The 69,873-nt window shown below is 54.3% G+C and overlaps 1 protein-coding gene across 1 annotated transcript; it reads left to right on the top strand.

Annotated features, from left to right (window-relative positions):
* Positions 1 to 1,737: 1,737 nt before the first annotated feature.
* Positions 1,738 to 51,805, top strand: KLF13 (KLF transcription factor 13). Its single transcript, XM_080807415.1, has 2 exons — positions 1,738 to 2,707; positions 45,615 to 51,805. Exons 1-2 carry the CDS (start codon positions 2,116 to 2,118, stop codon positions 45,902 to 45,904), a joined length of 882 nt encoding a protein of 293 aa, XP_080663541.1. The 5' UTR covers positions 1,738 to 2,115; the 3' UTR covers positions 45,905 to 51,805.
* The last annotated feature ends 18,068 nt before the right edge of the window (positions 51,806 to 69,873 follow it).

Consider the following 69,873-nt stretch of genomic DNA (forward strand, 5'->3'; position numbering starts at 1 on the left):
GCCAGTTTACGGTTCCTCCTAGCATGTAACAGAGAACATCTCTCTCAGTTCCTTCTTCGTTACCTGGAAAGACGTTTTTTTCCTACCCAGGCCTCAAATTAATTTGGTGAGAAACGGCCGCTCTTAATTTTGTGCACAGGATGACCTCGCCCCACCCAACCCTCCTCTCAGGTCTGCAGGGTTTGAGTACCGGGGCTGCCGTCACCCAGTCACCCAGCACGGTCCCCTTGCGGCCGGCGGACACGCGCAAACCGTCCATGAAGGCAAACCACCCAGGGGCTGACCCAGGCCTCCGCCTTCCGGTTCAGGGGCTGCCGGCGAGGGTCCGGAAAGGGTCTCGCGGCGCTTGATTCGGAAGCAGTAGGAAGTAATATACTGGCCTCTCCAGAGATGGCCTAGGCCTGCAGAAGGATGGTGGGGCCAAGGGGATGAGGGTGGGGGCGCCGGTGAGAGTCAGGGGCAAGTTGGCAGGGCCGGGACAAGGAGTACGCGGGCTGGGCGCCGCGGAGTATTTCCTTCGGGAGGCCCAGACAGTGGGTGGGTGGGGCGCGGTGGGCGGGGTCCTCGCAGCTGGTGGCGTTTGAAGCCTTCTCCACCGCCGTGGGAGAGGGGCAGCCTGGAGAAGTTGTTGGCAGCAGGCCTGGGGCGGGGAGGAGGAAGGGGCCCCGCGTTCCCTAACAGCGGCGCCGGTTGCACCAGCACGTAGTTCACTCCTGCAAGCACAGTACGCGGTGGGCACGTCACCCACGCTGGCAGGTTAACCACCAGCCTGGGGCCAGTCCGACTCCGGCCGACATAGGCTCACCCGCAGCGCGATCCCCTCGGGGTCCCCGGCTGCTCGGTCGGGGAAGCAGCCGGTCCTTCCTGCGGGAGCGGCCTCGCCCCACCCGTGACCTCGCTCCCAGCCGGGCCTCACCGAGGTCCGGAGCTGAGCCCAGGGAGAGAGCATGGAGGGGGCGAGCGGCCTGCGCCTCGAGGCGCGGCCACCTAGGAACCCTGCTGCGGCGGGGTGCCCGGGGAGTTGTTCCGCCCCCGGGCCAGGCAGGCAGCCCCACGCCCAGCCGGAGCAGACACGCCTCCCCGCCGTGCAAACGCCGCTCTGGAAGGAGAGAGAGAAGCGGAGGCGAGCCCCACGGAGGCGCGCCCATCCCCGGCACCCCTCACAGGCGGGGATGGAGGGACAAAGGGGCGCCCTCCCAAGCGCTCGCTTCCACTCCAGGGTTCGAGGCTGTCACCGTACAGAAGCCCTGGCAAGAAAATGCCCCGCAGGCTCCCCGCTGCTAGGGGGGTGGGGTCGGGTGGGGTGGGGTCGGGTGGGGTGGGGAGCGGTCCCCGCGCAGCCACGCCCCGGCCCGCCGCCCTCGGACGTCCTGCGTCAGCGTGCCCGGCTCTCGGCTCAAATTTCCGCTCCTCCTCCCGCGAGCCAAGAGGGCACGCCCATTGGCGAGCGCAGGCCCCCAGGCCGGGTCGGCCCCTCTGGCCGCCTGGATTGGTCCGACCGCCTACCGACGAACCAACGGCGTCAGCCCCTGTCCTAGGCCACGCCCCCTCCTCAGCCGCGGGCGCGCGACCGCTCTATCCTGACGATGCGCGCTCTGGGATCCCCGCCCCCTCCGCGCGCGCAGTTCCCCGCGGCCGTCGCCGCCGCCTGTAACCTGCGCCGCCAGGATGTGGCTGGGGGCTGACGTCGGGTCCAGATGTGGCCCCGGCCCCGCCCACCCCCGGGGCCGGGCCGCCCACACCGAGCCGCGGCGCGCACGGCGGCTGTCCCGCCTGCCACAATGCGCGGCGAGGCTGCGGCCGCGACTTGGCGAGGTAGTCCCTAACGTCGCTGCTCGGCATCCTTAGGACAGGCCGCCCCTGACGCCGCGCGAGGACCCCACTGGCCCGCACCCCCCATGCGTTCACTCTTTGGTGCCCGGCCGGGCGGGCGCCTCGCGGACGCGGAGCCGCGCGGGTGACGGCAGAGGCGGCTGCGCGCCCAGCCCAGCCCGCGGAGAGGGCGCGCCGCGCCCCCGCCCCCCGCCCGCTCTCGGGAGGCCGTGGGTGCGGATGCGCCGCTGACGACTCGCAGCGACCAGCAGTGCCGCCGGCCCGCCGGCCGGAGCCCGCAGCATGGCAGCCGCCGCCTATGTGGACCACTTCGCCGCCGAGTGCCTCGTGTCCATGTCGAGCCGCGCGGTCGTGCACGGGCCGCGGGAGGGTCCGGAGCCCGGACCCGAGGGCGCGGCCGCCGCTGTCGCCGCCACGCTGCCCCGCGTCGAGGAGCGCCGCGACGGCAAGGACAGTGCCTCGCTCTTCGTGGTGGCGCGGATCTTGGCGGACCTCAACCAGCAAGCGCCGGCGCCCGCCCCGGCGGAGCGCAGAGAGGGCGCCGCGGCCCGGAAGGCGAGGACCCCCTGCCGCCTGCCGCCAGCGCCGCCACCCGCCCCTGAGCCGGCCTCCCCCGGCGGCGAAGGTGCTGCGGCCGCGCCCCTCAGCCCCGCGTGGAGCGAGCCCGAGGCCGAGCTCGAGGCGGGGCTGGAGCCGGAGCGGGAGCCAGGGCCCGCGGGGAGCGGCGAACCCGGCCTCAGACAAAGGGGCCGGCGGGGCCGAAGTCGCGCCGACCTCGAGTCCCCGCAGAGAAAGCACAAGTGCCACTACGCGGGCTGCGAGAAAGTTTACGGGAAATCCTCGCACCTCAAGGCGCACCTGAGAACTCACACAGGTCAGTAGGGCCGCCCGGGCGCCCCGAGCGCGCGGACGGGGACAGCGCCAGCCACCGGGCCACGCCCCCGGAGCTGCCGGCGGGGCGGGAGGGGCGGGAGGGGCGGTCGGGCCGGGAACGGTCGGGGCCTCGCCCCTTCCCCCGCCACACGGTCCAGTGGTCGGCCCCGCGCGCCGAGCGAGGCGGGTCCGGGAGCTGGGAGCCGGCGCCCTCCCGGCGACCGCGCCCCCGCCGGGCACGCCCCCTCCCCGGGCACTCTCGGGCGGGGCCGCGGGGGCGGATGTCGTCATCGGGGCTGCGGGCGTAGACCCCACGGGGGGCGGGGGGGTGGCGCGGGCAGGTGCGGGCGAGCTGGGTGGGGACCTCGCGTGCTGCTCCGGGAGCTGGGCGGCGGGGGCGCCCCGGGGCCGCGGGGGAGGGGTGTCCTCGCCCCGGCCCCTCCCCTGCCGGCCCCTCCCCCGCCGGCCTAGCGCGCTCTCGGGAGGGGAGGGGAGAGGAGGGGAAGGGAGGGAGGGGACGGGAGGGGAGGGGCCCGGCCGGCCCTGCCGGGCCCGGCCCGGGCGAGCGGCGGGCGAAGTTCACGCGGGGACAGGGCTCCCTCCAGCCACTCGGCACATTCTTCGCTCTCCTCTTCCTGTAATTTTTCCAGCGTTCTAAGGTTTAATTTGTCGAAACCAGAGCCAGCAGCGGCCGAGGCGGGGGGCGGTCCGGGTTCTCCGCCGGAGGCTCTTTGTGGGAGCCCCGCCCATCCGGCCAGCGGGGGCGCGCCCGACCGGAGAGGGCTCTTAGGCCTGGGGGCGCTTTCTCCAGAAAGGAGCGCCCAGTCCACAGCCGGTTCCTGCGCGCCGCCCTCTCCTCTGCGCTGCTCTCACCTGCCGGGCGGCACCTGCACGGGGGCGGTCAGTCTCAGAGGACCGTCGCCTGACCCCCGACCCCCGGGCAGCCCTCCCTTTCGCATGGGCCCGGAACCTCGTCGTTGTTGTTTTTCGTTTTTTTAAACACAACGGTGGGATGCAACCTTTCTCTCCCAGTTTGGTTTAAAGAATTGTGTATTTTTCCTGGGCTCACGCCAACTCTTCTGTTACACTTAATTCTTCCACATTTGGACCAGGTTAAAAACCCGTATAAATAAAGTTGCCATGTTACCAATGATTTAGACTTCACATTTATAAAACAGTACAGAAACTGGTTAAAAGACTGGCGTAAAAACGGCAGTCCTCAAGACCCTGGGGCTGAAAGACCCCTTTCTCCTGGTAAATTTGGAACTGAGCTGTCCCAAGGTCTTTAGGTGTCAAGACCGGCGGATTTCGGACAAACCATTACCTCGGAGGCTGCCCCCGCGGTTTTGGTCCCTTGCTGTGAGCGCCCCAAATCACATGGCTGGTGGTGGGGTCGAGGGTGAAGGCGGGGCCATTTCTACTCATTCTGAGTCAGAATTAAGTGTGTGTGGACCGAGATAGGGGGTGGGGTTAGTGTAGGGATGGATGTTGGTTCAATTTAGGAACGTTATTGCAAGGGTGGGTGTGGCCGTAGGGGAGGGACCAAGCTAGGTTGGGATCCTGGAGCACCCAGATTACGGGGGCGGGGGCAGTGCTTGGGCCTTGGCTCGAGGACCGATTTGAGGTCCTCAACTCGAGGACCGACTCGAGGTCCGTAGTGGACCGGTAATTAAAGGATTGTCTATTTCGCAGCCTGCTTCACTGTGGCCTTCCAGCCGACTAGCGGGGTTCGAGAATTGCGGAGGGGCTGGCTGAGGGGCGGGGCTCGCTGTCGTGGGCGGAGCAGGCTTGGATGGGGCCTGAGCTGGAGGATAGCTTGTGGGTTGGTTCGCTCCTTGATTCAGGCTCTGGTGTCCCTGAGCAGGTCCCTTGGCGAGAGGATTAGACAGAGGCGATGGGAACCCGGGTCTCCCCCAGTGGGTGGAAGGAACCCGGTCTCTGGGGTGATTTGAAACCCCAAACAGGGAAGAGAGGATGGACCCGGCACTGGCAGCAGTGTGCTGAGTCTAAGAGCACAGAGCCAGCCTTGCCCTCCAGGTGTGCCCTACCTCCACAGCAGATGTAGACCTCCGAGTCAGGAGTGTACATGGTTCCTTTGGGGGCCTTGGAAATGTAGATTTCCACGTCCCAGATAGTGACCTCCCACTGAACACACAGTTTAAGTGGTGCCCCAGGTGAATCTGATTACGAACCAAGAGCCTGCCTCTGGAGGGTGTCTGGTTCAGCCTCTGGTGGAGGGCACCTCTAGGGAGCCCACTTCTAGCCTGTGCCCAGGTGTGCAGAACATAATTAGCTGGTGTTCATAGAGGAGAAAGGGGTAGCTCACAGGCCACAGTGGTGACTGAGAGGCCAGGCTACCCTGGGAAGACCTGAGCAGCAGACATTCGTTCTGAGGTTGCTGTGGTTTGGTTTGTGGGCTTCCAGCAGCTTGCTGGGGGGTCCCTGCTGGCAGTGGTTCAGGTCATGCCAGGCCTTCTACTCCACTAGGAAACACCACCACCACCACCCCACCCACCCATAGCGATTTTATGGCAGGGGGTGAATATCAAAACCACTTTAGCCAAGAAGGCAGTTCCCGGCTTGCTCTGTCTAGCCCTGTGGGCAAGGACAGGTCCCCAGACCTCCCTGCAGCTTGGTGATGTCTCCCCTGACCACTTGGAAGGTGCGGAAACGAGGCTGTGAGTTTGAGAACCCTTCGGGAAGTACAAGGCTGAGCCTTGACTCTAGGGAGACCCAGCCTTCCCTGACTCTGCTGTGGTCTCCCACCCACACTGCCTGTCCCACTGAATGCAAAAGAGCTGCCTGTTCTGGTCAGTTGCTTGCCAGTCTCCTGGGGACTGATTACCCTGTTACATTAAGGTAATTGTTGATATTATAGCAAACATGTGATGAAACAAAGACACTAACGTTTTTGCAACTCAGCCCACTTTTTTTTTTTTTTTTTTTAAAGCCGCTTATTTGGCTAGTCAGAACTTCCCAGTCCAGATCTGGGAATTTGCTAAGTCTTGCCTTGGGGAATAGCAAGACCAGGAACATATTTTCTTGTAGGCTGAAGGGCTTTGATGTGAACATTCAGGACTTGCAGAAGGGAAGGCCTGGGGCCCTCTGAGGGCAGATCTTCCCTCTGAGCCAGCCGGGCCCTTCACCTGGAGATTCCTGCTTGTTGTCTGGAGTGGTGGGGCTTGGCAGGCCCCAGCAGAATGGTCACTTAGCCTTTCTTGGCAGAGATGCTTTGAATACATTCCTACCTATTTGTTCCCACAAAGAATTGTTTTCAGAATGCCTCTGTGCCCTGTTTTCCCTGCAGCACGAGGAGCTAAAACATCCGATTGTGAGCTGCCTGGGCTGGGTCCATTTTAGCAGCTCTGGGGGCCTGGCTGGAAAGGGGGACACTGTGCTGAACACAGCTCCTCCCTCTTGCCGACCTCGGGAGAGACACATCCCTGGTTACCTGGCCCTCTTTGGGGTGGGGGTGGAAGTAGAGGAAGATTGCCTTCTCTCAGCCATTTCCTGTAATAATTTGGGTGGGGTTAGTTTGAAGTTTATCTTGAGCCTCCAAACAAGGGATTTGATCATGAATGAGATTATTGGGGCAGGGTATTTAGGCTCCCTCCTCCAACACAAAGTCCAGCCCTAGAGCCTGGTTTCCAGCCACATTGTTCTCCTGGGCCCTTCGCAGGTGCCCTCCTGCGCAGCTGCCTTGGACCAGCAGCCTGCCCGGTAGAGTGTGAGCCGCTGGGATCTCCTTCACCCCGGGCAAAGCCAGGCTGGCACAGAGCCAGCACTTTGTTCAGGATACAGGCAGGCTGGCGGTTCCCATCCCAGCTCCCGCATGGTCCTAGCCTGCCAGGGGGCCTCGTTGTGAAATTCTTCAAACAACACAGAAGCGTGTAGACAGAACGTGCCAGCCTTCCCCTCCTCTGGCTAACCACCCTCCCCACGTGTTGTTGTGTCCCTTTCCAGGCCCTTGTAACGGATTTATGTTATGCATGCACATGCAGACATTTGAAAAGTACACATGCAGGATTCTAGCAAATACATTCTACCACAGGATTCTGTTGTGTGCTTGTTTAACGAGGCACCTTCGTTCTTTTTCCTGCCTGCGCGGTACTCCACATGGCTGCACGGTCCACAACCTGTGAACCCCTCACCTGCTGGAAGGATACTGCATTGCGTTTCCCATGTTTTGCTGTTTCGTGCCTGTAGCAGTGGACTCTGGTATGGGTGTGGGTGCAGGGGAGCTGGCGTTTCTGTAAGATCAAGCCTTGGCGGTGTTACTGATCGCAGTGTAGACGGCATGTCAAAGCACTGTGGAGTTTCTCTGTTGACTAAAAGACACATTATGTTTTTAAAGGAAATAACACATTATGTTTTTAAAGGAAATAGATGGAGGTCTTGGTCTCCCCGGTACTGAGGTTCCTGCTGTGTTGCTGCCCTTTTTTTTTTTTTTAAACTTCTCCCAGTTCTTCTTTTGCACGTGTGAGATCGTCATATCGAGAACATTTTAGAACAACACGAACAAAACCACCATTATTCTCTTACGTCTCATGCCCTCCCACCATCTTTACTTGGCTTACCCTGTGGCCCCGCCCCGGTCAAGTGTGCGCGCCCCACCCCCCACCCCTGTGCCTCCTGGCTTGTTGGCACTGGGCATGAGGCTGGTGTGATGCCATTTGAAACTCTCCCTTCTCTGGCTAAAAGAGGGCTGGAGCCCCTCCTGTGTGAACCAGCCCATAGCACCACACTTGAGGGAGCACAGGTCCTGCGTGTGGGGTGTCAGATCTGGAACACAACAGAAGTCGGGCTCTGCCCCTTCAGAGGAGGTGCTCTGAAGCCCGCTCACCGAACCCAGCTCGCAGCAGCCCAGACACGGTGAGGGCTCGTTTGCTCTGACCTCGCTCTGAATCCAGTTTGTCGTTGGGTTCCTAGACGTAGCAAATCGAAAGGGGAAGAGGGAGCTGTGTTGATAGCGGCTACAAGTGAGGAAGGAAAGAAACCAAGTTACTAGTATGTGTTCATCTGTATATGCTCGCGTCCTTAAGTATGTAACTGAGAAGCCCATCAAAACCAAACAGAGCTGTAACACAGGTGGGGCTGTCAGTGCAGGGGTGTCACCCTCCCCAGCAGTCCCCGAGGCCTGCATTCTGTCATAACTATTATTTAGTAACAGTGATCTTGAGGTATCAGGGCACTGTTAAAGTGTGCTTTAGGGAAGCAGTTAAGCTACTTTTTGAAATGAAGACTTCTAGAAGGTCGCGCTCAGCTCTCAGAGTTGTATCTAATGCTTGTAGACTGCATGCTTGGGGCAGGCCTGGTTCTGTTTGCATTCGTCTCCAGTAAGCAGTTTCACCTTCCCAAGGACCCTTTGAAAAGGGCACTGCTGTTGTGACTAGTCTTCCAATACAGATGCCAGGCTCTGATGGGTTAAGAGATCTGCCCAAGGTCGCACAGCAAATGAGGGGGGAGCTGAGGTTTGTGCGTGGGCACTGCTGAGTTCAGGTACCCCCCCGCCATGCCCAACTGCGACTCCTGTCTGGACCTGTGTTCTGGGGCATGACAGGTGGGCAGCGCCTCAGGGGATTAGAAGCCTGCGTGTCACCAGCATGCTGCTCCCTCCACCCCCCAAATTCTTACTCTGAAATACAGTGAACACTCAGACATTCTTGTAGATTCATTGGTTAAATAGTTTGTCACCTTTTCTTTATCTTTTTTTTCCCCTTCCTCCTTTTTTTTTTCTCTAAGTACTGTATTTTGTCCCTTCCCTGTCTCTTCTCTGTCTTTAAATAGTACGTGTTATGTAACATACAGTCCATATTCAGTTTCCCTAATGATTCCCAAAATGTCCCTTATAGGATGCGGGATCCAGTTAATCACACATGGCGTTTGGTCGGCCTCTTCAGTTTCCTGCTGTCTGAAGGAGTCCCCTATCTTGCAGCCTTTTGTTGCATTGGCATTTTAGGGCTGCAGGCCAGTCGTCTTGTAGAATATCCCGCAGTCTGGATTTGTCTGGTTGCTTCCCCCGATTACGTGCAGCTTAAACAGACTTTGGTCAAAAACGAGACAAGGTAATGTTGGGCACTTCCACGTACCACTGTGGGAGCACGTGATGTCAGGTCGCCTGGTCACTGGATCACGTCCGTGGTTAAGGCAGTGTCTGCTGGGTTTTCTTCTCTATAAGAGGACATTCTTCTCTTGATAATAGGTAACTCTTAGGGTGACACTTTGACACTGGGTTTTGGGAGGATTAGGGTGCTGCTGGGCTTGTGTGTATAGCTGGGTGCCTGGTCACCTTTATTCAACCCCCTTCGATCTGGTGCACCTGGTAGGTTTGTGCTGCTTCTTCCAACTTCCTTGACTGGACAAGCACAGGGGTTTCTGGGTCCCACTGTTAGGAGCCCTCTTAAAGTCAAAGGATAGCTCAGCCAAGTCTCTCCCTTCCCAGACAAACAACACGCCCTAATTTTACTTTGAATGAAAATGTTTCCAGGGGCACCTGGGTGGCTCAGTGGGTTAAAGCCTCTGCCTTTGGCTCAGGTCAGGATCCCAGGGTCCTGGAATCCGCAGGGAGCCTGCTTCCCCCTCTCTTTGCCTACTTGTGATCTGTCTGTCAAATAAATAAATAAGATCTTTAAAAAAAAAAGAAAAAATGTTTCCAGATGGTATTTATAGCCTTTGTTTTGTTTTGTTTTGTTTGTTTTTCATTTAGCCCACCAGCACCCTGGCTTTGTGGCCACAGGTAACCCATCCTCCAGGCCTGGGTGGGGCCTGCAGCCAGTGATACCCTCAAGGTCCTGGTGGGTCTCTGCTTGCTTTCCAGAAAAAACAAATACTGATCTAAGTCCACACACCTTAGTCTGTCTTACTTCCCTTTCATAGCCCCAAGTGGGATTATTTCTTGAGAAGTCAGTTTCCCATCAAAATGGAATTAGACTTTGGAGTGTTCTCTCCAGTTTGGCAGTTTTGAAGGAGCCGCCATGGTGGGACTGGGATGGGAGGGTGTTGGGCGTTTGGCTGCCATGGCCCGCAGGGTGGGACCCTGAGCTCAGAAGGCCTTGGCCCCTGCTCTAGGTCAGTGTAATGGAGACTCAAATGCTAACTTTTTACTTTGTTGGCAGTGATTTGACACTAGGCACTTGATGTAAGAAAAGCTCTGCCGTTGGGCTACACACACATACATACACACACACACACACACACACACACACACACACGCTATCCTGTTTGTTGTTGCATTCAAACCTAGAACATGTTTATGTGGGACCTGTGATCCTGTGATTCTGGTTTGTTTATTCACTTTGATCTTAGGGTCATTCTAAACCCCATCTTCTAGCATCTGTGGGTCAACCAAGGCTTCTTGGAGGCATGGAGTTCCCTCAGCTGAAAGTAGGCCGTGGTAAAGAGATGGATTGTCTGCCTTACCGACCCTCTTGCCACTTTCAGCGCCCCAGCACTGAGGTGTCGTACCCCCAGCTCCCGTTCCCTCCCAACCCAGGGCCTGGGCGTCGTCCCTGTTTGCTGTTGCTGCTTGTGTGCATGGTGGGAGCAAGTAGCCTTGACCAGTCCATAGTTTTAACTAACATCATTCTGGACAAACAGAACAGAGGGTACAAGTGGGTTTTTTGTTGTTGTTTGTTTGGTTGGTTTTTTTGGCGAGGGGGATCTGTTATTGTTCTCTTTTTTTGAAGTTCATCACACAAACACACTTGCTAACCAGGAACTTGGCCACACTCCGTGGTGATTGGCCAGTCTGTCCCAAGATGACCTGCTTGGAAGAGCACTGAGGCTTGATGCCTCAGATTAAATGTCCCTGTGCTGCTGCCCCAGGGGCGTGGCCTTCCCTGCATGGGTGGGTGGCCCATGGTCCCTGAGCACAGGGCACAAGCTGGTCTTCTTGGAGCTAGAGCCTAGGGTACATCATGGAAGAGCTTTGCAAGGAATGGGGGCCCGAATAAAAAATCACTTACCAGAGAGCACGTGGCTCGGCTCCCTCCCGCATGGGGCTCCTGTCCCAGGAGCTTCTGAAGGTGGAGTTCTGGCACATGCCTTTGTCCTGCAAACACCAGCCAACTGGAAGGAAGCTTGGGAATGGAGAGAAGATGAAGTGGGCTCAGAGGAGCTCTGGAGGCTTCTTGCCCCCCACCCAGGACCACCACAGAGACGTGGAGGGACATAAGCAAGGTGATGGCCAGGCAGCTTGCCCCATGGTCAAGGGCCCAAGTTGGGGCCTCCTGACACTCTTGCATTAGGTAGACCTGAGCTCATTCTCCTGGAGTATGTATACGTTCTATCATATAGACAGGAATTTCCACCCCCATGAACTCCTCTGAGCTTTTTCACTTGCCTTTAACTCTCTTTAATGGTAAACATGTTCACACACACAGGGTAAAGGTAACTTGGTTTGAGGCTAGGGGTAGTAGTTAGTTAATGGCAGATGAAGAGTAGAGGTTTTGCAAGAAAGTGTTGGGAAAGAGAGGAAACAGAAGAGGCTTAGAGCTCTGCCCTTTATGGGGAGAGGAGCAGGGGCCCAGGAACCTAGGTGTATTGTTGGCACCCAGTGATGCTTTGCCGGGGCCGTTCGCTAGGCGGGCTGTTCAAATCCATGTCTGGAGTCAGGGGAAGGGTCTGGACACTGGGTGTTGGCACCATGGGTGCACCTCAGACATCTTCCCAGGAACAAACTTCAACATATTTTCATCGAAAGAGAAATAATACATGTGAGCGAATCGCATAGTTGCCATTGTAACAAGTGTTGGGCAGTCTAGCTCTTTAGCAGTCTCTCCGTTGTCTTAGTTAACACTCCACAGTCGGCTTCCCTGACTCGCTGCCTGTTGTCCTCATTCCCCCGACCGGCCATGTCTGGTTTGTCCGCTGGTCATTGGTGTCCCCCGCCCTGGGCCCCAGCCCCAGTGGTCTCCTAGCAGGTGTGCCGAATGGCCTTGGCAGGGCCGGTGGGGACTCAGGCCCTGGAGATGCCATGCACAGGTCCCCTCCGATTCCTCACAGAGATCTTGCCTGCCTTCTCTGGCAGCCTCACACCCTGGATTTCCATCTGGATCTCTGGACCCTGTGGTGGGAGAGTCAGCCCCTCCCAGCAGTGTGTGAGGGTCCACAAGGGGCTCTGGCTCCTTTCAGCCCTGTGTGCTAAGGGCGGTTTCCCAAGGCTTCCTCATCATTTCCAGAATACCCCTTTATGGCTGCTTGCATGGCACTTCCTGGTTTCTAAAATTACTTTGCTGCTTGGCTTTATGCATCAGGGGCTATCAGGAGGGTCTGAGGAGCTTTGCAGGACACTGTCTTTTATTGTGATGAAATGTAGTCTTGGCATTTTGTGCCATGCCGTCTTTGTGGGGGGTCCGTGGTCCCTCGACAAGCATCTGCCATCATGGGCATCCTTGGTGAGCACGAAGGTGGTTGTCCTGAGTTACTGTCAGTCCTCTGGGCCTTGCAGGAAATTCAGCCTCAGCTTCTTTGAGGTTCTGATTTGAAGCTGTCCTTCCCTAATGATTGGTGGGTGTTTCATGTTAGCATTTTGCTCATTTGCCTCATTCTAAAGTGTACTAACTTTGGTCTTCTAAAACTTCCGCTTTCCTTTCCCTTTCCCTGATCTCACTCATCTCCTTGAATCTGAGCTGAGCATTTAAACTCCTCATACCCAGGCCCTCCTGTCCCGCATTCAGCATCACACATGGCCCCGGAAGACATATTCATGTGTGTGCGCGTGTGCACGTGTGTGCACTGTTAGCCGCCTGCCAAAGCTCAGGGGATTGTTCCTTTGGAAGTAAGCCAGTCATAGGGCATCTGGCCAGGTGGCACAGGCCGCAGCGGGGATGGCTTTTTCTCCATGACCCCCAGTGGGGCTGTTTTACATCCAGGCTGGTGCCTTGCAAGAGCACAGAAGGAAGGAGCAGTGTGTGCTGGGCAGGTCTGGCCTTCAGGGTAGAGTGGGAATCCTGGAGCCCAGCTGGCAGGTGTGCATTCCTGGTCCCTGATGAAGTCCTCCTTCTCAAGCCCATCTGCCCTTGACCTTTTCTGCTGGGTCAGGTAGCCTGGTATAGGGGCCTGACTGAGGCCCGGGAATGGAAGCTCTTTAGCTACCCAGCTAAGTGTGCAGCCCCACGTGCCCTCATTTCTTATGCTGTCCTCCTCCCCCTGCCTCCTCCCCCTCCCTTTCCCTAGTCTTCCTCTCCCCCCTCCCCCCTCCTGTCCCCTTCCCCTCCCCTTCTCCTCCTCCCCCTCCCTTTCCCTAGTCTTCCTCTCCCTCCTCCCCACTCCTGCCCCCTTCCCCCTCCCCTTCTCCTCCTGCCTCTTTCCTGACACCTTCCTTCTCTCCCTTCCCTTCCCTTCCCTTCCTCCTCCCCCCCTCCTCCATCTCTCCCTTCTTTCCCTTCCACCTCTTCTCCTTTCCCTTCCCCCTTCTCCTCCTCCCCCATCTCCTCACCTTCCTTGCACCCTAGGATATAAGCACATTTTTAATCTGCCTTCAGGGCTTTCCAGCCCACAGGACTAAGATGGGAGGTGTGCTGGGGAGTAGGGCTGTTGAAGACACCTCTCCTTGGGGCTGTAGCTCTGGCCCTTCCCAGTGTGTCAGCCTGGTGGGCTGTTCTGGGCAGACAGCCTCCTCCTGCAAACTGGGAGGTAAACACTGGGTCACCTCGGCAACTGGCAGAGCTGGAGCTCAAAGTGCTTGTGGGGAGAGTTCTCATTGTCTCAAGTTTCTGGGATGCTGCTCTGTTTTGATTTTTTTTTTTCTTTAATTAGCTGGAGTGACTAAGATACCAAAATGCCTGACCCGGTTCCTATAATTTCTTAATAAACATTTATATTCCGTTTATAGGAGGAATGTTTCTTCCAGTGATTCATTGACTTTTTCTTTTAAACTGTGGCGAGGCAGGGCGGGGGTGGCACAGAGGGCCCCCACTGCAGACAGCTGGCTGGGCCGCAGGCGGGGAGCACTGGCAGGGGTCCAGGCACCGGGAGCACTTACGTAAACACCACACCAGGATTGTATTGGCTTTGAGGTTGAGTAAGTTCCATGGAAAATTTGGGGGAGATGCCTCTTACCTCGGGGTGTTCGGATGCCCATAACTGGAGCTTCTGGAAGCCATCTGACAGACCCTGAAGTCTTTCTGAGCTCCAGCAGTGCTCTCTCCACCTGGGGCGGAATTCTCCTGGGAGGCCGCCATGTGAGCCTGTTTTACACCTCAGGACGAGGTGATGCCCTGGTGCTTGCTGTTAAACAGTAACTGCCATGTAGGAAGCTCGGGCTGGATGGGCCAGGTCATGGCTCTGGCCACCCTGCTGGCTGTCCCAGGGAGGACCTGCGAGAGGGCTTCTGGGCCAGGCAGCACCCTGGGGGGTGAAGCATCCTTTAAGCAGCCTTATAGTTAACACCCAGCCAGGAATCCAGGGTCCCCTCTTCATTATGGGCACCCAGGGCCTCTTGGTGCCCTTCTGTCTACACAGACAGGCTGAATTCTTCCTGGGTTAGGCACGGCTGCTGCCAGCGCCCTGTGTGTACCTGTGTTGAGAGCCTTTCCCTGCAGCAGGGGCTGTTGCAGTCACCATGGGGGGACAGTTCCCCCAGCCCCAAAACTGAAGGAAGTGTCTCTCTTGGTTGCATTTATTTTGTGGTGAGTCTCTGGTGTTACCGGTTCTTGCCCTGTGCCTTTCAGCTTCTCCAGATTTTTCTATCCAGTGCTGGGCAGCCTCCTTACCTGGGTGGGCACTGAGAAGACCTCTTGTCATCCTTTCTCCCTCTTTCTAAGGGACCTTTTTCGAGGCTATGTGCAGAATTTGATTTTTTTTTTTTTTTTGGTGAAGAATGTACTTTTTTTAATAATGTTGGTGAAAAGACACAAATTAAAGGTATTAAACTATGTGAAAAGTTTTGGAAGTCCAAAGTCCTAATCCATTTGGGAGTTTTGTCAAAAACCCAGTGTCTCTGTGCACTTTGTAAGCCCTGCCTAACAACCTGGGCTTTGGACCTGGAGCCCCAGCCCGGAGCCCCAGCCCAGAGCCCCAGCCCAGTGTCACGCTCCCCTCCCCACTGTGCTGAAGTTGCTGTGTTCCAGGCAGCGCTCCTGAAACCTCTCTGTTTTTATGGGAGAAAGTCCTTTTTGCCTGATACACTTTGTCATTTGAACAGAGAGACAAAATGGCGTGTTGTTGAGGACTGGGGTGGAGGGGCTTTGGAGTGAGGACAGACTGAGCCGCGGGCTGGTGTTCTTCTGTGGAAAGCAGGTCGGGGCGCGCTGACCCGGAGCGGGAGGCAAGTGTGCACTGCTCCAGGGGCCTGGTGGGAGGTGTGTGAGTGGCATGGCCTGTGCCCTGTGAAGGTGTTGTGTGCGGGTGGCATTTGCACATGTCTGGGTGGGGTGTGGGTGTGTCTGTGTTTAACCTGCTGGAACAGAACTTCACCCACTGCCCCCGAGTGACCATTGTTGCTGCCTTCCCTTTTGGACAAAAACAACAACAACAGACGATTTAGAACTCCTTTTTTGAAGGGAGTCAGCTCGTACCCCCACCCTCCAGCCTCCTGTGGAGGGCCCCAGCTGTGTCCCAACCTCCATGCCCCAGGCCAGAAAATGCCCATTTTGGCCGTTGGAGGATGAAGTGGGAGCCTGGCCACTGAAAGCCAGTGTAGCTGGGAGCTTCTGGGAGCATCTTGTTGCTATGGAGACCTGCTGCTGGGGGAGCTGCGCTCAGCCTGGGGAGTAGCAGCCGGGATCTCAGGTGAGCCTCATCTGTTACCAGGTGACAGAGCCCTCCCAGGCCCCAGCCAGCTGCACCAGGCCTGACGGTTTTTAAGGCTCAGAAACAGCTGGCCTGGGACCTTGAGGTGACCCCATCGCTGGTTACCAGAGCAGCTCCGGTGGGCTCCAGCAGAAATGGGCACCCGGCTGGCAGCTCCTCCCCTTCGCAGGGTTGGTCTCGTGGTGACAGGTGTGGTGCCAGCCCTGCCAGGCGACTCCACCCCCTGGATGGACTTTCCGAGTTCGTGCCATCTTTGGAGGAGGTTGCCCACCCCTCGGGGAGGCCCCGGTGCTGGGATGGAAGAGTTTGGTGACCGGCCACCCGGCTCTGCGGCCCGGGAGCAGCAGAGACTGTGTTTGCCGAGGGCCTGCTTCACCCCACGTTCAGGGCGACTCCTCAAGGGGAGGGCACAGGGCTCCACTGTCAGGTGGCTGGGAATCCCACTCGGGACTTACATTTGCTATTTTTGTAACTTTCCTGGGCTTCTCTGCTTTCGGCATGCATTCTCCTTGTTTGCAGGAGTGATTGCTTTCGTGAGCTTTGGGCCATCTGTGGATTTTTCCCCCCTTTCTCTTCTTTCTTTTTTTTTTGGGGGGGGGGGACAGTTTGCAGATATGAGAATTGTTTCCTAAAGGGAAGCATAAAAGCGTTCTTGAGGCTGGGTTTTCAGCTTTCGGACCACAGTTTCATACTCCTTTCCTGCTTGCTTTTCATCTCCGTCTGAGTGTGTTTGGCATCGACATGCTTCCTGTGTGGTCTGAGGCGAATATTTTGAATGACTCTAAGGACTGAGGGCATCACTTCTGAGATGACACCTGGGCACCAGCGTGGCCTTCCTTCCTCTCTCCTGGCACCTCGCTGTTCTGGAAGGTATTTGTGAATGTTGGGTAGGGGCAGGGGCTCCCTGGTCTCCGGCGGACCGGTGCCTCTGCTCCGCCAGAAGAGGCCACCTGGGGCCTGGGCTGTTGCTGTGCCCTGCTTGTGGGGTGGGCTGTGTCCCTTGCGTGCTGAGCGCTGGGGCTGTAGTGAGCCCCCTGAGCTGGGCACGCCCCCAGCCCTGCACAGGACGCCGGTTCAGGTGTCTCAGGTGTAGTTGCTACAGGTGTCCACACAACATCTCCCCTGGGGAGGAACAGTCCCAGGTCTGTGATGGCCACATTTGGGTGTTCTTCGAAGTGCAGAGACAAGCATGCCCCCTGCCCTTCTCATGGGGCGCAGGGGCAAAAGCCAGGGCTGTCCGTGCAGAAAGGTGGGCAGGCGCAGCCTCCAGTAGGGATTCCTGCAGGCTGCTCCCAGCGTGGAGACCAGAAGGCTGGAGAGGTGTCCAGCCTTCTGTGGGGCCCACAGTGGGGAGGTATGTCAGCTGGTGGGTGGCCTGAGCATTCATGGGCTCTCGCAGGGCCATGTGCCCACCTGTTCCAGCCACATGCTGGGCCACAGGAGTGCAAACGGGGTTTCATATGTTAGGGGACCATTTCCAGCCACAAGGAAACGACCTGGGAAACTTTTCTGCTTATACTGTCCATTATCAAGAGGGCCAGCTCTGAGTGCTCAGCATGCCCTCTGGGTTTTGGATGTTCTGATTCTGGACTGCCTTGACTCCTTGGAAGTCAGCCTTGCAAAGGCCAGGTAGAAATCCCAACGGCACCTTGAGCTCCCGGGCACAGAGTTGGTGTCTCCTGTTCCTGAACCAGCTTGGGAAGGGCCTTAGGAGTCTGCCTTCTCAGTTTTTCTGGAGGGCAGAGTCGCCTTTCTGGGGCTCCTGCCCAGCTCCGGGGTGCTCCATGTGATTGTCCTGCTTTACTGTCTCTTCGTTGGGGAGCTATCTTACCGCTGCCCCTCCCCCCACTGCACCTCCTTTTCCTCTGGGTACGTTTTTTGTAATAGTGTGTCTCCCTCCTCCCAGTGAAACAGGTCACACCAAGCAGAGCAACAGGCCCATGCCTACTCAGTAACTACTTGTGGCACAAATGGCTGGGTCCTGGGGATGACACTGACCTTGGGGGATGCTCCCTGCTGTTGTTCTAGTGTTTGTGTCCCCTGAGATTCTCAGGTTAAATTCTAATGCCCTGTGTGTTGATACTTGGCATTTGGGCTTTGGGAGGTGAGTAGGTCCTGAGCGCTCATGAATGTGATCATTGCCCTTGTCCATTGCCCCTTCTTCCTTGTGAGGACACAGTGAGAAGGCATCAGCTGGGAACCCAGGGAGAGGCCCCCCCAGAGCCCAGCCATGCTGGAGCCTTGATCTTGGACTTCCTATCCTAGACTGTGAGAAATACATTCCTGTTCTTTTTCTAAGAAATCCTGTTGGTGATATTTGGTGACGGATTGAGCAAACTGAGGCACTCCCCAAGCCCTTTGGACCAATACCCCAATACTTACCCAGCTATCTCAGGTTAGCGCCTGGTGCCCATGCAGTTCGGAGCCCTTCCCTCCAGCTCCAGGGATGGGACTTACTCTCCCAACCCTGTTCATGCAGATGGGGGCACCCTCAGGTCTGTCCTGACAGTAGCCTATACCTCGAGGCTGGATGGTACTTGGTCTCACCCCTCACTTGCCGCAGGGCTGGGGGTGTCAGCACAGTGGTCTCCTAAGTGTCATCATCACTCCCCTCGCCTGAATTTTCAGGCTGTTCCACTCGAAATGGCTGGTGGCTCAGAATTTTCCATGCCTCCAGTGGGCTGGGGTTCCAGGGTGGGGGTTGAGGGTGTTGGGACCAAGGCCAGGACCCAGCAGCAGCCCAGATACTCACCAGACATGGTTCCTCAGTATCCAAGCTGGTGACCTTTGCCTTGTGGGGTGGCCTGCTCTTGTCCCACTGTCATGGGCTGGGTCCATGGTGGGGTGAGGGGTCATCCCCTTCCCAGGAGGCTGGCCTGAGGGGTCTGTTGGCCCCAGTGATAAGGGAGAACACGTGGAGGTCTGGGCTGTCATTCCACACCCTTCCCCAGGGCCAAACATGGTGGTCACAGGATTTGTCCTAAGAATGTGGGGAATGAGTCCCGGTCCTTGAGCTTATAGGGTTTTGTTTGTTTATTTGTTTCCCCGAAAAGCTGTAGAATATTTCCTTCAACCAAATCCCATGGTTTCCAGTGTGGAATGGAGCTGGGGAGGATTGCTTGTAGGGGCTGGAGGGGTGTTGGCTATGGTGCCTTTTATTACTGAGCACTCTGGGTCACTCTCCACATACCCCTCAACAAGGCTGGCTGTGTTGTCCCTAGGCTAGCATAGGTCCTGCTTCTGTACTTCAATGATTTGGAGGGGAAGAAAGTGGATGAATGGGGTTCAACCCCCAAGGCTGCAGGCTAGGTACAGGCTAACCCTTGGGGCTGGGCGAGGGAGATGGGCCCCCAGAGTCTGGGGTGGGTTACTTTTGGGGTCTCTGATCACTGTTCTCTCACCTTTCAGAAGGTTGCCACCCTGGCTGCCTAGGCTTTAGTCAAGGGTGGTTGGGTTAGGGCTCTTTGGGGTCCAGCAAGCAGAAATAGTGATGACACCCTGGCCAGAGCAAGGGGCAGAGTGGAGGGCAGACAGGACATACACCAGGTCCCAAGAGAGTGGTCAGTAGGGTCTTAACCCACCCTGCAGGCTGGCTGAGTGGCACTGGGCTCTCAGGAGTAGAGAGAGAAGGTGGCCAGGGGTCAAGGTGATGGGCTGGCAGGTGTGGGAGTGGGCTCATTCCAGCCAGTGGCACACCCTGGACTGGTGTGTAAAGCTACATTTGTGGGGTGTCAGCAGACAGTGTTGGGGTGAGGGATGCAGGGCATGGGATTTTGTCCATCATTCCCTGAGTGCCTCAAGGGTCCTGGCTCCAGCTGGTGCTTCTGCCCCTTGAGGGGAAGACTCGGTGTCTCTGAGGCCAGTGCCACATGGCCCTACCCCTGTGCTGCTCTGGGCCTGGGTTGGGGGGGTCTGTGTCCCTCACTCCAACCCTCCTTTACCCTGGGTGCTCCACCCGTCCCACTCAGCCAGGTCTGTCCCTCCTTCACATGCCTTCTCAGAAGGCACGGGGGTCGGGGGCAGATCCAGGCCCGAGTGAGCACTGTGTGCCCAGCAGCGTGTGACGGGGGGGACAGACACACAGGAAGTGAGTGTGAGGAGAGCCGGAGCAGTGATCTACGCCTGTGGCCGCCTTTCACCGGGGACTGGCAGCACCCCACCCAGCTGGCATGCTGTGCCCAGGGGTGTCATCACAGTGATGCCAGGCTAGATCTCCTGCGGCCCGAGGTTGCCATGCCCAGTTGTGCCAGCGCTCTGTCTCCAGGACCGGGGGTGGAACCTCCCTGTCACAGGACTGACCACAGCAGTGCTGGGCCAGCGCCCAATTCTCTGCCCCAGGGTGTCTGCTTAGCCAGCCTGGTGGAAGGTCTTTGGATGTTTCTAGCCACGTGAAATTCTGTTCACACCACCCATGTATAATGGGCCAACCTCACTAGGGTCTCTAGCTGCTTCCCCCACCCCGCTCCCACCAGCTCATTGTTTCTGCTGCCCCCTGGGTAAGGTTTCCCAGCACTGACAGTGATGACACTAATCAGCATGCTCTGATCCTGGTTCTGAAGGAGAAGTACCAGAGGGCAGACATGTCCCAGGACATCCCCAGAGCACAGATGGAGCTTGTGTGCAGAAGGGCTAGGACACCTGAGTGCCTGTGTGTGTGCCCAGTGTGAGCCCTGGTCCTGGCGCATGCCCCTACTTGCCCGGTACCCCTCATGAGTCTCTGGTCTGTCCCCATGGGAATCCAGGCCTGCTCTGCACGGAACACCAGGTCGATGGTTTTGACTCTGTTGTCTCTGGGAAGATCACCCATCTGTAGTTCCCAGAAAGCTCCCTTGTCTTTTCTTCGAAACTTGAAGCTTCTGCTCCCTACCCCCTGAGTCAGGAACAGAGCTGTCCTCAGTGGGCCCCTCACTTTGCCAGCCTGGGCCTGGGTCATCCCTTCTGGCCGTGTGAGGCCTGCACACGAGGCCCTGCTCTGGCCTTCCCCCAGTCGTGGCGTGGCTCCTTGTCGTCTCCCACAGGCCTGCGCCCTGTGCTCCTACATCTCCGTCCTGCCAGTGACGACATGCCACCTTTCCTTTCTCTTCCTTCTCCTCAGGTCCTTCCGGGTCTCCTGGCCTCTCAGGGTCCCCGGGGCTCCCAGGCTAGGGGCTCCTCCCCCACAACCACAGCCTCTGCTCTGGGGTGGGCCTCCCATGAGGCAGTGACCTGCTTTGTCACAGCGGTTCACTTCCGTACCTTCTTTTCTCTTTCAAAGGCATCATCTTCAACTGGAAGAAGAAATGAAAACACCACCTGTGCCTCAGAACTATGCAGTTTCTAGACAGGGATGTGCCAGGCACTCGGTAGCTGGGCCTGGCTCATCGTTGCCCTCCTCTCGGCACTTCGCTCCCACCCTGTGCAGTCAGGGTTTGGAGTCAGCGGCCAGGCGGCTGAGGTCGGGGAAGTGCAGACTGGGGTGGTGGTTTGGGTGGGTGGCAGGGGAGGGGGGCCAGCCTGAGGGTTCAAGCACAGAGGGGGCTCTGGGTAAGAATCTCAGGTCCCTTGGTCATTGGCCTTCAGCTGGGAGTGTGTTGGGGTCAGGTCTGTGTCAGGGCTCCAGACTCAGCAGGTAGGAGGAGGAGTACTCGCAGGCTTGAGAAACTAGGTTAGTTAGGCAAGGAGTAGGGGTTTGGACACCTTCCCGGCATCCGCAGGTGTTCCCCCAGAACTGTGCTGGCAGTACCAAGGCTTCCAAGGAGAAGGCTTCGAAGGTTAGTCTGGGAACCACCTGGGAGTGCAGGGCCACTAGGCGACTGATTTCTATGAGAGGAGCTGGACGGATGGGTGGTCTGGGAAGTGTGATCTCTGGTGCTTTTGTGGGGGGTGGCTTGGGAAGAGGGGGTCTTTTCTGAGCAATGCTCATGTTGTTGAGGGGTTGGTGTGCAGGGGGACTGTGCTTGGTGTGGGAGCAGGGAGGAGCTGCCCCATCATTGGGGTGGGGTTGGGAAATCTGACGGAGGCTGGGTAGCAGAGGGCAAGTTAGAGGGAGGGCTCTGCCTATCTGCAGAGAGAAGGCGTGGCCTTGGTAATGAGAGACAAGCCCCCTTGGGTCATGGAGATAGAGGGGATTGTGTTGCTCCTGAGAGATGGTGGGTGGGGAGACAGGTCCTGTGGCAGCCTTTTGCCTCCGGAGTCTGGATTGGGGTGGGGAGCACCAGAAAAGGGGAGAAGAGAGAGGGAGGCCGCATGATTGAGAAACCAGGGGGAGAAGAATGAAGTGGGTGTCATGGTGGCTGGTATGTCCTGCCCTTCTGTGTCCCCTGGCCTCCCGGGTGCTGTGGCTGTGTGCATGGCCCCTCCATGGACAGCTTTGGTGGGACATTCAGGCATCTAGTTGGCTTCTCCCAGACTGCACATTCCTGGGGCCAGCACCCTCCAGGCTGGGATGGCGCTGGTCCACACTGAGGAGGAGATCTGTGTTTCCATGCCTGCTGTCTCCTGCTTGGTTATTCCCAACCCTGGAGCATCTGCCTCAACTCTGGCAGCTTCCTGCTGTTCATCTGGGCACCTGGCATCTATGGCTGAAGGCACAACCCACCCCAGGTTTTCCTGCAGGTGGAGAAAAGTGGAAGATGCTCAGGACTGGTGGGTGCGCCATGCTACTCGGGAGGGCCGCAGGAGCAGTCCCGTGTCGGAGGAAGAGCATGCCGCGGAAGCCGACAAGCACGGGCAGCCCCTGCTACTCCTGTGAGCTTGGTTTTGTGCTGAAGGTCTGGGGGTCAGCCCATTCGGTGTGCTTTCTGGGAAGAACGATATCGTGCCTGGCACATGCACACAGATTGTTACTGCAAGTGTTGGTTAGCTGCGAACAGTTCCGCAAATAGAGAGAGCGTCAAAGCCAAGGTGAAGCGGCACACATGGTTTTACCTCCTGGAGAGCACTGCTGCTCCGCCCGTTCTCACCTCCGGCAAGCCTGTAGCTCACTGCCACTCAGGCCAGGAAGCCCATCCTGGAGCCCACAGCATGGCCGACCATGAAGGCGGCACACGGCCGGCCTGCTCAGGGCCCTCCCGGCTTCGTCTTTCAGGCTGCAGGCCAGGCCTGATATTGTCTCGGGAGCCGGGGCGTGCAGAAGTGGGTGGGGTGAGATACTGTATTCCCCAGGGGCCCACCACCCCCACTTGCAGGGGCTTTTTGATGCCTGAGTTTGGAGGGTCATGGTCTGTGACTGTAATTCCTTCTGGGGGAATCCCGGGACCATGGAAATGCTGCCCAGTGCTTTCCTGACTTGGACAGGTCCTGGTTTAGGCATTGTTTTCCCAGAGCCGGGGGTGGGCTGACAGCAGCTGCCCCCCGCCTCCCCACCCCTCCACCACCACCTGGCCTGGCCCACGTGGTAAGCATGCGTTCTGCTGGGCTGTGGTGGGAGGAGCAACTCTCTCATGAATTGAATGGTGCACAGTCAGGGAAGCCAGGAATCAAAAGTACACTTGACTCATGCCTTGCCTGACCCTGGACCTGAGCCTCCAGGCCCCCCACTGGGCACTGGCAGTGTCCAGCCTCCACTAAGCTGCCTTACCTTGGATACTCCCACAGGCTATGTGATCATATAGGTAATGCCTTCTTCGTGGGGTCTAGCAGGTGGTGAGGAGGAACTGGGCGCCTGCCAGGCCCCTGGGGGGCGGGTGTGGGCCAGACTTGTGTTACTACTGTCTTTGGACCAGGAGGATGGGGTCCTCAGGTGCTTGAGGTAGCTTTAGGCTTCTCTCTCCTGGGGCTGGAGGGCTTTAGGGGCAGGGAGCCCTCACAGCTTCCAGCACCCCTCCTGCCAGTGCAAAGTTGGGTGTGAATTAACAAAAAGCAGACAAGTTCAGATGTCCCTGGAATTCCACATGAAGCTAGATGGTAGAACAAGTGATCGGCCACATGTCCTTGGCTGAACCAGAGGTACTCAGAGAGTTGTTGAAACTGCCAAGTCCTCTGAGAAGCTCTTGCAGAATTTGTGAACATTTCTGTGGATGATGTGGCTCTTCTCCACCAAGTAAAGCCCTACAGAGAATTCCCCTGACCTCCCAGAACTGGGAGGGTGGTGTGGTCTTCATCTTTAAACCAGTGTGCAGATTGCAAGCTAGGAAGGGGAAGGTCTGCTCAAGTCCCAGTCAGGGGGTGGGCATGCTGGATCTGGGATCCTAGCTTGGGGAGGGGAAAGGAGGGCTAGAACCAGGTCCCACAGGTCCCACAGGCCCATGCTTCAGAACCTGCCATGGGCTCCTTTGTCTGGGTCACAGGTAGATGTCTGGGAACTGCATCTCATTACCTATCACAGGGGGAAGTGTGTGAGGTTCCGGGCGGGGACGCTCCCCTTAGGTTCTGTTTTCATCAGACGCTTAAACTTGAGGTATAGGGAGCTGTGTCCCCCAGGATGTGGGGTAAAAGAAATGAGGCCTAGGGCTTGGTGCTTTGCACCTGCTTCACCCACTCAGTGTTTAGAGAACGTGGTTTGGTGTGTAGGGCGGCCTCTGGTCTGACATCAAAGGATCCACAGGGTGACTTTGGTCTGGTTACAGCCCCCTAGGCAGGCTTCAGAGGAGGCCCCATAGCCAGGCTAGAACCCAGGCTGACACCCCGGGCCCAGCATGCTTTTGGGGCTACAACAATTTGGAATCGGTGAGGAGCCTAGTTTTTCACGGCCTTTGTATGAGAACACGGTGGTGCGGTGAGAATCAGGATACCGAATGGGGGCCGTTGGTGGACATCCAGGTGGAGAATCCCACTCATCCCTTCCGGGTGACCCACATCCGCCATGCCTGGACCCGTGGCAGCTTCTGAGTTGGGTGTAGCCAGCAGTCAGAAACTGTGTGCTCCACCCGCCGCGGGGACTGGCGTGTTCTTGTTTCTCACAAGAACTCGGCTTGCCTAAGGCCTGGCTTGGGTGCACTGCACTTATTTTCATCTCTGATTGTAAAAGTTGGGCGTGTTCATGAAAAAGGATTTGGGAAACAGTGAAGTATCAAGAGAAAGACGAACACGAAGGAATATCAATAACTTTAATCCCACCCGCCCACGAGTTACCACGGTTCACATTTTTGCCGCTGTGTGTTTTCGTACAAAACTCGGGATTGCTTCACAGAAGTCATTTCATGTTCCGTACTTTTCCCACTGGAACATTCTGTCATGATCACATCCCTGAGATGCCGACTGGTTTTTTGACCTGGCCTTTCACGGTCATCTACCGTAACCTAAACAGGCCCTGGGGGTCGGTGGCTGTGACGCCTCCAGCGACTTGCTTTTCTGGGATACCCTATGACTGAGGGCACCCCGCAGTGGACTTGTCTTTGTCGTTTTCACAGCATGAACTCCTGGGAGCAAGTAGGGGAATGTGCAGTTAGGGACAAGGGGGCATGAGCCCAATAGCCGCAGCCATACATGAGAGCTGCGGTCTGGCCCCCTGGCGGGGCAGCCTTCTGAGAGACCTGGAAGGGTTCCACGGTGAACCGAGGTAGCTGGTTTACAGAGTTGACAGAAGCCCCAGGCCCACTCTTGACACTGGGACCCTCACACCGTCCTGTTGCATCCCCCACCTCTGGACGCTCATGGCTGTAGTGTGTGGTGTGGCCTCACACACCAGGCATCTTGGGATCTCCTGGTCAGGAAAAGGGGAGTTTTTCTGCAGCAGCACCTCCTGGGAAAGCGGCTGTGGGAGCTCTTCTCATCTTTGTGGCTCCAGCCACACCCGGGGGTTCCCATCCCTCTTCTTAGCCCCGCGGTTCACCGGGGGCCCTCCACATGCCCTGGACGTTTCACCTTGCTGCCCCTCTGGCTCTCCTGGTTCCCAGCATCCTCGGCCCTGCTCAGTGCATAGACCTAGTGGCCAGCTGGGCTCTGGTCGGAGCTGGCTAGAATGGCATGCTGAGCCCGCTGGTGAGGAGGGCCTGGTCAGGGGCAAGCCGCACAAGGCCTGCCTGGCCTGGGTGTGGCCGGGGAGCAGGTCTTGGAGCAGCTTGGGTGACTGTTGAGATGAGCACACATGGGCAGTCATGTCACTTGGTGTGGCTCTAGCCCCTCGTCTGGGGCTGGCTCTGTGGCAAGGCCTATGGGCACCTGCTGTGTCCTGAAGGCAGGAGCCTTGTCCCTAGGGCTCAGGCTCCGGCTCAGGCTCTCCAGGCTCTCCAGGCCTCCATGCACTGCAGGAAAAGACCATATAAAGTCTTGTGCATCACAGGGCCAAGATGAGTGCCCTTAGGAGTGAAAGGAGGACATTGTTTCCAGGGCCCAAGCTGTGAACATCCAGATAGAAGCCCAGGACCCCTGGGCACAGGGACTCCAGGGTAGTTGCTTGGAGCTCTTGGCAGGAGGTAGCCCCCTGACAATTGAGCAGTACTGACGCTGGGCTGTCCTCCCCACATCTGTCTGCAGCTGGCCCACCTCGGTGCAGTCAGGACTCAAAACTGCTGCCTGCCTCTGACCTGGGGCCCCGGGCCCTCGGCTCACAGCCCGCCCTGCTGTGGTCAGGAGCTCTGTCGGGGTCTCCCAGAGGTGTGTAGGTGGAAGGTGGGGCAGGTATACCAGGCAGGGAACCAGGCTCAGGCTTGGCTCTGTGGGCCTGCGTGTCACAGACCCTCGCTGGGCTGGATTGGCTGCCGGTCACTTAGGCAGTTTACTGGGTTCTGAAAAGGCAGGTGCCCGCAGAAGCAGAGCTGAGGCTCGTAGCCCTGGTTACATGGCACCGCGACTGGGGCTTTTACGTTGCCTCTGCCGCTGCTGGCCCTCCTGGGAGTGGAATTCAAAACCAGACTAGTGCCTGGGGAACCCTTTGAGCCTTCTGTAACTCACAGCTGTAGGTGTCCTCCTGGCTGTGGAAGGCCGGCTCAGAGGAAAACAGCAGGAAGTCCCGTGGGAGGAGGGGAGCCCTGTAGGGGGCTTGGGCTGAGCGAAGTCCCTGCTATCTGCCTTGGCCTACCCCTGCCTGACCCAGTGTCTGCCTTGGTCCCTGCAGGGGTTGGGCTACTTCCAGATTTGTTTTCATTTTCAATTCCCTTTATTGCTCAAACCACCTCAGGGCCGCAAAAAACAAACCGTTATCCTCAGCTGACCTCAGATTCCTGGCCTCAATTGTTTGCCGTTTGCTAATTTTAGCTTCTGATCATTTCCACCCTTATCCTCCCCCCCAAAGGGAGACACAGACCGAGAATAGCTGCCGGGAAGGGGGGCTGTGGCCTTTGCGGCCAGAGTTCCCACAGTGATCTGGCAGGGTGCTCTGGGGCAGCTCCCTGCAGCCGGCCTCCCCCTACCCCAGGCGGATGGGGGAGGGGCAGGGGGAGGTGTCTGGGGGCCTTCAGCAGGCAGGACGCCCCCCTCCCCCAGCCCCTTCTTGCCAGGGGCCCAGCACCCACAAGGTGCGAACATGCAAAAGAGGACTCTGCTCTGAATCCCTTTCTCCTTTCAAACAGAAACCAGGCTGCTTCTTGGAAAACAACACCCCTGCCCCCCTGCCTAGCGCACAGACCCCTGGGAGTCAGGAACTCCCCAGAGCTCCCAGACTCCAGCACCAAGTGGACATGCACAGTCTGGGCTCAGACATGGCGCTTGGCCACAGTGAGGCCCCGGAGACAGCGTCAGGCTAGAGGGTCCTGGCCAGACCCAGTCCTGCCTGGTGCCCTCTGCTCTCCCACCTGTGGGAGCGAGCACTGGGCCTGTGTGGACAAATGGCAATGGCAAGTCCAGGGCACTGGCCAGGCCTGCAGGGTGTCCGCCTGCCCACGGGAGGGCGGGCAGAGAGCAGCCTGGGGTATAGTGAGCCAGCCTTGGGAGAGCCAAAGGAGGGTTGAAATCCTGTGAGCAGAGGGGCCCCCAGGCTGGGCCTGTGGTTACACCCCATGTCCCTGCCGTAGGGAGAACGTCAGACAGAGAGACCATAAGAGGACCATGTAACGAATGCCCACATCCCCAGTGTCCCCTCCAGCCCCCCCATTGTTTTCAAGGAAATCCCAGACACCGTATCATTTTATTCATTAATATTTCAGTGCCACACATTTTTAAATGAAAGTCCAGTGTGTCTAATGCTAGAATAACACTAATTAAATATGGAGTAAAGAAAGCCACAGCCTGAAGTCACCCCAGAGTACTCGTTATACTGGGAAGTGGTGCGGGCCACACCCTCTCAGGGCAGTGCTTCGTTGGAGGCAGAAGAAGCTGGTGCTGAACTGTTCTGGAACAGGTTTTTATCGAGATTCGGAAGCAGCGGCAACAAAGACAACCAGAAGTGCTACTGGGGTAGGACAAGTAGGCAAGGGAGGAGGCCCGGCTCCCCAGGAAGGGCTTTCCTTCGGGGCGAGCATCCAGGGAGGAGCAAAGCAGGGTAACAGCCACAGCCCGCGGCCTCACAAGGCTTCTAAAGTGGTGATTGGGATGGCACAGCGGTTCTGCATGGAAGGGCCTGGCTACCATGAATGTTATTTCTGTTCCATTTTGTAAATCACTTTTAAAAATGTCCTGGAGGGGCACCTGGGTGGCTCAGTTGGTAAAGCGTCTGCCTTTGGCTCAGGTCATGATCCCAGGGTTCTGGGATCGAGCTTTGCGTCGGGCTCCCTGCTCAGTGGCTCCCTCTCCCCGGCTGGAGCACTCTCTGTGTCTCTCTCTCTCAAATAAATAAATACAATCCTTAAAAAATAAAATAAAAATAAAAATGTATTAGAGTAATGCACCAGGTAACACATGTAACACAAGGACCAAATCTTGCTGCACATCGTGATAAACGAGTACCAGACTGTGCCCCTCTCCTCCCATCCCTGTGCCGGAGGCAGCTGCCGTGGGCTCCTTCAGCGGCCTCTTTTGGGATTTACTATCCTAGCTCTCCACTGCATGCTCCTGGGGGCTCTGCTCTGTGTTTCTGCTCTGAGCATCATCCGTTGACTTCCCGCAGTGACAGATGAGACGTGAGCTCCCTGTCACTGCCCCTGTCCCCGCCGCCCCACTGGGTTAGCAGGGTATTTTGCATTCAGTGTTTACAGATGACCAGGATTACCTGAATGCTAGTTGGTGGTGACCCTAGTGTCACACATTTCTTTTCCATAGAATTAATAGTTGCTCCATTTTTTGCTTGGTTTTCTCAGTGCTTTTGTCCTTGACTTGTCCCCACAGCCTCTGGCCATGGGGCTCTCTCTGGGTTGGAGGTCCCTCTCCAGACCTCTGGCAGCTTCCTGGACTGGCCATCCCTGGTTGTCCGGAGATCCCCTCCCTGTCTTGAGGCCCCATGTCCTGAAGCCCCCGCCTCTGCCTTCTGGTGTAGGCGTGGGAGGCCATGGCTTAGAGACTTTTGTGTCTGGAAGTGTCTTCCCGCTCATCTGATTGTGGCAGAAGTGCTGGGCCTGAGGCTCTGTTTCCTGCTGCAGTCCCTTCGGTGTGGCCACAAGCGCCCTGGGCTGCTGGGACCCGTTCTTGCACGTGTTCTGGATGATGGTCCACCTTCTGTGTCCTCAGGGCTCTCGGGGCTCCTTTTGTCAGGAGCTGAAACAGTTGGCTGAGCTCTCCATTTTCTTACCTCTTCCCTCTGTCATCTACTCACTTGTCATTTTGCTCTGTTTTCTCTGAAACTTTCTACATTTTCTCATCCAGCCCTAAAATGGAGATTTTAACCTCTGCCATGTTCCCCTGCTGTGTCTTGACTTTCAGACTCAGGTTTGCACTGGATTGCCTTTTGGTAAGGAGCATCCTGTCCTTGCCGCATGGTGCCATGTCTTACCTCGGTGGTGACTCACCGCTCTGGAAGTTTTCTTCTCCCGGGGTCGCGTGGACTCTGCCTCCTCTGGGCCGCGTTTTTCTGCTTGCTGGTTTAGATCGCTCGCCCGGCAGTCCTGCTCAGAGGCACTTCTTTGACTCATAGTCCTTGGTTTCTGGGGATATTGCTCAAAGGCCAGGACTGGTGCACGGAGGGGCCCGGTGTCTTTCTGCCGCTGCCTGGGGGGTAATCCAGGGCCAGGTGGGGAGAGGGCTGGGAGTGGCGGCAGGGAGCAGGTGAGCTATTCCTGAAGCCCCCATTCGGGAGGCTGCCCTGCCTGCTGTGAGCCGTGTCTGGAGTCTCTGGAGCCTCCACCTGCCGTGACCCACCAGCAGTAACTTGTTCAGCAGGTGGGGAAGAGGCGGGCGGCTGTGATGTGTCGGGTGCCCCCTCTTTCTGCCCGGCTGTACCCTCGCTACCAGCTCCTGAGCCTTCGGGAGGTCACGTCCTGCAGGGTAGCGTGCTCCTTCTCTCTCTCCGCCGTCCCTCTAATTTCCAGCTTCCAAATTACTGTTGTTTTCTCCTTTCCCTTTCACTTAGTCCTTGAAAAATCCCTTTCCTTTCATTTTAGAGGGATCTGGGGATGCGAAGGTGGTGATCTACTGTGTTTATCCAGAGTTCCTGTTTGGCATGTGGGCCAGTGCAGGGAAGTGTAGGGAGGGATGAGAGGGCAAGACGAGGACCTCCCTCAGCAGCAGGAGAGTCCCTTCCCACATAGGCTCCAATCTACTGGCCAAACTGTCCGGCCCCCAAGCTACCAGTGAGCAATAATCTTGAAGCAACTGTTGGCAACTCACAAGAACACAGTTGCCCGGGAAAAGAAGAAGGTCTAAACCTAAGGTTGGTAGGTTTGGGTTCCTTTCTTCCAGTTACAGGTCCCAAAGTGGATTTCCAGGGCTGGTGTAGCAGCTCTAGAATGCCTCCAAGGGACCACGTCTCATTGTATCTTTCCACCCATGACGGCATGACAGCTGCTGGTCCTACAACCTTGGCACATTCTCCAGGCGGGAGGAAGGGCAGCAGGCACGTGGTCCTCTTTATCATGATGAGGCTTATCCAGTGAATTATCCAGAACTCACTGGCCACAGTCAGTTCACAAAGCCAATCCTAGCTGCAAGGGAGTCGGAAAGGAACCATCTTTACTGGGTGCGTTGTGGCTGTAAACTTCAGTCGCTCTGTCTAGGCAAAGAAGACGCTGGCCCAGCTGGTACTGGGTTGTCACTGTCATGGTCGCTGGGTGACTCCTATGCATTTGTCCTCAAGGTGGCAAGCACTGATCAGAGAAGGGCCCCGCTGGCAAAGGTGACCACTGCATGAGCCAGTGCTCCCAAAGTGTTTGAGGAACCTCAGAAATCATGTGTTTTCTCCATCATTTACTTTTTCCCCCAGCAAGTGAGGCTGTAGCAGCCATTTGTCCTGGCTAGGAAGTACTGACTTACTACTTAGAAATGAGCTACATGGTCACAGCTGCAGTTATCACAGAATGTGAGTGAAATGGGTTTTCTGTAATTTATTACCGAAACTGTAGTTGTCATGCCTTCTCAGGCTCCTTGTGTATTGTGACAGTTTCTTAGACTTCCCTTATTTTCCATGACCTTGATAGTTTTGAGGAACAGTGGCCAGATATTTTGTAGATCGTCCCTCAGTTTGCATTTGCCTGATGGTTTTCTTGCAATGACACTGGTTTATGGCTTTTGGGGAAAAAATGCCAGAGGTGAAGTACCCTTCTCATCAGGCCGTATCAGTGGGAGAACGTTACCACGTGATTGCCGTGATTGCCGCTGATACTATTTTGTTGCTCATTGTTCCAGCGTTGGTCAGGAACTCTGTCAGGTTGGCTCTGCTGTCCCTTTAACCCATTCCCATCCTTCTGGTTTTTTGTGCACTTCCTTACTTTCTGGCATTAATAAGATAAGTCAAGTTCATCTTCTGGTTTTCCTGTTCTAGTCCTAGAATCACCTATTTCTCTAAGGAACCCTGATTCCTTTTGCTGGAAAATGGTATTTAGAAACCAAGATCTGGGTACTAAGTGTACTCCCTGTTTTGGGGGTGTCACTGCTTCTAGCCCATCCCAGTGGACGGACCCAGGAAACATGTCTGTGTCCCAGCCCATTTACATGTACATACCCTTGATAATTTCTCTATCTGGCCCTCTGTGTGCACATTGAGCTAAGCATGCATTCACACAGCTATCTCAGACACTGGGACAACCCTTCAGGAAGGACTCATCGCTCCTCCTTCTGCTCATCTGTAACCTCTCTCTCCAACAGTGAGACACCAGCTCCCACCATTCACCGTGCGGTTGCCTGTTTGTTCAATCCCAGCACACATGTGAAATGGTTTCATAATTGTTTATCTTGTGAGAAGCTGGAGCAGTGTTTAAGTACTGTTACTTGTGTCTGCAGTCTTTCAGTTTCCGGTCAAAACACCATTTTCCCAAGATACTTAAGTCAGCTGCTTTCCACCCCCGCCCCCTTCCCAGAGGCCACACCATACATTTGTAATATGGTCAGAAGCTGTGGTCACAGTCTGCATTTCATCCTGGGATCCCCCAGCCCCCTTTACGTGTTCAGAATTTGTATACGTTGAAGGACACACTTCGATGTGCAGTGCTGTGGGTTTTGACCAATGAAGAGTCTTGTATCCACCATCCCAGTACCAGGCAGAACAGTTCCATTGCCCTAAAAATTCCCCTTTGAGGTCAGCCACTTCCTGATTCCCCAACTCTGACAACCCCTGATGTGTTTTCTGTCCTTACAGTTTTGCCTTTGGCAGATGTCATATGAACGGAGTCATAGGATACATAGACTTCTGGATCTAGCTTCTCTGACTTTGCAAAATGCATTCAATACTCAACCATTTTTTCTGTTTGTGAATCAATACTTACTGCTAATTTTCGCTGATTATGAATAAATCCGCTATAAACATTTGTAGATGGCTCTTGAGTTCACTTGGTAGATACAAAGGCTGGGGTTGCTGCGCTGTATGGTGAGTCTGTATTTAACTTTATAAGAAAGTGCCACACTGTCTTATCACATGACTGTGACACATTGTCACCAGCAATGAACAAGAGTTCCAGTTGCTCCAACAGCTTTTAGTATTGTTGGTGTTCTGGAATGTAGTCCCATTCTCCTAAATGGATGGTGCCGCCTCATTGTTTTACTTTGCATTTCCTTAGTGATGATACTGAGCACTTCTCACAGAGTTGTTTGCCATCCATATATCTCGTTCGGTTGAGTTCAGATCTTTTGCTCATTTTTAAAAAATTTTTAATTTATTTATTTGTCAGAGAGAGAGCACAGGCAGGCAGAATGGCAGGCAGAGGCAGAGGGAGAAGCAGGCTCCCCATTGAGAAAGGAGCCCGATGTGGGATTGAATCCCAGCACCCTGGGATCATGACCTGAGCCGAAGGCAGCCGCCTAACAAACTGAGCCACCCAGGCATCCCTCTTTTGCTCATTTTTAAAATCACATGTTTGCTTCTTGTTGAGATTTAAGAGTTCTTTATAAATTCTGAATATGAGTTTCCTTTATTTTCGATCAGCCTCAAATGAAGAACATTTTTATCAAATGAATAAACCTGAATCTTCAATCACAGATTCCAAACTCATGTCCTTGTCCTCGCTGTTTGAGGAAACCTCTGAAAAGAACAATTGAAACGTCATCCCTAGGTTGTCAGCTGCTGTCCGTGCCGTGGGTGCCATAGATCACAGATGCAAGAACAGGGTTGGGGACAGCATTCTGGCTTCCCAACCAGGGAGTGCTCCCTCTGAGATTGCAGAGGGAAGGGGGGTCGGGGAGCCTGCTGTGAGTCACACTGTTCAGCCCAGGGGAAGTGCTCCTGGATTCCCTTTGGAGACAAGTGAGCGATGTGACCCTCAGAATAGGTGGGAAAGAGCTGGACATGTGTGTGCTTTGGGGTACCTCCCGTGGGTTCACTCACCACATTTGGCCACCTGATGGACCGTTCCAGTGCGGAATCTGGACGTGTTTGGGGGTGGGAGCTGACACACCTCTCTCTCCATGTCCCTTCAGCAGAATGTGTGTGCGTGCATGTGTGTGTTTGTGTGAAGGGGGTGGGGGACCTCTAGGGCCCTTGTTCAGCGTGGTTTCTGGCTCCCTGCTGGCAGAAATCATTAGTATTTTATTACTGCTATTTTAAATGGGACCTTGGGAACGGAAATTTTTAAATGTGTTTTGTAACCCTTAGCAAAAGGGGGGGAAACACCTTGGTGAAATTTCTGGCATGTGGTCTTTTGACCTTTCCAGGCACATTGCACCCGTGCATGTCAGTTAGTGCCACTCCCTCACCAGAGGCCAGAGGTGCTGAGTTCTATGGAAGCAGACCCAGTTAGTGAGCGGGACTTTGGGTGAGCTATTATCATTTTGTAACAGAGGTTTAGAACACATACACGTAAGTACACACATGCAGATAAATACGCATGCATCCAGTTTCATGAGATAACACACTGCACTTTGCAAAAAGCAGCTCAGCTGAAGAGTCCAGAAATGCAGAAAGGACAATCACGCGTGAATCCCATCTTTCCAAGAGAATGGCTTTGTCTCCTTCCTGCCCTTACAGCTCTGTAGCGTGTGCATTTCCTGCACGCGTTGGGACAGTGGTGCTCACCTGCTCGGTGCTGTTTTCTTGGTTGGTCTGCGCAAATACAACTACTTACAAGTGGGCCCCTGTCTGTGGTTTCCAAGACTTTAGAGGGGGACAGCCAGTCAGCCCCTATGCTGCCCTTTCCTTTGTCTGCTTACCCAACACATGAAGCCTGGTTCCAGTGACATTGGGAGTGACACCTGCCCTGAGCAGCTTGTCCCAGCTTTTGCTGGCCCTCCCTTGTCATCAGGCTGATGCAGGTAGCCTTGGGTCAGAGTCCCCTACAGAGCTGTCACCGGAAGAAGGAAGGGGTCACTCTGAGGGATGGTGAGGGGTGCAGTGCAGAGGGGCATCTGCTTTTCTTGCTGGCTGCTGTCCTCAGGGTCAGCCCCGGTAGTGACCTGTTCCACGCTAGGCACAAGAACAGGGTTGAGCGCGAGGCAGGATGTGAATGAGGAGCAGTGGGCAGGCCCTGTGACAGGGAAGGGACTGGCCTTTGTGTGCTGAGCCTCAAAGGGCCCTGGGAATGCTCTTCCTTCTACGTGGGTTTCTTCAGGTGGGGAGAGGGCTGGCTGCCGAGGGCAGTGGTGGGGCCACCTCCTCTCTGGGGACAGAACTCAGATTTACTGAGGAGCAAAGCCTCTGGCTTACAGTACTAGCATCCTGTTCTCTGCAGTTGGTTTTGTGAACAAGATAGTTTTCCTAGAGGGCGCTGGGTGGCTCATTTGGTTAATTGACTGCCTTCAGCTCTGGTCATGATTCTGGAGTCCTGGGATGGAGTCCCACATCGGGCTCCCAACTCTGTGGGGAGTCTAATTCTCCCTCCGACCTTCTCCCCTCTCATACCCTCTCACTTTCTCTCTCTCTCTCTCAGATAAATAAATTTTTAAAAATCTTTAAAAACAGAAACAAAAAAAAGGTAGTTTTCCTAGAACACACGGGATGTAAATTGCTCCCAGTGGCTGAGGCTGTGGTAGGTCTGGTGACCTGGGCTACTGAAGGAGAGGCCCCAGGAGCGCTCTGGGAGTGTCTGAAGCAGTTTCTTACCACTCTTCAGCTGTTCTAGAAAAGGTAGGTCAGTGACTGCCTTTTTTTTTTTTTTTTTTTTTGCATCAGCTACCTCAAAAACCAAAGCATTTTAGGACTATAGAAAAATGACTTACTCGTTTTTATCCTGATTTATTTGCTTTATGAAACCAACTTTGACAAATACATTGTTCTGCTGTATTCTGTTTAAAACCTTGTGACTGTTTTTTTCTCCCCGTGAGGGAAGTGGACGACTGCTTTAGTACCTGGAACAGGTCAGGTATAGGTGCTGGGTCTGGAGGACGAGCACGTGCTCCCCAGGAGCCACTTCTGAGCTCCGTTATCTTGAGTGCACTGCTTCGGGGTGCTCAGTCCTTCCCGGACAGGCGGGCAGGGCCTCTTGGAAAAAAGCTGCCCAGCTCGTCCCCACGTTAGGTGTGGCCACATGCTGCACAAGGACCGGTGGCTGCCTGCCAAGGCCCCCAGCAGGCGGAGGGGCCCAGTTCTGCTCACCCCGGGGCTGGGCGTCCTGCTGGGGAGCTCTCTTCCCTGGGAAGCTGGAGGCCCTAGGATGCCGAGGGTGGCAACTTGGTGTGTGTGCTGGGCCTCTGTGCCTTCATCTGTGAGATGGGCCCCTTGACCTTGACGGTCGCTCTTCCTCTTTCAGGACACTAACGGCCGAGGTCAGCTTGGGCAGCTTGCCACAGCAGTTCCTGCTCCACAGTGGGGAGAGCTGGGAGAATTCCTCCTTCTAAGGGAAATACAGACTTGGAGGGCAAGCCGTGCCAGGTGTGTGGCCTTGGTGAGGCCCTTTTGACCTCCCACCTTTAGTCCCCGTCTCTGAGATAGGTTCTGTCTCGACACCCTTCTTTCCCTCAGGGCAGAGCCACATGAGCTTGCGGATGTCAGAAGTAAAAATTGTGTCCTGGTAAAGCTCTGTGCTTGCAGATGTCTGCGCTGTGGATTGTCCCTGCTACGGGGGCAGCTGTGGTCAGGCCGGGTCCCTGCTGGCGAGGCCCACCCAGGAGGCACAGGGGAGAGGTTGGGAGTGAGGAAATGAAGGCTGGGGGAGGGGACACACAGGAAGAGGAAGTGGGACAGAATGGTTGCCAAAGGCTCTACAGAGCAGGGCCCCTCCCTTGGTTGCCTAGAGAGCCCTTGGGGTGCAGAGCAGGGCAGCTGGTCTTGCGCGCTGGCAGATGGCGTCAGCAAGGGAACCTGTTTGCTCTGCTCCCTGCCCTCTCCTAGGGGCCGTGGCTGACCTTGAAAAGTTTTGTTTCTTTGGGGAGGGGGTGGTGTGGGCAGCCTCACGTTGGTTCAAGGTTTGCTCGTCTGTGTCTAAGAGCATCTTGGCTTCTCTGTGAGTCCCTGCGGACTTCCTTGTGTGGCCGCCAGTGACTTGGTGTCACCCCAGACGTCACAGCCCAGCACAGCCTGCCAGAGGCTTTTCTGATCTGTGGCTATTTCCCCCACCCCCACACGCCTAGCCCTCTGTGCTCCCTCCCTCCCTCCCTCCCTTCCTTCCTTTTCCTCTCTCTTGGTACAAGAGAAAAACCTTTCCCAGAAGCCTGCACGGGTTCTCTAGTCCCCACCTTCTTCCCAGTCCCTGGCAGAGGGGACCAGGGGACCAGTTTTCCTGCCTTGAACTTGGGGCCTGTGTCCTGATAGGTGGACGGACTCTCCTGGAAGTGCCTCGCCCATCTACCGAGGCTGGTTCTTGACTGTCCAGTCCTGTGAGGCTGGACCTGGTGACGCTGATGACAGGTGCATGGTATTTAGGAGCCTGAAGGGGCCTCGGGCACATGCAGTCACAAATCTGGGTCTGCTGCTGCTCATTTCCTTCTCCCTTGCCCTTTAAGTCAGGCCGGGTTTGTCCAACCAGGTATCAGGGAGCGCCCTCCAACGCCAGCAATTTGTGGTGTGACCCAGGGACTTGAGCCCCAGAAGTCCTGGGACACCCAGGAACACCTTCCAGAAAGGTAGATTGGACCTCATTGCTATTTTTGAATTTCTCCTATGCCAAGGAGCTCCCCTGCCCCCTCCCCCGTTCTGAGGAGAATCTATTTTAAGGGGTGCTCTCAGGATCGTCTGTGTCTGCGGAATGTGCTGAGGGATATGGAGGGCCACGTGTGGTGTGAGTCGGCCTGGCCAGGAAGGCAGAGAATGTTGTTCTTTGACTCCTGTTTTAAAATTTGCCTTCTTTGTGGCTAGCATTTCCTAGTTTGCTATGGATTCTTATTTTTCATCATTTGAATAGGTAAATACGTTTGAGTATTTTGAACTCCAAGAGATGCAAGCAGTTTTCAAGGAAATTCCCAATCCCCGCCTACCGTCCCAGCTCTCTGTCCCCAGGTGACCTCTGTTGTGACTGTCTTAGGTGTCCTCCCAGAGGACCCTGCTGCATGCACAGGGGAGCGCACACATGTACACTCACCGCTTACCCTGTTTCATGCCTTCTGCTCTGAACCTTGCTCTCCTCCCTCAGTATCAGTAGTACTGCTTTAGAGGTCTCCCCCGTCAGTTCACAAGGAGCCCAGTCCACTTCTTTCTCACAGTCTTCCGTGCTGCAGCTGTTCCAGAATTGATTTAATGGGCCCCAGTGGAAGGGCATGAGTTGTTCTGTGGCTTTTGCTGCCTTGAATAATCGGGTACCTATCCCCTTTTGTAGGGGTGCAGGTATGTCCATAGAATAAGTTCCCAGGAGTTGTTTTGTGGGGTCAAAGGTAGCACACGTCTGTAATTGTGATCAGCCTCACCAGGTGGCCCCCAGGAGAGGTTGGGGCAGTTTGTGCTTCCCCTGGCAAGCTGGGAGAGCAAGCGTCCTGGTGCAAAGTAGGACCTCAGTGGGGGTCAGTTTGCATTTGCTTCCTGATGGGTGAGGCTGAGCATCTTTTCAGATGTTGGGGAGTCCTTCGTGTTCTTTTTCTCTACTATCTTACAGCCTTTGCCCGTATTTCTACTGGGTGTTGCTTTTTCCTTTTCTGTATTTTCTTTCTGTATCAGAGAGCAGGCCTTTTGTGATACGAGCTGCAAATATATTTTTTTTCCTTGGATTGTCATTTATCTGCTGCCTTTGTTTCTGGTAGCTTTGTGCTTCGAGAAGTATTTTATGCTTTTGTAGTCAGATTTATCCATCTTTTCATGTATGGCTACTGGACTCCGTTCGTAGAGAGAACTTCTACCCTAGCATGGTCCTTCCTTTCTTTCCAGATGCAGCTTAGCTGTCCTTGCACATATCCTGGATCCTCTCCCCTCCACCCATCTGAGATGCTGATTTATGCCATACTTGTTTCCCCGCTCTTTTGGGGTCTAGTTCTGGCATTTCTGCTCCTCTCCACGGGCCAGTTACCTGCTTCTGTGGCAGATGTTGGATACCTGGTGGTCTGGTATCCCTACATCAATCTTTCTCAGTTTTCCTCACAGTTTCTGTTTGTTTGTTTTTCTGTAGGAATTTTAGGATCAAGTTATCCCATTCCAAAACAAAACAAAGCAACACCAAAAACACGTACTTTAAAAATATACTTGCATCTGTTGTAGAAAGGCAGGTTTTGTTCCCACTGTGCCCCCCAGGCTGTGTGCAGCAGTCTCCCGTCCCTCCGCAGTCCTGCCAGGCCTGGCTCGTGCCACAGTGTCAGGCAGCGAGTGATCGGCAACACTTGTGCAGCTATTACAGCAGCAGGAGACCAGAGCGCCCTGGGGCGGGGGCAGTTCCAGCAAAGATGAATCCTCACGGGTGTGGGGCTTGCATGTGCAATCAGTGGTTCCCACCATGGTCGTTTGCCGGTGGCTTGCTCATGAGAGCCCCCCACAAGGGGCTGAGGAGCCCAGGAGCAACCCCCCCGCAACTGGTGATAACAGTGTCACTCATATGAGCATGTATGTGCTCCCACTTAAGTCTCCCAGTAACTGTGAGAAGAAACAGGCAAGATGACAGCTCTTGGAGCTGTCAGCAAGTGAGGAGGGGTGCAGGGGTGTGGCGGGGGCTGACCACTGCAGGGGCTGCTCCCATGCAGGAAGCACCTCTCTGGCTCTGGGCAGAGTCCCAGGGCAAGAGGGGTCCCCGTTGAGTGGCAGCTCTCCCTCCTGCTGGGCCTCACCTCCCTCCCTTGCACCGTAGTGGGGAGGGGCTTCCAATGGGGGTGTCCTGCGAGACAGGGCATCCTCATGTCAGCTCCACGTGGGTCTATAAACCATGGGCATTGTCAGTGATCAGTCGAGTAGCCAGTGGCCTCCTTAAGGAGAGGACAGTCTGCTTTCCACCACAGGGGACAGGCCTTTCTGCTGTCCCCAAGGCTGCCCGTGAGCCCGGGTTTCCTTGGAGGCTGGCCCTTGGTTGGCTCCAGCGATTGGCCGATTGGCCGACTGCCAAGCTGCCCCAGGGTGGGAGGGTGAGCAGGAGGGATTCCCCGGAGGGGAAAACACGGCAGTGTCGAGGTGGGGAGCTGGAAGTGGCTCCATGCCAGTGGCCCCAGTTCAGAGCCAGCTGTTGAAAGGTGACAGCCCACTCGCTGGCTGTGACTAGCCAGGACCTGGGTGCTGGGCCTGGGGGCCCTGGAGAAGCTGCGTGTCTGCGGGGGGGCAGCCTCTCCCTGTGCCTGCCTCTGACTCTGACCAGCCCTGCCCCTCATCGTCACTGCCCAGACGCACACCCACGTGCATTCCTTCTGCTCGCTGAGGTCTGCTCACGGGACCTGAGGTGCTGCCGTTATGTCAATAGGTCCATCTGCCCTTCTCTCTGGGGCCCTCTGTTCAGAGATGTACCCCCTCCCTTCTTTCTTCCTCAAAGAGGAGCTCAGCTCAGCTTCCCAGAGCCCTGGCTGGTAGAGCTGGCCTGAGCTGAGACAAGCCAGCAGGAGGTCAAGGGGGCCAATAGTCGAGGGCACTTACTGGCCACAGGCAGAAAAGGCTTTAGTCCACAGACATGATGCTGGCCCCGGCTCCATGAGAGGCACTAGGAGTCAGTGCCGAAGGACCCCCAGGACTGCCCCCAAGAGGCCCACAGATAGAAAAGAGCTGCCTCGCGCAGGCATTCTTGGAGCCAGGAGGGACCCACTTACCTGTAGGAGCTGGCAGTCTGGCCCAGACTGGTTGGAACAATTGAGTTAATTGGGAGCATGCCCTTTGGACAGGGGTCAGAGCCAGAGGGAGTCTCCCTGTGGCTGGAGCCTGAGCCCCGGGCAGGAGCTGGGTGGTGCACACTCCCTAAGCTGCACCTGCAGGCTGCCCAGCCGGGGGGGCAGGGGGGAGGGCCCAGGGCTCGGTGCCTAGTCGGGGGCTCACAGGAGGAAAGCCCCTGTGCTCCCAGTCTGGCCTCTCGCAGCTTCTGGGAGGAACAAGCTGTCCCAGGCCAGGCCTGTGGCTTGGGCAAGAGGAGCATGTGGGACGCAGTGTTCCCTGATAAGATGAGGCAATCGCTCTCACAGCCTCACTGCAGCGCCAGGGAACATTTATGTAACCCCCGCCCTGTGCCCCACAAGCCCTTGGCCCTGGCGCCCCTGCTGCCCAGCTGCCCCCCCTTACTACACACCAGTAGCACCCGCTCAGTACAGACCAGTTATCCCCTGGCCTTGCAGCCTGCACCCTGAGGCCCCTCCCTCCACCCTGAGTATGGTCTGGCCCCTTCCCCAGCCCCCCACAGTGGCCCCAGCCTTCCCTCAGCTTCCCTCCCTCCCTGTGCACCCTGTACCCCACAAAACCGGACCTCTACCCCCTTCCTTTCACTCTGCCTCCCCCTCCCAAGGCCCTCTCACCGTTCAGTCCCACAGCCCCAATCCTGGCCCCCTGTAGCCCTCCCTTGGGAAAGTGAGGGCAGCGGGGCTTCAGTGGGCCATGCCAGGCTTAGGCTTCAGGCAGGGTGCTGCAGGAGGGCTGAGCTCCCTTCAGCGTTCTGGAATCCTCGGTTAGGTTTCCTGTCCCAAGAGGGCCCATGTCACTTTGAGCTAGACTGCGCACTCTCCTTGTGATGGCCCTGTGGTTCTCTTGCTGTCTCCCCGTCATGTGCCCAAGAGGAAGCAGATGCAGAATTTGAGCCCAGCAGGAGGGAAGCTAGGGTTCACTTAGTCCCAAGGGCCGACACCCTGTAGGGCCCGGACCTGCTGGGTCGCCACTCCAGTCTGGTCGCACTACCTTGGGGCCAATCCCAAGCAGAGCAGTTTTCAGAGGGAGGCCTAGGGACACCTGTAGATACCTGAGACCATTCTAGGAGGCCATGAGGCCAAAACTATTTTCAAAATAATAACATCATTTATCCTTTATTCTCTCAGAAGAATACAATGGAATATTCCAAAAGCTAAATGATGAGTGATGACATCATCCCTCTGTCAGCTACTGGAATGTGTGCTTGAGTTTGAATTTTTTTGTTTTAATTTCTAAAATGATAAATATCAATAGATATAGCCCATATGAACAGACTCTCTTTAGGTCCCTCTCTACAAGTATGAGAAACACTGTCGTGGGTGACTCTGTCCCCCTGTCCAGGCTGCCTTAACCCAACCTGTTCTCGATTCTCCTGGCTGTTCCTCATTAGGCCCCTGGGTGCTGCCTGAGTGTCCCCAGCCCAGCCAGACCCTGGTGCCGCTCCTTACCAGCATGAGTCATAACTTCCAAGCGTTTGCTTCATCTGTTGGTGGGCCACTTTGTTGCCATCAGCCCTCCTCAATGGGCTGACAGAAGCATAAAGGATGGAATAGCGAGGACCCTGTCTGCATCAGGACCCTGTCCCCAGGGCCAGACATGGGGTCTGTGTTCAATAAAAGTGCCAAGCTGCTGACACCTAGACAGACCAAAAGCCGTGTGCTGGCCTAGGGGTGATGCTGGGCTTTCCCTACCTTCTGCCACGGCCACACCAGGCTGCCTGGTACCAGCATCCCATGCTGCTGGATGCTGCAGTTCTCTGCGGCCCTGACATCACTGGGGCCATCTCTGATTCTGCCTGCCTCACGTGCCTCCCAGAGCTGTAAGCATTAAGGACCCTGAAAAGGACAACCCCCTAGTGAGGGCCCAGGGCTTCTTAGAAAGCAAAGGGGAGTCTGAATTTGGGTTGGTCCTCCCCTACTCCCACCACAGGCCTAAATTTGAGAAGACACAGGTGACAAAAATAATGGATAAGAGCAAAACTAACAGCTTAACATTTCAAAGGTAAGCATTTGGCATGTGCCAGGCACGGTGCCACGATCTGGTTGTGTGTGACCTCAAGGAATCACCATGTGTACCCCACTGGGAGGAAGGGGTAGTTTATTCATTTCCTGGGCAATTACCGTAAACTAAGTAGCCTAACAGAACAGATTACTGTAAACTGGGTGGCTTGAAACAACAGGAATGCGTTTTCTCAGTGTTTTAGAGGGCGGAATTTAAGATCAAGGTGTTGGCAGCTGACTGCCCTTCCCACCTTCTGAAGGCTCTGCTGGCAGCAGGGAGGGCGAAATCCATTTCACGCTTCTCTCCTAGCTTCTGGGGCCGCCCTAAAATGCTTGCTGGTCGTTGGCTTGTGGATGCATCACTCCAGTCTGTTCTTCCATCATCACCTGGCCTTCTCTTCTGTGTTTTTCTAAGGACACTTGTGATCTCATTTCAAAATCTTTACCTTAATTATATCTACAAAGACCCTTTTTCCAAATAAGGAAACGGATTCGAGGATTCCTTGTTCAAAGGGTTAGGACTTGGACTTCTTTGAGGGAAGGCACTCTTTACCCCTCCATAGAGATGCTTATCTGAGGCCACACTCAATAGACTGTGAGGACGGGTCTAGACCTCACACCTGGCACACCGAGCTCTTGAACTCAGCACCCAGTGACACAGAAATGAAAACATTGTATTTAATGCTGGACCTTTCCAAACATTTAATGACCCCTGTGCATTGTGAAGCTCCTAAAGTGGACTTAACATGCAGCATTTCTTGGACTTTTTTGTTGACAAGATATTCCCCCCCAGAACCAATTAACAATATATTCAGTTCTAAAAAGACATGTAACACAGAAGAGCTTACAACAACAGCAACAACAAAAATCCTGTTCCCAGTGCAGCCTCACTCCCCAGAGACCAACACTGCTCTGATTTTAGTTGTCTTGGTGGTTACTGATATAAATAAACTATGTGATTTTTTTTTTTTTTACTGTTCTTTGATATTTCAGATTTAGATTTAGATGTAGGTATGATCTCCCTGCCATGAAATTTAAGGATTTACCTCATTCCTACCCTTCTCATCACCTCCTCCTGAATTGATGGATATGTTATTAATTTTTTTGTTGATTATCCTTATAACTTTAACCTCATTTAGACATTTCCTTTGACTGTTCATGTGTGTGTTCCTACCTTTCTTATAAATCCACATTTTCTACTGGGACCATGAGTCAGTTTGTGTGGACTTTGTCTATAACATTGATTCTACACACTGACAACTAACTGGTGCTAGGGGTCACACGACCATGACTGCGAAAATATTACTTCCATATGCCAGGGCCTGTACAGGGATTTCATTCCCTCCTGCTGCCTCATGGGGTTGTTGTGAAAGATAAATAGTACAACATACAAAAAGCCTCTAGACCAGTGTTTGGCTCAGAGCTCTTCCCTGATTGCTCATAGTCTTGTAGCATTTTAGTTTGCTTCCAGTTTAGACCCCAGTTTTCTTGCATGTCTTCTGTTTTCCCGGGAGTTTCTAATTGCCTCTCTTTTTTGTTTTAAATAAAGAATAATATGTACCTTTACTGTGTCCTGAAGTATATTCAGCCTCTTGATCATACTCTCTGATGCATGGAACTCACTTTCTTCTTGGAACTATCCCCCTATGAATCCTGCCTCAGTGGTCCCCAGGTCTCTCCCTCACTCTCCTGAACACCCCTTCATTTCTCGCTCATCTCTCTGGCTTCTCAGGTTTTTTGTTTGTTTGTTTGTTTTTCTTATTTTTGCTGGAGTTTGAGAGGTAAACTTGAAGACCCGATCTCTTGGTCATCTAGAATCCAGTGTGATTTATGAGAAGTCTAGTGTGTGTCCCAGCCTTATTCCCTTACAGATAACTTGGCATTTGTTTCTCACCTCTTTCTAATAAATTTTGTGGTCTCTTTTTATTCAGTGTTCTGACATTGCAGAATTTCTCATAGTAGGAGCCTTTACTCACTAGCCTGCCCACATTTGTGGTAGTTAGTCTTATTTGATCCTGACAGATACTGTTTTCTTGTTTCTTTGGTAATTTGCTCTCCTCCCTTTTTTCCCTGTTTTTTTCTTTAACAGAAATTAGTTAAATATTGCACCCCCCAGGATTGAGTCCCTGTAACTCTGAACTATCATTTGTAAACTTTACATAGGTTTAGGAAATGATGGTTTACTCTCCTACTTAATTTTGAATCCCTCGCCCCCAACACACACCCTTTCCCCCTCCAAAAAACCCGCATAAAATCAATAAGAACATATACAACCACATATAGCTCTTAGTTTTAGCATTACTAGGAGACAGAGAATGCAGCAACATTCACATGTTTCTAGAGGTTTTTGATGTTCTGTTTTTCTGTGATATTTCCTTGAGTTTATTTCCAGCTTTTCTGTGGAATTTTTGTTTGGGCAACAATGCTCTCAGTTTCTAAACACTATTTTTTGTTCTCTGAACTTCCTTTTGATGGTATCATGTTTGCTTTATGCACGAATTTTGTCTGAAATTGCTCTTAGAATACTATTTAGAATTTTTAGGTTGACATTCTCTTCTGTCTCCTGGCTTCACTCTTTTTCCCCTGGAGTAAGCTTTGTTTTGTTGCTCTTGGATTTTTCCCTTTCATGCTGCTGATTTTCCTTGGCCATCTGGCTATCCCTGGGTGTTTGTTTATATTTAAGGTTGATGGCCTCACTTGGGGTGGGTGGTGTGGATTTCCTCCTCCAGGCACAGGTGGGCCAGCTTCAAGGATGCTGTTGGCTTTAGAGCCAGAGTAAGGGAGGGAGGGGAAAGTAAAGGGTTGGAAAGGTGGCTGTGTGTCCACCCAGGTGCCATAAGGGCTGTATTCTGGGGTGCCAGGAGCTTCTGCTGGCTCTCTGAGCAGTTGATGTCATTTTTCTTGTGGTTCAGAGTTTGCCTGGGTAAATGCTCACCTGTTCCTTGCTCTGAGCAAGGGATACGAGGGAAGGGAGTGGTTCTGATCACAGCCTACATATTTGTTACCTCCCTCTCGTGGAGTGTTCTGAGTAGCCACCCTTATCTGTCTTTGGGCTTGGGTCTGCAAAAGCCTTGTTATACTCTCCTGCTCTGCCGGCTGTTACCTATTGGCCCCGTTGGAACTTCTGTAAGAGAAGGCGCAACAAGAGAAGAAAATTACCTGGTCTGGGCTCCTCATGTTATAGATGAGGAAACTGAGCAGAGGTCAGGATAGTGGTAGGGCACTCGGATCTGGGAGTTGTCTCTTGGCCCTGAGAGGTATGGGGCTCTGAAGTATGGCTCCCCCAGGGCCAGTGTGGGGGCAGCTGGGCTTGTGCAGGCCTGAAAGCCCTTCCTACCCCTAGACCCTTTACTCCTGGTTACCAGCCAGTCTTTGATTCTGAAGATGGGCCTGAGCTCCCCAGGGGCCTTGGGCCCTGCAGCCACATTACCTGAGATGCTGCCATTTTCATCCTGGGAGAGGTCTGCTGCCTTTCTTGGATACCAGCTGGAGGGCACTGGCAAGACACACCTTTGCCCTGATGGGTTTGTCACAGAGGGTGGGAAGACAGCTAGGGGTGGGGGGGAAGGAAGGGGCTGTCGTAGAGGGCAGAGTCAGGAGCTGGGACTGACGCTCTGCCCTGTCGCCCACAGGTGAGAGGCCCTTCGCCTGCAGCTGGCAGGACTGCAACAAGAAGTTTGCGCGCTCGGATGAGCTGGCCCGGCACTACCGCACACACACGGGCGAGAAGAAGTTCAGCTGCCCCATCTGCGAGAAGCGCTTCATGCGCAGCGACCACCTGACGAAGCACGCGCGCCGCCATGCCAACTTCCACCCGGGCATGCTGCAGCGGCGCAGCGGGGGCTCGCGGACCGGCTCCCTCAGCGACTACAGCCGTTCGGACGCCAGCAGCCCCACCATCAGCCCGGCCAGCTCGCCCTGAGCCAGGCCGCTGCCCCGCCCCCAGCAGCACAGCCCCAGCTGCCCCTCTGCGGCGCCCCGCCCACCCCTCCCCGGGGCTCCGCCCACCCCCCCATCGGCTACCCGGCCGCCCCCCCCCCCCGTGCCCCGCCCTGCCCCTCCCCGGGGCCCCACCCCACCCCTCCGCGGGTGCCCCGCCCCGGGGCTGGCCGAGGACACTCCGCCCCCACTACAGCCATGAGCAGATGCTCGCCCTTCCTCTCGTGATGCCGTGTCTTTTCCTTTTGTAATAAGAAAGAAGAGAGAACTTTATGAAGTCAGTAACAACAACACAATTTCTTCACCTCAGGTGTCAAAAGTAAATTTGTAAAAAAACAAAAAATTTTCAAAAAACGCCATCCACAAATTGCACAATAGACATACCCACAAAGGTGAGATTCAGTGGTGTTGAACCCCTCCCCCCCCTTTCTCAGGGATGGACATGTTCCACGAGGTCAGTGAGGACACCCCCTTCCTGCCGCCTTACTCTGTACATAGATTTGCACTCTGGAGTTTTCTGTTAGGTTCGGGAACACACTGGGGACAAAGGAGACGGAGCAGTGCAGGTGGGGTTCAGCGTCCAGCCTGTGGGTCAGTTGATCAGTCACTTCTGAGCGGACGCGGTCACTGACATTTGCTTCCAGGCCAGATTCCCAAGCAGGGGGCCTCCTAGCCGCCAGCTTCTGCCCCAGCAGCCCGGCCGGGCTCAGGACATAGATGATTCAGAGGGATGCCTTAAGCTGTACCGGGCAAAAGAAGCACTCCACCTGGGGAGACCACAGAAACGCCTGCCTTGTGGGGGGGCCCTGCCCATCTCCCTCCCCTGCCTCCAGGAGCCTATTTCGGGGCCTCTCAGAGCACTGAGAGGAGAGATGCAAGCCTCGGCTGGTCAGTCCAGTGCACCATCTGAAGTCCGATGTGATGGGGCCCAGGCCACGCTTGCCCAGCCCTCGGCCTGCCTGAGGTATGTGCCCTGTGGAGGGACACCTGGTCGTCTGTGTCCTGCAGAAGGCACATGGAGACCTCTCACTCAGTCACGTTCTCTGGAAAACAAAGCCTGGGAATCCCGGTCGTCTTCAGAGACGTCTGAAAGTGTCTTCCGTGCCTCGAGTTCCCGCATTCTCCTGGACGGCCCTGCTCTCAAGACACCTTTGTTTGCAACTGTGGGGAAGGTCGTTGGGCCACCTGGCCAGAGGCCCAGTGTGTGTGGCCGTGCACGTGGCAGCGCTCGGTGCTTCACAGAGACGGTTCTGTAGCAAGAGACCGGAACATTGTGACTTGGAACTTTTCGGGAGTGGTAAAGCAGATGTTAAGGGAAATGCTGTCGGAGAATGTGCATTCTGTTTCCTCCCTGGGGAACACCAGACAGAAAGTTGTGGGAAATACTTTGCTCAGACCCACCGTGTTCCCAGCTCGGAATTAGCAAACCTCCAGCTTCTCCATGAGCTTTGCACCCCCTGGACTTCTTTCTCCCTTTCCCTCCCATCTGTCCCCTCCTGCCCGGGAGGACCCAGCCCACACCTGCCCGTGGGGGCATCAGGGCTTGGGGGCTCTGTCGCTGGCGTTTTCCTGCCGGGAGAGGAAGAGCAGAGAGCCAAGCGGTATCTCCGGGAGCCCCCGCCTGGGCTGGGCCGGGCTTTGAGCACTGGCACGGGGGTCGGGCTGGGCTCCAGCGTGCTGCTGCTCTGCCGGCCGACATTTGGAGGTTACACCTCAGTGCTGCTGCCCGGGCGCCTCCCTTCCCTTCCTCCTGAGAGTCGGGGCGTGTAAATACAAGCCCCAGGACAGTGTGTGCGTATGTGTGTGTGTTGGGGTGGGGGGTGTGGGTTTGGGGTGGATCTAGGGTATCTTGCAGAGACCTCTGCTCAATTTGGTGAGGAGGAATGACCCTCGGGACCTCAGAGGGCTAGAGATGGGCTTCCTGGGCCCAGAGTGCCTTGGTTGTGGCCGTCCTGCTCTCCCCACCTTGTCACGGCGTGGGCTGCAGCACAGAGAAGCCCCAGAGACCCAGGCATGGCTGGTGCTCACAGCCCTTGGCCATGGCTTTAGGCTGGTACCCTCTGCCCATGGTGAGCACAAGAGTAACAGTCTGCTTTCTGCAACACTTGGGTGCCCCTTTTGAATTCTGTTGTGAGTCATCTGGGCTCGACCAGTGGCATGGTGGTGGCCTCTGAGTGTTAGGTACCAAGCTGGGCAGCAGCGTTCTTGCTGTGGGTGGAAGCCAAGCGGGGCTGGGGCGGGGGGGGGGGGGGGGGCCGGTCAGGTGCAGAGCTGCCGGCCCTGGCTGCGGTGCCCCCTTTGGGCTGCATGACAGCCCTGCTTGCATTTGGTCTGGGGGAGAGAGTGGAAGATCCTATAGAGACCTGGACAAAAGAGCGCCCTGAGTGCTGAGGGTGAGAGGTCTTCGTGCCCAGTTCCAAAGTGAGGCCCAGAAGGCCCTTGGAGTCTCCTCCCAAAGTTGTTTCTGTGTGAGGCATAGAAAGCCACACTGAATACATTTCATGTCTCAGGAACTCACATTCCAGGTTCAGGAATTTTATTCCAAAGTCCTTTGGTGTGCTCACCGTCCACGGGTCCCCGAAAGGCAGGGAGAGGGAGCTGTGTGTCTCTGGGAGGCCACGCAGCGCTATCCCCTTGAGGAGCCAGGAGTCTCCTTGTGATCTGCCCACTGGCATCTCAGAAGGAGGGTTTCTAACCCCACATCTGTCTGCACATAGGAAGGGGAGTAAGGACTCTAAACCCAGTCATCTTGGAATAAAAGAAGAGCTGGTTTGTTTAAGAGGCGGGTGGGGGGTGGGGGAGGGAAAGCGGGTGTTTGCTGTTTCCAAAGAGAGCACTTAATTTAATTTTTCCTCTAAATGACCCAGGGCTGTTCCATCAGATAGATGGAAGGGTAACATTGCCTTAAAACAGAAATATGCAGGCATTGGCTATTTTTGGCAAACGAGTGTGTCTTCATTCCCAAAGTGGTTCTGGTCTAATGGCAGGGTGCGGTCCTTCCGCTATGGGCCTGGCGGGGGAGATGGGGCACCGCTTGGCTGACTTAGGGCACCTGGAGGGAATTCCCGCCTGGCATCCCTGGGCACTTGGCCTGGGGCTCCAGTTGGACCATCCTGACTCATCTGGGGCTAGAATTCATCTCACTTGAAGGGTGGGGGAAAGATCCATGAACCTCAGGCAAGGTTTAAATGGGCTCTCACTGGCATCTCATCATCATGAAATGAGTGCTCGTGGAAGGGGGTGATGGGCCTTGGAAAGCCACTCCCCAGCGCCCCCCACTGGAAGTAGTTAATGGGCGGACCCTCCTGATACAGCCTGCATTTTCTTCTAGGATGTAGAATGTCTTCCCAGCCTGGGTCTATTTCAGGGTCTTTCATTTTTCTGGTTTATGGCCATGCTTGCTGGCTTCAGTGTGATTGAAGAGCCCATAGGACTCCTAGACAGAATAGTGAAAACTGAAACCTTTATTTTGTAGCAGACTTGTTCTCACAGGCCAAGGGGGCAGAGATCTCAAAATGAAGGTTGCCTGAACACAGGGAGGATGTCCTCCAAAAAGTCCTAAAAGTGACCCAGGACTCAACCATCAGGGGTCTGGTGTTTAGATCACGTCCCAGATAAGAAAGCCCCTCTTTGCATCAGCCATGTGAGGGAGCCAGTTGTCAGCTCCCCACATGCCCATGGAATCCTACAGCCATCCGGAAAGGAACAGGTGAACACAGCCATTTCCACAAAGGGCCACAGGGTCCTCTTCTACAGGGTGCTATGTAGGAACAGGCAGCGATGCCCTTGATGGGAATGTAGTCCTGGAGGGGCCCTACCTGCGTCCCACCACTCCCCCACTTCTGGCTCTGGAGGTGCAGGACACCGCCCACCCTTTATTCTGAGGCTGTGCAACCGGGCAGGTGCAGGATTTGCCACGGTGCAGCCTCCAGGTGCAAACATCAGGGGCACTGGGGTCCCAGGATCTCCTGTTCCCTGGGTCACAGCTCAGACCAGTGGGGAGGGGCTCGGAGGTAAGGACAGCCAGGCCACAGGTGGCCCCCCAGCCCACCTGTTGGGACGTGAAGAGAGGGCTGGTGGCTTCCCGTGGTCCCGAGTGAAGTGTGGCAGAGCTGGCGTCTCCAGGCGAGCTCTCTGCTGCCCGGCCCAGAGTCTTCAGAAGACGCAGCCTCCTTTCTTGCCAGAAGCAGGTGCTCAGGTGGACAGCACAGGGTCACAGCACTCCCCAGGGACGTGATCGGTGGTCTCAGCTGGCAGGAGTGCCACCTAACAAGCAAGCGGGATCTGAGCAATAGCATCCCCTTGTCATTTGACTCCTGGTTTGGGCTGTTTACAAGACTACCTGATTATTTTGACTTCTGACAGATAGCACTGATTTTTTTTTAACCCATTTTTAAAAAGTCGCTCAGTCAAAAACAGTGCTGGAAGGTTTAAAGGGTCTGATGTAGTGGTTGCATCGAAAACAGTAAGAGATGCTTTGTCGGTCACCGCATATTTTGCTACCCAAAGATTCCATATGTGATTCTGGTGACCATGTTTTCCAAAGGTAGAATCGAGGATGTGGGCCACTTGCTGAATGCAGGCTTGCCCCGGGAAGAGCCGGCTCCTGTGACTGACACTCCTGATTCTGAGGCTCAGTTTCAAAGGTTTGTCCAAGACACATTCCAGAGAATTTTGTACCAGAATTTGGATGTGCAATCCAGCTTACTACTGATAAACGCCTGAATGTCATTTAGGGCAAGGCCTTTCCCCCACCCCCTCCCCTGCCCCTCACTGGTGTGAAGATTGGGTTTGGTGGGAGCTGTGGCCTCGGGATCCATGAGGGTGGAGGGGCCCTACTTGGTTTCTTCCGACCCCCTGTAGCGATGTTGGACTTGCATTGTGGCCGCTGGCTGGCTCTGCCCAGCCTCTCCCCTTCTCATGCAGCTTTAAAACCTTACTACTTTTATTTAAAGATGAACAGGATGGGAGGGAAGTGGACCACATGAGCAGCTTTCTCCTAGGGCTCAGGGGCATTTTCCTAGTGACATGTTGGCAGGATGCTGTACACGCTCATGTAGAAACCCAAGTACGTGAGCTGAATGCTGGCGAGACAACCACAGGTCTGGCCGGAGGTTGACCGACCCCCGCCCCCACCAGGAGCACAAGGGCTGGGTGTACTGGCAGGATCCCTCCCCAGCCTGCCCTGTGTGTGGGGTGACAAGGAGCACTTCCCATCGGTGCTCAGATGCCACTTGGGGAGTGGTGTGGCGGCCATTCCCGGGTTAGGGTGCCAGTGTGGGGTGGGGGCGGGTGGGCTCACTCTCGTTTCCCCCTGGAGAATCGCGTGTCTGGTGCCGAGGAACCCGAGGGCTCTGTGGCGTCAGCAGGAGCTATGCATTGTGGGGAGGGGGGGCTTGCTGTGTCCCCACATAACCGGGAGTACCTTGTGTGGGTGTGTCAGGCGCATGAGTCGGTCACCCCCAGACCCGCACAAATGACCCCTTCCTCATCCAAAGCCATTGATGGAGCCTCTCTGGAACCGTTTGCCAAAATCCCAAGGCAGAATCCAAGGGTCCAAGACCATTTCCATGGAGCACACATTTTCCTTTTCTGTAGGAACTTTTTTTTTTTTTCTTTTTAACCAGCACCACACCATGCTTCCGAAGGCCACGTTTCATCCTTCCTGGATCACTACAGTGAAGTATTACAGTTGTACAGTTCCCAATCTGGCCTTGGCTTGCTCGGATAAAACTTTGTATGTATTTTGTATGGCATAGATTCTATATTGTAATGATGTCCTATGCAAAAAGAAAAAAAATGACTAAATTGTAAATTTTATTGTTTTAATGTGTATGCATGTTTAGTGACGTTTACATTTTGAAATAAAATTTATGATTCATTATTTTATTTGCCAGAGCTGGTTCCTTGGAGAGCCCCAGGGTCGGGGAGGGGAGCAATCAAAGGGGACCAACTGCAGCAGCTGTATATAATTGGCTGAGGGGGCAGAAACCCGCCTGGAACTTTGTAGGATAGAAAGCTTTGCAGAGTCGGTGCCCCTCTGGCACCTATTCAGCTGATTTTAGCTGGTCACAGCTTCACCCCTCAACTCTTCTCCCTTCCCACCCTCCTCCCCCGAAAAGGTCACCCTGACAGTTCCATCCCCAAGAGCATCAAGGAGAAAGGCAGGCCCTGGGGAGGCAGTGATGATGGGTTTCTGAGCAGGGCATAGTGACTGTCCCTTGAACTCCCCATGAAGCCCAGCATTTCGTCTCCCCAGGGCAGCAGCCCCATTTCTCCACCCCAGTTGCCCTCGGAGTTTCTGACAGCCCCTCAGACTACGCCGTCCTTCAGCCAGATGCCCGTCTGCTCCCCTCGCCCCTCTGCCCAGAGTCCGAAGAATGACCTGCCTGGCAGCCACTGAACCCCCTGGGGGTGGCTGGGGGCACTGACCCCAAAGCACTCTGCCCCAGATGGCAGCCCGGAGTTGTGGCGACAGGTCTTGGGGTCCGGGGACGGGCATGGTACCTGTTGATGCCAGAGCTCATTTAAGTCTCCTGTGATTGTGGGGCTCCCCCAAAACAGGGCATTTCCACAGCAGGCAGTGTAAAGCCTGTAGCTAATGGGAAGAGATGGGTGATGGGGTCTGGCCTGTGGTCTGTGCCCACAGAGCACGGAGAGAAGCCCCCAGTCAGGGGCAGAGCCAGGCCTGCCTCTGGGACAGTGCGGGCTTCTCACATTATCACCTGTGGTTCAGCAAGCACTCAGAAACACAGAGAAATGTAAAATGAGTGATAAGAGAGACACGCATTGGAGCTGATCAAAGGTGATTTTTCCTAAAGCGACATCTACACTGGCAGGCACTCCTGATTAAAATATTTTCTGGAAAAAAAAATATATATAATATATAGTTATATATAAATATATATATATAAAATATATATATATATATATTATATTATATATATATATATTTTTTTTTTTTTCCTGTATCACAGCTGAGGAGGAACACCCACCAAGTGAAGGCCCCAGAACACATGGGAACCAGCCGGAAAACAAGCACGCATTTTCAAACAAATGTCTCTGGATGCTGAGACATGGGGAGCCCCGTCTTCGGGGGGGGGCATTTTCCCAGGAGAGCCAGTGTTCCGCCTTCTCAGACACCATTTCTTTCTGCTGGGGAACTCCCCGATCACAGCAAGCCGGATGGATCCATTTCCATAAATAGCTGTGTGTTGACAGGAGCCCAGATGCTTTAGAAATACTGATGGGGTGGGGGGAATGCAGCCATCCGTCGTGACATCGTGACATCGCTGCTGAGGTTTGCAAGAAGTTCTGGGTTCCTGCTGGGGGTCCTTTCTAGAAGATGGGGGCCTGACATTCAGGGAGCCTGCATCTCAGGGCCGAGGTGTGTCCTGCGACCTTGAGAGGTACCCAGTCATGCAGAAGGAAGAAAATGCTCAAGCAATAGGTTTTCCTGGTGTTTAAAAACACACACGAGCAGTGTGTGGGGGCAGAGGGTCTGTGGTGATGGGCTATCAGAACTGAGAAGGGACTGGGTGTTACAGTGTGGTCAGCCCCCAGACACTCCTTGCCCAACACTCTTGGCACTTTTTATCAGGACGTTGCATTACAACGTCCCACCCGGGGCAGTTAGCTGAAGTGTGCACTGTTGGGGAGGGTTTCACAGAGATGGGGACGTAGTAGTTAATTTCTGGACCAAGAGAGGATTCAAAATAGCATCAACAGGCCAGTAGGACGACAGCAAGCCCCTGACCATAACTGACAAGACCAGTGTGTCTTTCCCAGATGAGACAGACCCAACTTACCACACTGCGTCTGGAGGAGACCCAGCCTATGACTGGCTGCTGCTGACCCGCCCTTGGGTCTCCTGGGGACACAGGGAGTGCTGGCTTTGAGCGGGGTGGGGAGGGGTGGTAGTGGGGGTAGCACCAGAGGGCAGAGCCCTGCAGGGCCCACCAACTGCAGAAACTTCCCATCATTTGGCAGCAGTCTGCAAAGCAGTGACCACCGCGCTGCTGGAGGTTTTCAAGCAGAGGCTGAGGTGCTACCTGTCCCAAATGCCACAGAGCGACTCTGGATCGGAGCCTGGTTGGCAGGCAAAACTAAGGCCACAGGATTTTCCAGGGGGACCCAATGGGGCATAATCCTCTGAACCAATCTCTTTATGGCCATGTCAGTCATCTTGGGGATGTGGCTGGTGTTTGGTGGGTTAGACTGTGTAGTTCATTTTCGGGACGTGGATGGCTCAGTACCCCCTAATCAAACCTCATGCATTCTGTGATAAAATTCCTGCCATTAGGGGCACCTGGGGGGCTCAGTCGGTGAAACATCTGCCTTAGGCTCAGGTCATGATCCCGGGGCTCCGTGCAGAGATCCCTGCTCAGTGGAGAGCCTGCTTCTCCCTCTCCCTCTCCCTGCCACTCCCCCCACCCCCGCTTGTGTTCTCTTTCTCCCTTTCTCTGTCAAATAAATAAATTAAAATCTTCAAAAAAAAAATAAAATTCCTGCCATTAGCATGAGCCCTAAGCGTCCTTAGTATACAGCAGTTTAGCCCAGGGATGGCACCTGGTCCCTCCTGACAGGGCTGTCGCCTCCGTCCTGACCTTGCCACTGTCATGGATTGGAGAGCCCACAGCAGTGGTACACAGGACACCCAGGGTCTGATGGAGATGCTGTTGGAAGCATTGGGCCCATCGTAGTTTCCTCTTACTGATGTAACAAGTCACTGCCAACAGAGTAGCTTAAGGCGACACAGTTTCTTATGGCTCGGGATATTAGAAATCTGCAATGAGTCTAATAGGGTCAACTCAAGCGGTCAGCAGGACTGGTGTCCTCTGGTGTCCTCTGTCCTCTGTTTCTTGCCCTTTCCAGCCTTCAGAGGTCACCTCCGTTCCTTGACTCCTGGCCCCTTCGCCCATCCTCAAAGCCAAGAGGACAGCAACGTCTCTCCTCTTTGACCTCCCACCTCCCTCTTATAAGGGCCTTTGTGATGAAGGGCAGGATAACCTCTGCACCTGCCCCAGCCCTCGTGGCTTCCTGCACCCACCCTAAGCCACGGGAGAGCACAGTGGCAGCGTGGGCTACGTCGGAGAGACGCAGGCTTGAGCGACCCCCACGTGGTGGGAGAACCCTGCAGGCACACTGGAAATTAAACCAGACCCAGCGTCTGCCACGTGCATTTCGTAGTCCCTCACAGTACTTCCCTTCAGTTGTCAGCTCTGAAAAGTAGAAATAATAACCATGGAAACAGTCGTCACTCCACGGCAATTCTTTCTAAAGAAGTGATGGGGAGGGGCGCCTGGGTGGCTCAGTCAGTGAAGCCTCTGCTTTTGGCTCAGGTCATGACCCCTGGCTCCTGTGATCAAGCCCCCCACGGGGCTGCTCGCTCAGCATTGAGTCTGCTTCTCCCTCTCCCTCTGCCCTTCTGCCTTCTTGTGCTCATGCTCTCTCTGTCTCTCTCTCAGATAAATAAATAAGATCTTAAAACCAGTAAAAGTAAAATGAGTGATCTGACCATTAAGAAGAAGAAGAAGTGACTGGTCGTCTAAGAACCGAAGCCCAGGGGGCCTGCGGCGGCTGGCAGGACCCTCACGCAGAGCGAAGGTATGTCTCTGCACAGACACAAGCACACCAGCTCTCAGTTCTGAGCAGGCCACCGAGCAGCCCTCGAGAGATCCTTTTCTGAGCCTCGCCTTCCTGCCTCACTGGGGAAACCGGCTTGGCTGGGGGCCACGCGCGTTTGTTGTCAAGTTCGCTGGGAGGCACCAGATGTCGGGCGCCAAGTCAGCAAGAATTGTGTCTGTGCCCAGACACCGGCTCCCTCGGGTATGGCTTCCACTCCCACTCGAGGCCGCCAAGAAGACCCCATCGCAAGCAGTTAGGAGGCTCAGTCCTTCCCGTGAGGACCTTCCACACAGGCAGAGGGCAGGGCAGGGCCCCCCATTCACCTGGAGGCTCCCCAGCAGGGCGAGGCGGGGAAACAGCACTCAGGGACTTAGTCTGCTTCTCTACCCCCGTCCTGGTCCTAGTGCCCTCTATTCCCAGCCTCGCAACGGGGCAGCGAGTCATTTATTAATTCCCCAGAAGCACCGGGAGAGTATCAACAAGAAATGTCAATACGATTTGCACCATCAATAGGCTTCTTCCTCAGAGGAGTCATCAGCACACAGAGCCCCCGCAAGAGACCTCTGCTGATGGATCCCTTACTGCTTTTGGAAAATGGTTACTGACGGCTGGCTCTGATGAACGTAAGCTGCTCCCTGTCTTTGGTCTTTCTCCTGCCCTTTCTAACTACGAGCACATTCTGGAAGTTTAGTAAAGACTGACTGCAGGGCCCACGGGGGTAGGACACCCAGAGCAGGGAGGGCAGCTCAGTCCGGGCCTCCGAAGCTCTCTCCCAACCCTAGTCCAGGGCATTTCTTATATGAACTTTCACCTGGGGAAGGAAGACCAGCTGCTAGTGCTTGAACCTCGATTGTCATGGAAACACAAACCCCACATGGAGAAGAGTGGGTGCCTCTAGTGTGGAGGGACCAGCCAGTGGCCAGTGGCAGCCATGACCGGCTCTGTGGGGACTGGGGAGGGGAGGTCAAAACTCACACTTCTGGGGGCGCCTGGGTGAGTCCCAATTTTCGCTCAGGCCATGATCTCAGGGTTGTGGGATCGAGTGCTGTGTGGGGTTCAGCACTGGGTGTGGAGCCTGCTTAGGATTCTCTCTCTCCCTCTGCCCCTCCCTCCTCTGCTCGCTCTCCCTCTCTTAAAAAACAAAACAAAACAAAACAAAACAAAACAAAAAATACAGCAAAAACCCACCTTGCACCTCCATTATATATATTCTTGTGAATGCAGCAAATATTAAATAATAAAACACTTAAAATCATCTGTTAAAAAACACCAAAATGTTTAAAATAGTGTATATAGGAATAGGGGATTGGCTAAGTGAACCAGGTAACATCCATTGTGTCCAGTATCCAATATACTATTAAGTAAAAAAGGCAGGTAATAAAACAGTTTACAAAGTATAATCACATGTTACTTAAAAAGTTTTCTCAGGGGCACCTGGGTGGCTCAGTGGGTTAAAGCCTCTGCGTTCTGCTCAGGATCGAGCCCCACATCTAGTCCCTCATCGGGCTCTCTGCTCAGCAGGGAGCCTGCTTCCTCCTCTTTCTCTGCCTGCCTCTCTGCCTACTTGGGATCTCTGTCTGTCAAATAAATAAGTAAAATCTTTAAAAAAAAAAAGTTTTCTCTCTACCTATATAATTGTACTTATGTATATATGCATAGAAAAATTCCTGGTAAAAGGCAAAACACAAGCACTTTTATCTGCAAGTAGTGGAAATTACAAATTATTTTTTTTATTTACTTATTTTGGATTATTTTTTAAGTTTTCAAAACTACCCAGGTATAACTTTTGTAATTATTTACTTATTTTTGTTTATTTTTTAAGTTTTCAAAACTACCAGGTATAACTTTTGTAATTAAAAACCACAATACCACTTTTGTGGCGAAGGCTAAGAGCTTGTCAGAGTAAGCTGGGAAGCCTACCTCCCACCCCCAGGGGATGTCCACTATCAACCATGGCTGTGTCCTTAGGGACAGCAAAACCCAGACACACCCCAACGGCTCCTAAACACATAGCCATGTGAGGAAGGACATGTGCAGTGGCTGCCGGCCCATCCGTGCAAAGGTGCAACGCAGAACCGAGCGCAGCAACCTTAGAGCGTTCCAAAACAGCGCTGTGTAATGAAAGCAAGCAGCAGAAAGGAAGCCCTGCCATAGGGCGACATGCCTGTGAGCTGGAAAACACAGGGCAATGCTGTGTGCTCCTCGTGCATCCATCCCCATAAACCAGATGTGCGGAACCATGTTGGGGGTGGGGCATCGAGGCACGTAGCTCAGAGGCCTTCACCTGTACCTGCTAGGTGGTGGGAGCTGTGGGGGCTGTTTTTCTTTCGGCATATTTGTTCTAGGTGTGAAACATTCAACAATCTTACATGGTCCTGGGATTTGGTTCCTGCATCTGCACTTGTCCAGGCAGGCCTGCAGGCCGTCCTTGCAATGTGCAGCCTAAAGTGTACTGTGATGGCCTCGGGCCGCCCCCTGCATTGGGCAAAGCCCGGCACCAGGAGCATGGCCGCTGGCTAGGTATGTAAGCTGTGGATCACAGGAAATAAAAATAGACCTGTTCCAGCCAAAGGGAAGTGTGGGGGGGGGGGGGGACTCTTTGCTGGGAAGCCTCCGGAAGGAGAGCAGTGTTCACTGATCTGAGACTATGGAGGGATGCTGGCCCTGAGCGCCGGGAAGGGATCCTGTTACCTACTCTGGGACCTGGAGGCCCAGCTGGGGGTAGGGGTGGGGGATTCGTTATTCCTCACCCCGCCTGGTGCTGTACCCTCAGGTAAAAGCCTGAAGGTTTTTTCCCCTTAATGTGCACAGGTAGAGTAAGGAAGGCATGTATACATTTGTGTATACCAAATGTATACATTTGGTGATGACTGTAAAACTAACCGAGAAAGTGACATGCTTTACAAAGTAAAACAGCAACGTATGTTTACTTTGCTTTATGGAGTGTTGGATCATTGGTGTTCAAGGACTTTGGAAGCAATTCAACCATTGGTTTCATTTTTAACATTTGCGAATTTTAATCAAAGTAATACATGTGAACAAGGTTAAAAAAACAAATAACAGAAAATCCAGTGATAACGTAATCTCCCTCCTCCTGCTCCCCCGCCCCCACCCAAGTTCCACCACCCCAGGCCTAACCCTTTCCTTATTATCATTTCTCTTTATAAGTATCTTTTTAGTTATTCCCTTAAGCCTCAGTGAAATGCTTGTGTGTCCTCCCGTTTTGCGATCTGTGAGCATTTGATAAAATACACTGGCTTCCTGATATGAAAGAGGATTGGTTAATTCCATCTATCCACCCTGTGCTTACATGACGGGGAATGTTTGAGCTCCGTAGGTTCTCTCTGAAGCTTTACAAACTGCTGTTTTTCTCATGGATGCTGCCCCACCTTTGGTCCGTGTCTTTAATTCCCTTTCTGGAAAGTGAGGGTCCCACAGCCCTTGCCATCCACCCCCACCCAGGCCACCCCTCAGTCATGTACTCTTGCAAACTTTGCACAATAAATGTGGACTCAAGTGGCACAGCAAGAAGCACCTCTATCCTCCGAGGCTGTGAGCATTTTGGTGACACACCTGTCACTCACTGCACAGCCAGGCCCTAGGCTAGGGGACATTTCCTTCTCTGTGAGCCTACAGAAAGATATTCTTAGCATCCAGGGCAAATTGGGTGAACACACTTTGTTCCATCAGTAGGTTAAAATCGTCTCTCATTTTAGTTTGCATTATATTGGAAACGTCATTTTATTATATACATGTTTTCTCTCAGTAGCTTTAATACCCTTTCTTCCTTTTTGTTAGCAAACTAATGTAAGGTGCCTCCGCCTTGTCTTTCTATTTCTTTGTTTTCTTTCTCACTTTGCTGCAATATATCCTCAAGTAACTGTCCAAGAAAGAATGTGTGTGAAGCGTATATGTGTATTTTTGCATCTTTAAAGGTGTCATCTTTATTCTGTCTCATACTTGGAGTGATAATTTGGCCAGATATAGAACACTAGGTTCAAAATTACCTCCCGAGTGTCTTCTTTTTTGGGGGGGTGGTATATGGAAATTCTTTTTTATTTTTTATTTATTTTTTATTTTTTATAAACATATAATGTATTATTAGCCCCAGTGTTACAGGTCTGTGAATCTCCAGGTTTACACACTTCACAGCACTCACCATAGCACATACCCTCCCCAATGTCCATAACCCCACCACCCTCTCCCTCCCCCCCTCCCCCCAGCAACATTCAGTTTGTTTCGTGAGATTAAGAGTCTCTTACGGTTTGTCTCCCTCCCGATCCCATCTTGTTTCATTTATTCTTTTCCTACCCCCAAAGCCCCCCACGTTGCATCTCCACTTCCTCATATCAGGGAGATCATATGATAGTTGTCTTTCTCCGATTCACTTCTTTCGCTAAGCATAATACCGTCTAGTTCCATCCACGTCGTCGCAAATGGCAAGGTTTCATTTCTTTTGATGGCTGCATAGTATTCCATTGTGTATATATGCCACATCTTCTTTATCCGCTCATCTGTTGATGGACATCTAGGTTCTTTCCATAGTTTGGCTATTGTGGACATTGCTGCTATAAACATTCAGGTGCACGTGCCCCTTCAGATCACTACATTTGTATCTTTAGGGTAAATACCCAGTAGTGCAATTGCTGGGTCGTAGGGTAGCTCTATTTTCAACTTTTTGAGGAACTTCCATGCTGTTTTCCAGAGTGGTTGCATCAGCTTGCATTTCCACCAACAATGTAGGAGGGTTCCCCTTTCTCCGAATCCTTGCCAACATCTGTCATTTCCTGACTTGTTAATTTTAGCCATTCTGACTGGTGTGAGGTGGTATCTCATTGTGGTTTTGATTTGCATTTCCCTGATGCCGAGTGATGTGGAGCACTTTTTCATGTGTCTGTTGTGTCTTCTTATGTCCATTGCTACTGATGGGAAGTCTGAGCCACCATGAATCTCAGTTCTTTGCAGCAAACATTTTACTTTTACCATTTTTGAAGTCTCTCAAGTTTTTCTTACTCTGTGTTGTTTCGCACTTTCAAACAGGTATTTGTAAGGGCAGGTCATTTTTTTCTTCATCCTCCATCCCATGTGTCTCTCTAGAACTGGAAATGTTTTCTTCGATGTTTTATTGCTAATTTTCCTCCCTTCCTGGCCTCTTCTTTTTTATTTCATGTTAGTGGAAGGTAGACTTAGAGAGTCAACTTTCTGTATCTCTTATCTCTACTTTCACTTTTTCTGTCCTGGATTATACTCCTATTTACTTTCCCTCTTATCTCCTGGTCTGCTCCCTGAGCTGAAACAGAGTTCTATACTCAAATCTCATACATCCTCTAAGACAGTCCTGCCCTTTTCCAGCCTGCCCTAGGATCCCTGTCCCCAGGCAGTGCCCATACCCGCCTCAGCGGGAAGCACCTTGTCCTCACCCTTACTAGGCTGCCCAAGCAGGAAAGGATGTCAGAGTCTCCACTGCATGAGCCTCCTTTGCCAGGTGGAGGGTTGTGGGGGGGCTGTGGGGTGGGGCTGTGGGGTGGGGCTGTGTGTGGGGCTGTGTGTGGGCCTGTGGGGGACTCTGAGAGGTTGCAGGGTGGGGTTATAGGTGGAGCTGTGGGGGAGGGTGGGCGGAGCGGTGAGTGAGGCTATGGGCTGGGCTGTGGAGGGGGGGTAGAAGGGGGGACTGTGGGCGGGGCTTAGAGGTCTGTGGGCGGAGTTGTGGGTGAGGCTGCGGAGCCTGTGGGGGCTATGGGTGGAGCTTCGTGGACTGTGGGCGGAGCTCTCAGTGAAGCTGTGGGCGAAGCTGTGGGCGGGGCTGTGGGCGGGGCTGTGGGTGAGACTGTGGGGTGAGGCTGTGGGATGAGGCTATGGGACACTGGAGGGTCCAGGCCTTCAGGGGCTCCTGGAAACATACAGGGAGAGGGAATGAGAGATGGGGTGGGAAGGAGGGAGGAGAGAAGGGCCGGGCGGGGAAGCCCTCCTTCCTAAGGCTCCAATAAATTCCCAAAATTCAAGAACTGCTCCGGGAGACAGTTCTCTGCAGAAGCCAGGGAGGTTCCGGATTCCTGTGTGGACTGACAGGCGTGAAACAGCACGTGTGACAGCAGGGCTAGAGTCAGGGGCTCCTTCATGGAGGCTGCTGTGCTCCGCTCGGGTCTCTCCCTCTACACCAGCCCCGGCCACCACCGCGCACCCCTCTCAAAGCTCTGTTTTCCCTCACGGCTCCATTCAGCTCCACGGGAGACGACCTGTCTCAGGCTCCCGCCACACCCGTGGGTCCTCCCACACCAGACGTTCACGCAGGCACCCACTGCCTCTACACCTACGTCTGAATCCTCTGGCTGCATCTCGTGTCCCCGGGAGTGCCCCTGTGCTCCCTCGAACTATCTGCCCCCTTGCAGACCAGGGCCGGGCACCGCCCTTGGCGCGCGAGGAAGCCCCTTCCGGCTTCTGCGCTCGGCTCCCGCCCAAGGACGGCGCAAGGACTCCCAGATGCTGCCCTTGGCTGCTACAGTTTGTATTTCTAGCCCCCACGTGTCTTTCAGCCCTCTGGTTCTGAGACTGTGTTGAAGCCACTCTGGGACACACATGCACGCACACCACTTACGCGATAGAAAAATGATGTCGTAGTCTCAGGGAATAATGACAATAATCATCACTTGCTTTCGTCTTTGCACTTTGTAATTTTAAGGTGCTTTTTACTCGAATGAGCTCATCTAAGACTGCTGCTGATCCCCAGGGAGAGGGAGGGGAGACTCCATCCTCCTCTACAGAAGGCCCACTGAGGTTCTGCAGCCCACGTTTGGGTGGTGGCCACAGTGAGTGACGGGCTGAGCCTGGAGCCCTCTCCAGGACTTGCTGGGCTGCATCCATGAGGACAGTGGCCCAGCCTTCTCCCCCGTCCCCCATTCCGTAACCAGAATACCCTGGTTTCTCTGGTCCACGACCACATATCCTTTGTCCTTCACTTACTGGAAAGGTCTACAGTGGTGTCCCAAGTGGCTCTGTCTCTTCTGACCCCTCATGCCTGTCCTTGGGGGCCACGGCTGCTCTGCTTCTTTCCATGGAGATCCTTCCTCCAGGTTCTGGAGTCGTTGGGGCCATAGTGTCCGGGGGACCCCCAAGGATATCTTGGGGAGAACCCATATAAGGGCCAGAGAGCAGAGTGGCTTGGGCAGTTGTCCTTCTGGAAATTCAGTGAGGCGTCTGCTCATGCTATTTAACAGTGTGGGCTCTGCACAGATCCCACACATGGGTCAGGTGGGAACTGGGCCAAGAGCCCCATCTGGGGATCCACACGCATTTCCTCTATTGCCCCTCTCACCACCCTCCCTCTGCCCTCCTGAAACTTCTGGAAGGTCTCTGCCCCAGCCATAGACTTAACAGACTTAACAACTCTGGAGACATGCCCAGGACCCAGTTAGACCCTGCTGCCCATGGAGATGGATAGATGCCGGCTCTGTTGGCCCCATCATCAAAGTAAATACCTCTCTGAAGGCTTTGCAGCACCTCCATGGCTGCCCTGGGGCTCCAGATCCCATTCTGTCTTGCCTGGACTAAGACAGCAGCCACAACTGACAGGCCACATACAACTTATGTCCCCTCCCAGACCCTGCAGGAGCCTTACAAGTCTAGAGGCAGACGCGTGTATAATTTTTTTTATCAGAACCTGAACATGACTTCCCTTCCCACTCTCACGGAACCCTACCTGACTTGGCACCTGCCTCTCTCAGAACTCTGCCTCGCCTCCACCTTCCTGCCAGCCCCCACCTTGCTGGAATCACAAGGGCTTCATGGCAGAGTCTGGAGTACATCAAGGGAGCCCTGCCCCGGACCTTTGGCATTTTGGACCCAGATATCAAGGTCTGTGCCTCACACTGTGCGACTCTCTGTACAAACACTCCTCCCGCGAGGGGCACACCTGCCCCGTGCCACTCTCAGCCCCTCCCAGAATTGCTCCAATGGTGGCATGTGCTTCCTAGGCTGTCATCACAGCCCCTTCCACGCACCCTCTGTTCCTCTCTCCCAAGGCCCTCACTCACAGCCCTACTTGTCTCCCTACTTTACGGTACTCCACCCCGCTGTGCTCTGGGGTGAGGCTGCAGCTGCTTCTCCCCAAGACGAAAGAGGGGGCACCGTGCCAGGCGGCAGGCAGGGCTTCCCAGCCAGACATGGGTTTGCTTGGCCTTGAAGGTGAGGGTAATCATAATCAGAGTTCCCACTTAAATCATGGTCATTATGTCCCAGACACTGTTGTACGTCTTTGACGGGTATCAACTTGCCTGACTCCCACCACAGCCGGTTTACAGGTGAGAAGCCAGAGGCGGCAGGGAGCAGCACCCCAGCCTGAGGGCGAGCCCGGCAGCTCTCCCTTCCCCCGCCCCACCACCAAGTGCTCACGTGCACTTGCATCCAGGAACCTCCCCCCGTGAATCACCAGGATACAGATGGAGTAACCGGCAGGCATGGGTGTTCCTGCCAGTGCACACACACACACACACACACACACACACACTCTCCACCTACTTTTGCAAAAAGAAGTCCTGTGGACATAGGCAGAGAGGATAGGAGAACAAGATTTCTCTGGGCACACATTTTTTTTTTTTTGCTATGACAGCTTTATTCAGATAGAATTTATAGATCATACAATTCACCCTTTCCATGGATAAAATTCGATGGATTTTGGTATTATTCGGAAATGCAACCATCTTCCCAGTCAATTTTAGAACATTTTCACCACCTTAAAACATACCCTTTGCTCGCACCCTGCTATTCTCCTCCCTGCCCTGCCCCCAACCCGAAGGCACCACGAATCTTCTTTCTGTGTCTATAGATTTGCCCATTCTGAATATTTCATACAAATGAAGCTGTACAATATATGGCCTCTTGTGTCTGGTTTCTTTCACTTAACATAATCTTTTCAAAGCTCACCCATGTTATAAGGTATATCAGTACTTCCTTCCTTTTCATGGCTGAATAATAATCCACTCAGTGGATAAAATGCTTTTTTTAATCCGTTCATCAGCTGATGGACGTTTGGGTTCTTTCTTTGTTATGACTATCATGAGTGATGTTTCTCTGAGCATTCAGGGACATGTTTTTCTGTGGACAGATGTCCATTTCTTCCGGGTCTCTACCGAGGAGTGGAATTGCTAGGTCACATGGTAACTCTATGTTTAACCATTTGAGGAACTGCCAGACTGTTTTCCATCTGTACCACTTTACATTTCCAGTTACTTCACATCCTCACCAACACTCATTCTTGTCTGTCTCTGAGCACAGTGGGGTGGGGGGGTGGGGGGGTTGTTGGAGGGAGGCTGGTTCTGGGGGGCCCCCATGGCTGGGGCTTGCTACCCCCCCACAGATTGGAACTCCGGGTCCATGGGGGGAGGGACACTGCTGTCTGTGCTGCTCCATGCTGCTGGACACCCACCTGGGGTGGGCTGTGGCCACCAAACAGCACAGTCTAAGATGGTCTAGCTAGGGAAAGAAGGCCAGGGCACAGAGGACGACATCACCCAGCGGCCGGGGTCAGTACCTGCCAACAGGGGTGCCTGGATGGCTCAGTCGGTTAAGCATCCGGCTCTTGATTTCAGCTCAGGTCTTGATCTCAGGGTTGTGAGTTCAAGTCGTATGCTGGGTTCTGCTCTGGGCCTGGAGCCTACTTAAAAAGTAAATAAATAGGGACACCTGGGTGACTCAGTCGGTTAAGCCTCTGCCTTCGGCTCAGGTCATGATCCCAGGGTCCTGGGATTGAGTCCCACATCGGGCTCCTTGCTCAGCGGGGAGCCTGCCTCCCACTCTGCCTGCTTGTGCTTTCTCTCTCTCTCTCTCTCTCTGACAAAATAAATAAATAAAGTTGTAAAAAAAAAAAAGTAAATGAATAAATAACTGCTAACATATAGGAAGACCTGGCAAGGAATCCAAGACTGAAGGAAGCAATAAATAGACCAGTTGGATACCAGTGTGGAGACAGGAGAATGGGGAGAGCCAACATCTGTGAATAGAGACAGGAATTAGGGGACAGGTGACCCATGTCCGGGGACTTGATTGCCAAGACGGGCCCTCTGCTAGGTTGGAGAAGGGATGGGCGGAGCCACCATGTACCAAGTACAGCCTGGCGGGCAGGTGGTCACCAGGCAGGGCCTCTGTCGAGAGTAAAAGCTCTGCCGGCCAAGAACACAGCCCGACATTCCTTGGAAAGGTAACTCTGGTATTATTTTGGATGAAAACACTTTAGAAGTGTCTATCCAAATGTCTACGAGAAGGAAACCCACAATTTTAACATTGTTTAAACATACGCTTTTGGTCTTGTCCTGTTGAAGATAATCTGGGCTGGTAGAGTCATAGGCCAGCTGTCTAATTAGAATTTAAAGCCATAATTGAGTAATTAATTTAGGCTTGAGATTTTAAACTAGAAATCTAAGTTCTTATATGGTATTGGAATACTTAGAGAATGTGAATCACTATATTTTAATGTATTAGATTTATAAAACAGTACTTAAATACTCGGGAAGTTTTTTTTTTATCAACACGATTAGATTACTAAAAATTGAATAAAATTAAATGTACAAATGTAGCTTAATACGTTAAAAAGAGTGTAATTAACAAAACATGTCAATGGGCCAAGCATAAATCAAAACTCTTCCTCCACAAAGTGATGGTTCAATTTTGCTATTTTTATGTGCAAAATAAGTTTAGTAGGAGAATTTAAGGGCTTAAGGAAGAACTAAGCCTTTATATCTGGGACTTTGATAAACTGAATATTAATTTAAGAAAATTTAAATACCATAAGCTCTGAGTTTTATTTACAAAACGTACCCTTTGAAGATCTAAAACAAATCTCCAGTTGCATTAGAGTGAGGTGATGAGCTCTGGGGTTTTAGAGAATTCCTTTCAGTCCTTTGACACGGGAGCCCAGGAAGGTCCTCAGGGCAAGCAGGGCTGTCCTGTCGCAGCCTTGGCCCCAAGTGGTCTTTTCTATTGTGGTCGGTCCTAAAGCTATCTCCACCGCAGCCCGAGAGACCATTTAAAAGTGTGACCCCTGCTTAACCCCATGGATGTGTTCCCATCACCCTCAGAATGAACCCCTAGCTCTGCACACAGGTCCGGCTGCCCTCTCTGGCCATCTGTCCCCCGCTTCCCCTCCCCCACCATCCAGGCTCTCGGGCCTCCCATCTGTCCCTGGAATCGCGGAGGGGCTGCCGTCCAGAGACTGCCAGCTGCTCTGTGCTGCTGGACGCTTCCTTCTCCTACGCCCACCAGCTCCTTCGCCTCTTTCCTCTCCTGGGCAGGTGCCCCTGACCACCTGGTCTGAGTGAGGCCCCTGTCCTGGTAGTCACTGTATCTTCTTTCCCTTTTCCCGCTGTCTGGCCGTTCTTGTCTCTTTTCTCTGATGTTCATTGTGTCCTAGATCAGAATGACACCCTGGATACCTCCTGGGTGTCCGAGGCAGTGTTTCATACATTACCAGGTGCCAACTACATATTCACCGAGTGCCCAAATGAATAAGGAAGGTGTTGGGAAGAACCATTTTACAGGTGAGAAAACTGGGGCTCACAGACTCACTTGGCCGGTGTCACTCAGATCATAAGGAGCAGGACTGGGGTTGGAACCGGGGTCTCTCTGACTCATAAACCCCCCATGGGCCCGGAACGAAGGCAGGAACTAGGAGGGCAGGCAGATAGAGTACAAATTCAAGGGAGAAACCGATCTGCCCTTAAGGGGCAACATGAGGTGCTACTCCAAAGAGCAAGACAAGGAGATGCGTGAACTTGGCCCTGGAGAAGAGGAAGGACCCTGTTCTGTGGGCTGGAAGAGCGGAGGGCTTGGCTGATGTGGGGGGGGCCCTTCCAATGGCTGGTTGGGCCCAATACAGAGATGCAGAGACGATGGGTGAGGTGGTGGGGCCAAGGAGATGAGGTGCAGAGTTCCAGCCCTGAGATTTGGAAGGTGGGCTGAGGCAGCCTGTGGGGTCCTACACCCTGTGTAACTCAGCTCACACTAAGCACACCTCCCTCCATTCGGCAGGGTCAGGACGGGGCCGGGAAAGGGCATCCCATATGCACAGATCCTGGGAACTGGGACAGTAGAGGGACAGAGTGCCCTGGCAGGCTCTGGGGGCTTCTTGCGGTACAGGTCCAGGCACCCAGGCGCAGGTGTCTGTGAAAGCCGCCCCCCCCCCCCCCCCCCCCGCCCACCGCCGACTTCTTTCTGCTTTTTCTCTCAGGCAGCTGGGCTCGCACCATGTCCTATTCTTCCCTTGCTCATCTGCCGGGGACCACGTTTGAAGAAAGGAGACCAGACACTGAGGCAGATCTGTAAGCCCTGGCCTCATTGGAAGGTGACGTCCATGCAACAGGGGCTTCCAGCCTGTGGGCTGAGGAGCGGGTCCAACCCCCAAGCCTCCCTCATGCCCCCTGTCCCGCCACTGGTGAGAGGGACATTCAGACGGATGAGGAGTTCCAGGCATCAGCCAGGGTGTGGTTTTCAGACGAGAAGACCTGGGAGGAGCCCTGTGGAGGTATTTCTCTAGAGAAACACTTTGGGGTTCAGGAGGAACAAATGGAGGGAATCCACGGGGACGGTCATGTCTGAGAGTGGGAGAGGGAGGCTGTGAGCCAGGAGGGCTCACACTGGAGCTGCCCCAGACCCCTCTGGGGGGCGTGTTACAAACCCAGGGCTGGCCTCACCCCCGGAGTTTCTGATGCCGGAAATCTGGGGAGGGCCGGGCTTCTTCCCCAGCGTGCGGCTGCTGTAGGTCCTGGCTATACTCTGAGGACCCTCCCTACGGAGCAAGCCTGTGCTCCTTTGCTCTTTTCACTGAATGAAAAGAGAAGGAATGAGAGGAGATACGTAAGGCCCAGTAAGCCCCTTCGGTCCAATTTAGAACTTGATGTGTCTCCTCGTTTTCATAAAAGACCCCAGGCCTGTGGGGGTCAGGGTTGCAAGAGATTCAGGAACCTCGGGGAAGCACTTGGATTTTCTGGGTGACTCTGGTGACCCCAAACCTGTGTCCAGGGTGTTTGGCTCTGTCTCAGCCTGCCTGGGCCCTGCTGGGGGTGTGGATGAGACCCTGTCCCTATCCTCCAAGCTTTGAAGGCCTCGACAGGTAGGTTGGGCCCTGGAGGTTCTGAGCCAGCTGGGCCTGTGAGTGTGGCATCGTGCACTGGGAAGGGAGGTGGGCCAGGTGACTGGATGTGACAGGCCTCATGTGCAGAGCGACAGGCAGAATCTTGGCTGGTCGTGGAAGGCTTGGGGGAGAAGGTGGTGCAGGGGCCCTTCCTGGCTCCCATGGGCCCAGTGGGCACTCTCTTTCTTCATGTCCTTACTTTTCCTTTGACTCTGCTGCAGGGGACAGCCCCAGGGGTCATTTCCCCAGCAGCTTGAATTTGGCAGACTGGCAGGAGTGGAAGAGGGTGTTGAGGGAGGTCGGGGCTGGTGCATTCAGGTCGGACAGTGGTGCGCTGGGTGCTGAGTGATTCTCTGACCTGGAGCCCCTAGCAGCCGGCCCACCCGCAGCCCGCTCAGCATTCTGACACGCCGGGGCCTGGGCCTGGCCTCCTCCCTCCCAGTGACTTGCTCTGCTGGCTAGGAGCCTGCGGGGGCCTGGCCCTCAGGGAAGGGTGCTGGTCTCCCCAGCATGCCACATCTTCCAGGCTTGTCTGTTCTGGGAAGTTCCTGGGCTTGCTTGCCCTTTTGGGCTGGGGTTGCTTCTTGGTTTCCAGCTCTGAAAGTTGTTAGCAAGCCCCTTAACATCTCTGGGCCTCAGTTTCCCCACCTGTGAAAAGAGGATGGTTTTGCTCGGAGGATTCAATGAGCTAATCTGTGTACAGCGCAAAGCCAATTTTATCAGTAACGTTACCATTATCAACCAAACCCGGTGGCCAGGAATTCCCCGCACATCATATGCATGGAGGGTTGAGCTTTACAGATAAGGGAGTTGCTAGGGGGTGGGGGTAGGCCAGGGTTGTGCAGAGTTTGTAGGTTGGTATGGGGTCTACAGATCCCTCAGCTCTTTTGTGGGGTCCTCCAGCCCATCATTTCTGCCATCTTTTCCTCCTGGGCCTCAACCAGAGGACCTTTGGCAAGCGTTCCTCCCAAGGAAAATACCACCTTGGCTTTTCAGGCCAACCCTGAGTTTGTTTTACGTTTTCCACAGTATCGACGGGCCAAGGAGTCAGCCCATAATTAGTCTAATAAGGTGCCTGCTACACACACTTTTGTGCTTAGGCTCCATTCAGATGGCTACCCAGTAATTTGCCAGATATCTCGGATAAGGCCTTTGTCTGGACAGGTTCCCATCACAAAACACACCATGCTCAGGGTGGGGCCTAA

The sequence above is a fragment of the Martes martes genome (assembly GCF_963455335.1).
Source record: "Martes martes genome assembly, chromosome: 7".
NCBI classification, from domain to species: Eukaryota; Metazoa; Chordata; class Mammalia; order Carnivora; family Mustelidae; genus Martes; species Martes martes.

What these genes read in the sequence shown, in the direction of transcription:
- KLF13 (XM_080807415.1), top strand. Translation starts at nt 2,116, where the DNA reads ATGGCAGCCGCCGCCTATGTGGACCACTTCGCCGCCGAGTGCCTCGTG. An exon ending in GCACCTGAGAACTCACACAG is followed by an intron (nt 2,708 to 45,614) that starts GTCAGTAGGGCC and finishes TGTCGCCCACAG; the next exon opens with GTGAGAGGCCCTTCGCCTGC.